The sequence below is a fragment of the Populus nigra genome, chromosome 5 (genome assembly GCF_951802175.1).
Source record: "Populus nigra chromosome 5, ddPopNigr1.1, whole genome shotgun sequence".
NCBI lineage: Eukaryota > Viridiplantae > Streptophyta > Magnoliopsida > Malpighiales > Salicaceae > Populus > Populus nigra.
This window is the reverse complement of record NC_084856.1, coordinates 2,605,270-2,664,357: the sequence shown is the minus strand read 5'-3', so window position 1 is coordinate 2,664,357 and position 59,088 is coordinate 2,605,270. Positions and strand designations below refer to the sequence as shown.

General features: G+C 33.2%; 7 protein-coding genes across 9 annotated transcripts; 5 read left to right on the top strand and 2 right to left on the bottom strand.

Moving 5' to 3' along the window:
* The first annotated feature begins 7,337 nt into the window (after positions 1-7,337).
* On the top strand, positions 7,338-9,741 carry LOC133694641 (transcription factor bHLH3-like). The gene is made up of 2 exons (XM_062116257.1): positions 7,338-7,601; positions 7,860-9,741. Exon 2 carries the CDS (start codon positions 7,948-7,950, stop codon positions 9,460-9,462), a length of 1,515 nt encoding a protein of 504 aa, XP_061972241.1. The 5' UTR covers positions 7,338-7,601; positions 7,860-7,947; the 3' UTR covers positions 9,463-9,741.
* A 3,348-nt stretch (positions 9,742-13,089) lies between these two features.
* LOC133693604 (F-box/kelch-repeat protein OR23-like) lies at positions 13,090-17,402 on the bottom strand. The gene is given in 3 exon segments (XM_062114847.1): positions 13,090-13,532; positions 16,094-16,937; positions 16,940-17,402. Coding segments are annotated over 3 exon segments (1,260 nt in total). The 5' UTR covers positions 17,070-17,402; the 3' UTR covers positions 13,090-13,246.
* Positions 17,403-22,051: 4,649 nt separating this feature from the next.
* Positions 22,052-23,270, top strand: LOC133695471 (zinc finger protein 11-like). Of its 2 annotated transcripts, none has more exons than XM_062117486.1 (2): positions 22,052-22,170; positions 22,339-23,270. In XM_062117486.1, the coding sequence occupies exon 2, from the start codon at positions 22,356-22,358 to the stop codon at positions 22,944-22,946; it is 591 nt and encodes a 196-aa protein (XP_061973470.1). In that variant the 5' UTR covers positions 22,052-22,170; positions 22,339-22,355; the 3' UTR covers positions 22,947-23,270. The 2 variants fall into 2 exon arrangements, with proteins under 2 accessions (XP_061973470.1, XP_061973469.1); XM_062117485.1 differs by having other exon boundaries at positions 22,053-22,170; positions 22,324-23,270.
* A 4,947-nt stretch (positions 23,271-28,217) lies between these two features.
* On the top strand, positions 28,218-29,561 carry LOC133693206 (transcriptional regulator SUPERMAN-like). Its single transcript, XM_062114381.1, has 2 exons — positions 28,218-28,870; positions 28,976-29,561. Exons 1-2 carry the CDS (start codon positions 28,574-28,576, stop codon positions 29,129-29,131), a joined length of 453 nt encoding a protein of 150 aa, XP_061970365.1. The 5' UTR covers positions 28,218-28,573; the 3' UTR covers positions 29,132-29,561.
* Positions 29,562-36,331: 6,770 nt separating this feature from the next.
* Positions 36,332-40,191, bottom strand: LOC133693669 (bet1-like SNARE 1-1). Of its 2 annotated transcripts, XM_062114934.1 has the most exons (6): positions 40,113-40,191; positions 39,822-39,902; positions 37,683-37,833; positions 36,904-36,960; positions 36,767-36,826; positions 36,332-36,620 (listed from the first exon to the last, which is right to left on the bottom strand). In XM_062114934.1, the coding sequence occupies exons 2-6, from the start codon at positions 39,833-39,835 to the stop codon at positions 36,531-36,533; spliced, it is 372 nt and encodes a 123-aa protein (XP_061970918.1). In that variant the 5' UTR covers positions 39,836-39,902; positions 40,113-40,191; the 3' UTR covers positions 36,332-36,530. The 2 variants fall into 2 exon arrangements, with proteins under 2 accessions (XP_061970918.1, XP_061970917.1); XM_062114933.1 differs by lacking the exon at positions 40,113-40,191 and having other exon boundaries at positions 39,822-40,081.
* A 3,383-nt stretch (positions 40,192-43,574) lies between these two features.
* LOC133693986 (deoxyhypusine hydroxylase-like) lies at positions 43,575-46,823 on the top strand. The gene is made up of 7 exons (XM_062115382.1): positions 43,575-43,850; positions 44,365-44,498; positions 44,594-44,832; positions 44,914-45,052; positions 45,340-45,466; positions 46,206-46,324; positions 46,417-46,823. The coding sequence occupies exons 1-7, from the start codon at positions 43,685-43,687 to the stop codon at positions 46,450-46,452; spliced, it is 960 nt and encodes a 319-aa protein (XP_061971366.1). The 5' UTR covers positions 43,575-43,684; the 3' UTR covers positions 46,453-46,823.
* A 2,483-nt stretch (positions 46,824-49,306) lies between these two features.
* On the top strand, positions 49,307-50,807 carry LOC133693252 (LOB domain-containing protein 16-like). Its single transcript, XM_062114429.1, has 2 exons — positions 49,307-49,740; positions 50,245-50,807. Exons 1-2 carry the CDS (start codon positions 49,450-49,452, stop codon positions 50,593-50,595), a joined length of 642 nt encoding a protein of 213 aa, XP_061970413.1. The 5' UTR covers positions 49,307-49,449; the 3' UTR covers positions 50,596-50,807.
* Positions 50,808-59,088: the final 8,281 nt, after the last annotated feature.

The window sequence follows — 59,088 nt, the reverse complement described above, 5'->3', positions numbered from 1 at the left end:
AGGAGCTTTTAGTAGTGGGGCTTCAGGAGATTGAAGGCAACCGATGCGCTAATTAATTACTACTCATTAGAAGAAAAAAAAAATTACTACTCATTATTATTTTAATTATATTGTATTACAGATTTGATTTGCTTAAGCTATACACACTACTATAAAATTAAAAAATATCAATGAAATATTCTATCAGCATAACGAGGATTCCATTGGTATTTTTCAATGCTAATAGAATATTGTCATCTAAAACATACTCGTCAAGGTTTTTTATTTCATTGTCATTCAAAAAAACCTACAAAATATTTGTTGGCATTAGAAAGAATATTCCATCAACATTTTTATTTATTTTTGTTTAAATTGTTATGATCGCAAATCTAACAATAGTTCACAATTGTCGCATGTGAACGTGTAACGTCAGGGGTTAGGGAGTCACCACTTAGTTGTTTGGTTCAGGTTTAGAGAATAACAAAAATTATATTCTGGGACCTCATCTAAAATATTAAACTTTTATTTCCTTTTCTTATTTTTGTTTAATAAATATATTTTCTGAGTTGCGTGATTTGTGGCACAATACCGATAAAAACCCAATTAGGCCTATAACAAAGTAATTGAGAATTTTTTTCAACAATTTATGAAATTAGAAAGTTTTAGAAAGTGCTCACAATCCAGTACACTAAACAAAAACAAAAAAATTCATGGTTCAATGAGCAAGCACACTAGAAAAACAGTTATGTTTATCAACCATGCAAAACAGCTAGTAAGAACTCATTGTTATATTTTTTAGGTTTTATTTATGTGTTTATTTGTGAGATTTTTAATAAACTATTTAATTTACAGGAAAAACAACTTAGGTGAAAAAACTCATATAAAGTAGGAGATAGGACGCAAAAGAAGAAAATGTTTATCGATACAAGAACAAAAGTGTTTGTTGTAAGTTTTTTTATATATTGTTATCATTGCTTTAAGATTATTTATTTGCATCAATAATATGAAATAAAATTGAATTTAGAAATTTAACTTTTTTTTTTGTAAGAGACACATAACACCAGCACGATTATAAATTTGATGAAGATACTTCCACCCATCCTGCTCATGATACTCATTTATGGTTGGAGGCTGCTGCAAGTGATGGACTTTATATGAATTAGGTTTATGGTATGCCTATGACATTGGCACAAGAAATGAGGACAAGCCAAATTGTTTCAACTGTAGACATGCCAAATTCTAACCCAAGTAATGCATCGCAAAACTTTGATGAACTGGTTTAGGAGCAACTACATGTTGAGATGTAAAATATAAAAGTATGGATGATGGCAGAACTCCAATAACAAAATAGGATGTATTTGACTCAATTAAGTGTATATACATATATACATTTTCCTCTTCCTCTTGGACCTTTTAGCTCAAGATCTCCCCACCCCCTCCACCTCCTTTTATATATATATTTGTGTGTGTGTGTTATCTCACACAAAATCACCAATGAAAGATTCTATTCCATCAGCGATTTTGTTAGAAATTTCTAGCAATTTACCGACATAATCACCGATGAAGAAATTTATCAGTATAATAGTGATGGAATAGCCGATGGCATATTCCATCACCATTGAAAAATTCTGATGGAATTGAAACACTGACGAAATACTTTTCGATGATAACTGTTAACAATTTTGTCAACATTATTTAGAAACCATTTGGGAACACAATGCAAACCGATTTCCCAAAAAATTCAATTTTTTTTTTGCTAAAATTTAATATAGTTTGTATGTTTTGGATCGTTGGACTTGATATGAATTAGGTTTATAGTATGCCTATGACATTGGCACAAGAAATGAGGACAAGCCAAATTGTTTCAATTGTAGACACACCACATTCTAACCCAAGCAATGCATCGCAAAACTTTGATGAACTGGTTTAGGAGCAACTACATGTTGAGATGTAAAATATAAAAGCATAGATGATGGCAGAACTCTAATAAGAAAATATGATATATTTGACTCAATTAAGTGCATATATATATATACATTTTCCTCTCCCTCCTGGACCTTTTAGCTCAAGATCTCCTCACCCCCTCCACCTACTTAAAGATTATATGTGTGTGTGTGTGTGTGTGTGTTATTTCACACAAAATCACCAATGGAAGATTCTATTCTATCAGCGATTTTGTTAGAAATTTCTAGCAATTTACTGACGTAATCACTAATGAAGAAATTTATCAATATAATAGTGATGGAATTGCTGATGGCATATTCCATCACCATTGAAAAATTCTGATGGAATTGAAACACTAACGAAATACTTTTCGATGATAGCTATCAACAATTTCGTCAACATTATTTTTTTTGCTAAAATTTAATATGGTTTGTATGTTTTGGATCATTTTGATGTGCTGATGTCAAAAATAATTTTTAAAAAATAAAAAAACATCATTGGCATGCATGTCGGTACGAAAAGTTATTTGAAAAGCAACCGCTACCACACTGCCAAACATACTCTTATTTCCAATGGAATCTTCACTATACGCATATGAAATACTGCATTAGTATTTTTTTAATTTTTTAATAGTGATTTGACATGTCAAAAATGCCGATGAATTTTTTAAAAATTTTTTATTCCCTTGCTATTTTCAACGGAAATTACCAATGAAAATTTTTCATTACAATTTTTATCAATAAATAGTGATGCAATATTTTTCATCATCAATTTCATTGCTTTTTTTTTTAAATTTTCTGGTGTGTGTGGGGGAGAGAGACGCTTATCTTGCCATTATATCATGTTTCCACATACTATATAGTTTAGTATTTTCTTTCTATGTATCGCTTGGCTAGCCAAATTCATGCCTTGGAAGTGAACGCATTTATATCCTACACACCACCTAACATGCGGTGGGGAAAAGTCTTGCAGCAAATGTACATAATTGGTGAGCCTAAAGTAAGTCCAATACGTTGCTTACTTTGATTGTGCCTTGATTAATTAAAATTAAACTGATGTAGTAACTTTATGGTGAGAGAGAAAGGTAGCGTTCATATCATGCACACACTACTTATTGTCTGATAAATTGTATGCTTTTTAATTATAATCTCACACAAGCGCTAGTTAATAAATATTATCCTAGCATGGATATATGGTAGATGTTTTGTGGAAAAAGTTTTAGTTTGGATAAATAAATTCAAGGTGAAAACAAATCAATACCACGCCGCAGCCCGAGGTATAACTTTTGGTGAGAGTGTGTGTGTAAGCTTTAGGGTCTTTGATATACTTAACGCACCATTCCACTGGAGAATATTTAGGGTCTTTGATATACTTAACGCACCATTCCATTGGAGAATATACCAGTGCTTGAAGTCGCAGAGAAGATTGTTGGGATTGGCTAAGAGAAAGAACTTATAAATGGCCCCAGAAGATTGATGACACGGGATAAACACTTGTGATCATTCAAATCCAGAAAAGCAAGGATGCGTGGCAAACAGGTGTAAAGTGCAGCTGGTTTTACATTATTAAGCTTGAAAGTATGCCAGAAAGGTTACTGTGTATGCATAAAATCTCATAGCGGAAGCACCACTATTGTAAAGTCTTGGGAGAGTAGGTTTATGATCTTCCATCGATTATGATAATTTTAATGGAGGATTTTTAATATATACCCATCTCACAGCTAGCTAGATAAGTCTTTTTCAAAGTTAGTTTGGCTTTAGACATCGATCGCAGCTATTTCTTGACCACGTCAAAGTGCTTATGGGAATTATTTAAGGTGCATCTTCCTTTCTTTTTGTCCAAGGTGACTTCTCCTTCTTGTTGTGAGGGAAGACGCCAAACTTATTGTTCATGAATTTCTACGAACGAAACAAAACAAAATAAAAAAAAAATCGAGCCATTTGTGATGAAATGGATTTATGTTGTTAAGTTTCCAAAATCCGCCGGTCTTTCTGTAAAAGCAATAGTATATATTGGAGGTTGATTGATGTAATATATATGGATTTTTTTCCATGCGAAGATCTCCTTATGCACGCATGGAGCTGGGAGATCTGTGGAAATGTGAAAGATTGCTTTGATACACTAAATTTTAAACTCTGTTATGCCTTTTTTATATTATATTAAAACATACTCATCATTGATTGTAAATCTTCGTGGCGGCTGCAAAACACAGGAGCCATTGAATCTGCCATATTTTTTATATATATAGTAAATGAAAATGCTTGAAAGAGACGGCTCTTGTTGTCATAACACCATCAATAAGGAAGCTTTCCTTTCTTGTATTTTATAGATAATCACAAGATAATTAAGGCCAAATTAATTGTGTTATTGCCTGCATTCTATGGTAAGTAACCAAAGTTGAATGTTGTGATAGGGGTGAGAAAAAAATCAAAAAACTAATTAAACCGAGAAAATCAGAAAAAAAATAGCTAAAAAATCAAACTGTAAAAAAAAATTGATTAAACCGATTAGAATTTTGAAAAAACCGACTAATTCGGCTAGAATTTTTCCGGTTTGGCTCGGTTTTTTCTGTTTGGCTCGGTTTATATTAGAATTTTTTTATTTTTTCTTTACTTCAAATTAATAGTTTTTTAATATTTTTAAATTATTTGATATATTAATGTCAAAAATAATTTTTAAAAAATAAAAAAATTATTTTAAATTATTTTTAAATAAAAAAACATTTTAAAAATCAATCATAATCACAAATTCAAATAACCTATCTAAAAGGCTCGGGTATACGGCTGGGAGAGTGTAATCTTGAATTCTTGTTAAGTACTTTCCTAGACGTTACCCCCAGGTTCAATTTAACATAAGCATAACAAACGTTATAAGAGCCAACTAACCCAGCCATGGAAGCCCAGCCCATAAAACAGGTACAATATCAACTAAAAAGCCTAGGCCTGCAATTCCAAGCAAGAACCCAGCAAAGCATCAGATACAAATCTTCAGAAATAAATAAATAAAAAGCAAGCAGTGTGCAACCAGCACAGCAGCCCCGAATGGTGGCGCTCTCATTCCGGCACCACCCGCTGCCGGCTCATGACAAATTCATAACTTTACCACCAAATCCATCCTCTACTCCTGCTACTTGCCTGTTGCAAGGTGGGTTTCAAAAATTAAATTTAAGTCCTGTTTATGGAAAATATTTTTTTAAAAAAGTGATTTTCAAAATAGAATTTTTAAAAATAAATTATCTTTTATATTAGAGAATATTATAGAAAATGAGTTGGAAAATATTTTCTAGTATTTGATTATATCATGAAAAATAAATTAAAAAATAACTTATTAATGTTTTAAATTTTTTTCAAGTTTATTAAAATAATATGGACTAAATCTACCATATAAAAAAAAAATAGAAGAATGAAATTGAAAAAACAATTAATTTCATAAATTATTTAAAAAAAAAAATAGCAATCAAAAGAATATGAACCAGATATGATAGATAAAAAAAATTAACTAAGAAAAAGATAAAGAGAAAAAAATAACAATTAAAAAAATAAAGACTAAATTTGATATAAAAATTAAATTATATTAAATTCTGAGGGATAAAATTGAAAGAAAAAAAAAGGATTCAAAACAAACTATATAGCAATTAAAATATTGAGGACTAAATTTGATATAATTAATAAATAACATGATATTCTTAAATTTCTTGCAACTTTTAAAATGTATTCCGTCTAAAATAAAAAAAAAATACTTTTTTTGAAAACCAAGTTAAATTTTTATTTAACTGAAAGAGTTTTTCGTTTACTAACTTTTATAATTGTAAACAAATATAGAAATGTTTAAAAAATAATTTTCAGAAAATCACTTTTCATGAAACAAACATAACCAAAATTAAAGTAAAAAAAAAAACCTAATAGGGATTTGCATTCTATTATGTACAAGACAAGTGTAAAAAATCTAATATGGATTGAAATAATGAAATAATTATTTTGTTATTCTTAAACAAAATCATTTAACTAATTATCAGAGGTAAAACAATCTTTTTCATATGATTTGTATGTCATTACCATATTAAATAAGGATAAATTGAACGATGGTTAGGGCACACATGAAAAAGCAATGGGTAGTTTTTGATAGATTTTTCTTTTCTTTTCCTCTCTCTTTTCTTTCTCCTCACTTTGAATTTCACGTTAGCCTCAGCAAAAACCAAATGTGTTATCTTGGTTTGTGTTTTTATCAATTTTGATTCTTTTTTTTATTACTATTTGTTCTGCTTTTGATGTCTTTTGAAGTTGTTTCTTTTAATTTCATCATTCAATATCTTATTTCATTTAATTTTTATCAAATTTGTTTCTTATTCTTTTTATTGCTATTTTTATTTACTTTTTGTCATTTCTTAATTTGTTTTTTCAATTTCATCCCTCAAGATTTTATTTCATTTCATTTTTATATTCAATTTTGGTCCTCATTCTTTTGATTGCTATTTTTTATTTTTTATCTTATTTTTCAATTTAGTCCTTTATTATTTTCTTTCATTTAGTTTTTATATCATATTTGGTCCTCATTGTTTTGATTTCTATTTGTTTTTTTTTTAATATTGGATGATTAGAAATTTTACTTCGTGATTTTTTCATGTTTTTATTTTATGGGATAATCCTTATCTCATGATTTAGTTCACGAGTTTCAAGGATTGATTCAATTATACTTTGATTTTTTTTAGGTTTTTTTTAAAAAAAAAATTGATTTTTTTTTCAGTTTCATATTTCAATATTAAATTACTGGGCTTTGAACTTTATGATTTTTTCCACTTTTTTTTATAAAGTTATCATAATCTCGTATCCCTGGTCGCAACTTAGTTGAGTTAACTCAAGTTGATTCAAGTTTGTTTTTATGTTTTTTTTAAATAAATTTTTCCAATTTTGACTTATATCATTTAGTTTGCTTAAGTGTTTACCTCTATTATTTTATTTAATTTTTTTGTGAGGGGTTATCCCGATTTCATGACCAGGCCACGAGTTTGGCGTGTTGACTTGAGTCAGGTGTTTTTGTTCTCTTTTAAAATTGATTTTTTCCAGTTCATCGTTCAATGTTTGCTTTGCTTGTGATTGAGCTATGAATTTTTTTTTTTTATCAGGTTATCTTATTTTTTTTTATTTTTTTATTATTAAATAATATCGTTAAAATATTTTAATGATATTTAAATTTATAAATGTAATGATTCCGGCCCTCGTGTTTTTTGCCCTAATGACCCCGTATGGTTTCTTTTAAGGGGTTGACAAATATGAGTAACAGATGCCCAACGAGTATAACGGGACGGAGCTTATTTGGGTTTCTATGAACATACTCCATTACCACACGGCTCTGAGTCTGGGCTCTTATAACTGCCCTTCTGCTCTTTTCTTTGAAAAAAAACCAGTGGCAACGCTAGCAGGAGGATTAGCGTAACCCTAACAACGTGCTTCGCATGTGGCAGAACGTCAAAAAGCAAAAGTGACCCACGCGTGACATGAGCACACCACAACCTTATTAGTTATTACACCCACTGAAATAACGAATAAAAAAAAAGGGAAAAGACAACCCTATCACCAGATCTAATCTTGAAGCCGAAACACCGTGAAAATCTTCAGACAGGTGAACTGAAGAATCTTTGGAAGCTGAAAATTCTCGAAAAGACAAACCCACATACATAGGTGAGTTCCCTACTCTACGTGTAGACAAGTATTTGTAGACTGTCTGTAACTAGACAACTTGTTGTGTTGTAGAAATAGGGTCAAGATCTTATCTTCCTAGTAAGCTTTTTTCAGTTTTTTGTGAACAGACATTTTGCTTTATGTGAAACTTGTTGTTATGTTGCGTCTGTGTGATCTTTAAAGTCTGCTGAGAATCCAAGCCTTGTATTTTACTTATTTATTTATTTTTACTTTTAAACTGGGGGATTTATTGATTAGGAGTGGTTTGAATATTGGAATGGGAGCGGGATTTGTGTAGGATACAAGTTTTTGAGAAACTTGAGGTTGGTTTGAGAGTGAGACAAACATGGGCGACAAATTTTGGGTGAATGGAGAAAAGGGTATGGTGGAATCAGTGTTGGGTGTTGAGGCCTGTGAATTCTTGATCACGTCGGCTTCCAAAAAATTATTGAATGATTTGGTCTCGCCACCTGTTAGTTTGGGTGTGCAGCAGGGTCTTGTCCAGCTTGTCGAAGGTTTCAATTGGAATTATGCGATTTTCTGGCATGCATCTGGCTTGAAAACTGGTGGGTCTATATTGGTCTGGGGTGATGGAATTTGCCGGGACCCGAAGGGCCAGGGGATTGGAGATGGAAGCTCTAGTGGGGATGGCAAATCGGAGGGAGCTGAGAAGAGAAAAGAGGTGAAGAAGCGTGTGCTTCAAAAACTGCATATGTGCTTTAATGGACCAGACGATGATAATTTTGCAGCCAGTGTGGATGAGGTTTCAGATGTAGAGATGTTTTACTTAACCTCAATGTATTTTACATTTCGGTGTGATTCAACATATGGCCCCGGAGAGGCATACCAGTCTGGTAGATCAATTTGGGCGTTGGGCATGCCTAGCTGTTTAGGTCATTATCAATTGAGATCAGTTTTAGCAAGATCAGCTGGGTTCCAAACAGTGGTGTTTTTGCCTGTTAAATCTGGAGTTCTCGAGCTTGGTTCAGTCAAATCAATTCCTGAACAGCATGATTTTGTGGAGAAGGCAAGAAGCATCTTTGGGGCTTCTAATACTGCACAGGCGAAGGCAGCTCCAAAAATTTTTGGGCGTGAACTGAGTTTGGGTAGCTCAAAATCACGATCAATTAGCATTAACTTTTCCCCCAAGGTTGAAGATGAACTGGTTTTCACCTCAGAACCTTATACAATGCAAGCAATGAGTACGGATCAAGATTATGTTAGTACTTTTAGTGGGCACCCTAGTGATAAGAGTGAAGCAAAACTGTTTCCGCATCTGAACCAAACCATTGTGGGTTTCAATGCTGAAACATTGGTGGGTGGTTTGGAGCAGCCGAAGGATGACTTGTCTCCTCAGGGTGATGAGAGGAAACCAAGGAAGAGAGGAAGAAAGCCTGCCAATGGAAGAGAAGAGCCACTGAATCATGTGGAAGCAGAGCGGCAGAGGAGGGAAAAGCTCAATCAGAGATTTTATGCATTAAGAGCTGTTGTTCCCAATATCTCTAAAATGGACAAGGCCTCTCTGCTTGGAGATGCCATTACCTTTATCACTGATCTCCAGAAGAAGATTAGGGTTTTAGAAACTGAAAGGGGGGTGGTAAACAATAATCAAAAGCAGTTGCCAGTGCCAGAGATTGATTTTCAGCCTAGACAGGATGACGCAGTTGTGAGGGCAAGCTGCCCTATGGAGTCTCACCCCGTTTCTACCATCATAGAAACATTCAGAGAACATCAAATCACTGCTCAAGACTGCAACGTGTCCGTGGAGGGTGATAAGATTGTTCACACATTCTCTATCCGGACGCAAGGTGGTGCTGCTGATCAGTTGAAGGAGAAACTAGAGGCCGCACTTTCTAAATGATCTATCTGTATATTTTTATTTATACCATCAGACATAGTCTTCGAAAATTAGATTTTGTACCGATGAATTAGCTTCTATAGTTAAGTTCGAAGATAGAGCTAGCAGTCACTGTTCACTTTGTAGCAAGTCTAGGGGGGAACTGTGAAAATATCCCTCAGGTAAGCTCCGGCTGGGAATTTGGACATGATTAAAGCAAAACAGTCTGTGCTATCCCATTACGTTGGTCCGACTATTTTCTTTTTTCAATGTGATTCTCCTTTGCATCTTGAGGATTTCAAAGTATCAGACCTTACTTTCAGAACTTTGCGTGAAATGCTGGAAACAAATGATGCTGTGCTGTGCAACGAAGACCGGCCCTAGGCACTGATATTACCTGAGATGAAAATGTGCTTACATAACTGCATCAAGATTGAAGTACATTTCATTGAATCTGATTAGATAAGGAATTGGTTATAGTAATTAACATTTCTAAGAACAACACGATAACCCTTGTTTTTCTGGTTAAAAAAGCCGAAGAGATGGTGGCGTCGACAGTGGACCCTCATCGGCGATTTGCGTGTCCTGCATTTGTATGTAACAAAACATGTTGGCCTATGAATCATTCTTTTGTTTCGCGGCTGTATTTTCAAAGTGTTATTTAAAAAAAAAAAGAACATATTAGTCAACTTTCTAGTCATCGAAATTATAATGTATCAATCCTTGTTGTTTTCTTTTTATCTATACTATTTAAATAACTTCATGCATCGATTCAATGATCTATTAAACTATATAATATTTCTATTTACTTAGGAAAAAAAACCCCTGTAATTTTAAATTTCTTTTTTGCTTTTACTTGTATTATAAAAATCCATCTATGGATGAAAGAATTCATAGTTTTAATGAAAAAAAACCTCTGCAACATCCATTTAATAATTAATTAAGAGCAGCATTAAAAAGAATTCAAAATATTCAAAACCACTGTTTGCAGTCGTGTAGATTCTGGTTCACCGATTTGAATTCAATTTTACAACTTATGGTTCTTCAATTTGGAATTCAATGATAAAGAAAACCTCGAACCTTTTGAGTCGTGCCTTTTTCCCACGCCGAAGTAAGGCTTGCATTTAGCTTAACTATAATGCTGCAAATTAAATTAATTTATAATCTTATTATGATTTTGAATACCTTGAATATTGTTGGCCTTTGATAACGAACAATTTTTTTGGGGGATCAACTTATAGAACAGAAACTTTTCCTCGGTTTGCATGACAGTAAATCTGGGGTCTAAGCTAACGGATGTTGATCAATTCTAACACTATTTTCAACCTTCAAACCCATGGCTAAGTCAAACTCAAGTATTTATCGATCGGTCAAACTTGTAGCAAAGGTTGGGGCTCTCTGTTTATAACTTTATATATATATGAGACCATTAATTCTCATTGCTGCACCACATCAAGAGCTGATTTCCTCCATCTCAAAAACTTACCGCATTTAGGTGAATAGAGGAGGGAAAAGAGAGAAGCTTCAAGAACAACGTTCTGGTTATTTTGTAAGAGATGGGGTTCTGTCACAGGGAAAGCACGTTCATCATTTTTTTCATTTTATCGATTCTTTCAGCTTCTCTTCAACCTGGTGCAACGAGGCCATTAGGATACCAATTGCTAAAGCAAGAGGGGTTGTTGTTGCAGTCCCTCCCAAAAGGTTCAGTGACGCCATCAGGTCCCAATCCATGCACTTACATACCGAGAGGAGCCCCCGGGACTTGCAAATTGAAAGGGATGAATATAGCTGGGAATGTTGCACGTTCACCTCCCGCATTTTCCAAACATGCCGTGGCTTCTTCCATTTCTAAGAACATCCGTGAACAAGATCAAGTTTCTTAACGTTTCCTTTCTTTTAATCGCCAGAAATGGAGATGATGAGGCATAATGATCAATCCTTATACCTCCTTAAACCTTGATTATATGTTTTTTTTTAATTTGTTTGGAGCAACCATTTCAAGTTAAGTTCGGTTGTGATGTAAAAATAATGTATAACTGATGATGTTACACAAGAAAACAAAGGAATTAATTTGACTATTTTTTAAAAAACTTGAATAAATATCAATTTTCTTTAATTATGAGGCTTTCTCTAATTATATTTTATTTTTGGATCGATCATCCCATTATTACGTGCTTCCTGACACTATTCTTTGTTGGCTATACGAGTGAACGTGGATTAAATATATGATCTTATATCAAACCATAATCAATAGAACTTCCGTAAACAAGCTAGAAAAAATTGATCAAATCGAACAATATTCCAATGTGACAAGAACAGACATGTTTCTCGGTCCAAGCAGTGGAAGTTTTTCCCATTCTTATATCCCACCCGCCCCCCTTCCCTCTCAGGATTCAAATGAACATGGAATCTCAAGTCTGAAATGTATACGTGGGGCTGTGTCATATATTCAGTGAGAAAACAATATACTCGATGCTAAAAGTTTTAGGCTGCTCCTTCACTGTTTATATGATCACTGAAGGAGGTGGCTTTTTTTTTTTTTGCATGCATTTCCTTTTTTTACTTTTTTTTTATTTTCATCTTTCATTTATAAAATTTACTGTTTAATATTTGCTTAGTTTTAATTATTCTTCGTAAATTATTTTGATTTGTTTTTTATAAAGTTATCACAATCTCAAATAAACATCGCGATATTTGATTTGTACTTGATTTTATAAGTATTTATTTTTATTATTATATAATTAAGTAAAAAATAATTTAAAAAAAACAATGTTCTTAAACTTAATAGAGTTTATCATACAGATTGTGAATTTAGTAGATTAAATTGGGAATCTTGAGTCGATTAAATATGTTATACTTAAATTAAAGAATTTGATTTGAATATTTTTTTAAAATCAAACTATATTTTTTACTAGTTTTCTAGTTGCTTTTGAACCTGTCAAGTCAACTAGATTATGTAATAATAATTCTTACATGGTTTAATTTTAAACTCAAACTAAAAAAAATTGAAATAATGGATTTTTAGGTTAACCTAGCAGACAAGATTTAGTAACATACCGAATAATTATTCACGAACTGGACATTTTTTTTAGTACGTCCCTATAAACTATTCTAATTATGTAAATTTTGTAGGGTGGCACCCTCCATCCTTGTGGAGTTACGGGTGGGTTACTCTCAATACCAATGTAACTGCATGACTTGATTTTTCGTTTCTAGGTGGTAATAGATTACGCGGGCTTTTGACTCTTGACCGCAGAATCGAACTGTTCAAAAGGAAAGGAAAGGTTTGGGTTTGCTTACGTACGAGGCAATCCTAATGTTCACGCGTCACATGCATAAGCAAATCTACCTGTGCTTCAGCACTAGGAAATTCACATAAGCCACGAGAAAAGAAACCATCAGTTCACAGGTCTTTCGAAATGAACATTGAATGCGCTCAAGTGTCGAGACTTTTTCAGCAGAAAATTCGTTAGGAATAGGATGCAAGAGCCAGTGAGCCTGCCCCAAAACAAGTAACTATACGAGCTGTATTTCAAACGGGCATTTATTTCCGGTGATCTTGAATTATTAGGCCATCTTTACCTTTACAAAAGCTCAACAACACCGTTGTTTTTATACATACTACATATTTATGTAAAAAAAACGCTGTACTTGGATAGAATTTGGTGCTGTGCGGCATTTCATCAATCTGTACATTGGCTAAACACCATATGCTATGAGTAAAGTACACAAGGTTCAGGAACTCAGGTAACACAACTATTACAGAAATCGGGTAGCTGTAACTATGATAATCACAAGATGTAATTGTCTAAAGCTGGATGGTGCACATTATTGCAGTCTTGAAATCCAATGGGTAATTGAATGGTGGTTTTGTAACAAGTGATGTCTTCATCTTAGGATGATAGATTTGAACTAAAAGTGTTCCTCCCCTCTTCTGCTGCCGTGATCTTCGAGTTTCCATCAAATCATCTCCTTGCACAGGAGTCATTACATGTAGCTCACCGTCCAACACAACAAAACCAAATGAGGAGTTGTAAGGAGCTTTTCGAGGTACACTGGACTCCTTCTGCCAAGAGTTTGAAGCCATGTCATATCTGCAATATGAAGAACATATGAATTAGTTAGCATCACGATTCCTAGGGAACATCCAAAATAAATAAATAAATGCTTTTGCAACCCACGCAAAGATAACAACAACAATAACCAAGCCTCAATCCTGAAATAGTTCAGGCTGGCAATATTGATCCTTTTGTGCCATTCTGTGTGGTCATATAATAAAACCCACACAACGATAGTAACATCAAAATTATCAGGCAGTTTTGTTGGCGCTAGCATGTGTGTTCAGAGGATCGGCACGCGCATGTGAGCATAGGAGAAAAAGCTAAAGAGAGCATTATTTTTATACGTTAAAAGGCAGAAAATCTGATTGAAAATTGCATATTAAGACAAAACTTAAGGGGAACTTAACCAAATGCAGTTTACCATCCCATAAATGCATGCACCACCTGTCTTTTTGCTTGTTAGCGGCCACGTTTAACACAGGATTGTATACTTTATTACAAAATTAGACAGAAGCCCTCAAATGATCTACCGTTACAGACACATAAAAATAGCAACCCATACTTATTCATTAGCATTTCGTTTTCACCAGTACTTTATCAAAAACAAAGCTGCCTTAATACTAAGTCGATTATATAAACAAGGTAATCTCAACCTATCAAGGACTTCAAATAACCATTCCACTATCATTAACATAACAATCAAACCAAATTTCAATGGCACAATAATAGAAGACAGTTAATCAGAATGAAGGATCTATACCTTTCAATAAACATGGTCATATCACATTTGAAAACACCTGAAAATAGATGCTTCAGTTGTTCTAATCATTCCATTATACATTCTTACTAGCCTTGACAAGATGAATTAGTATAGAATAAACAAGTGAATTCCAAAACTCCCAAGATAGAAAGTTACTATTTATTCGATCAATAAGACATATACACAAATGTCTAAGAAAAACAAATATATAGATGTGTGTGTACACAATAGTCCATGTACATGTGCAAAAGCAACCATCCCCCATGCTGAGAAAAAGAGAGAAATAGCTTCTAAGCTTAACCACATTTTGTAACTTAAGAGAGGGCGAAGGTACAGTGGAAACACTAGCTGGATCATTAAATGGTGAGTGGAGTGAGCACGGATCAACATTTATAGCCTAATGCAACACATATCAACCTGAATCATTTCCTATTTGAAAGAAAGAACTACCTTAAAAGGAAGATGCTAATAAACACTTCAACTAACATCCTACACATAATATTTTACATTTCAAATAATTTAATGCAAATGAATTTCAAATAAAATTCTGACACCAGAACATACATTTCTCTCACATTGCCAAAGGGACATGGGAAATTTATTGTTTTTCTAGGGAAAGAAAAGAAGGAACATGCCATTACATGTTTCATTTGAATAATGTATATGGCTGTCTCATTAACAGAAAGTGGAGGGACACTCTGATACATCTAAGGGTACTTGGAAATTGGAAGCAATGGTTTCCAAATTTGTTTCGCGAGACTACTTTGAATTGCAAGGCTGCTTCAGCAGGACCATATTTTAGCATGGGTAATGGTCTTAACGGCAGTTTTAAATTTTTAAGAAAATTCTACCAAACACTAATGCTAGCTACTTAAAAAACACACAATAAAAGAACCTAAAAAGACTAGAATACCCGTGATAGACCGCCATTTACAGAACCATATGTATTAGTCTCTGCATTATAATCTGATAATATTAATCCCAACTGCGATTGCTAATAACACACTCCAATATATATATATATATATATATATATATATATATATATATATAACGTACTCTTGTTAGCATTTAATGTGTCAATAATTCATTAAGATTCTTGATTGATCCTAATTAGTATTCATTCTTGTTTTATGCAATCTGTTATGGAATACGAGGGTTATTGAGTTCGTAGCATTTTTTAAAAGATCTCTTGACAATTAAAGTAACTGAAATGCACAAGATAGAATACAATGACATTGGAGGATACAAACACTAGAAAAACGACATAACACGTCTATAGTATGTTATTGATTATGTTGGCGTATTTGGCAATCTAATAACCACATGCAAAATTTATGCGGTTTAGTCCACCAGAACCCTGTGGCCAGCTGGCCTCAGAGACACGATACATGGAAATCTAGAAGTATCTCATGCACATGCTGCAACGACATGAGTCAAATTCTACGTACAAGCAATGAAAGGGCTTTTCCAGCTGGTTCACAAGTTTGGAAAACCGTTTTCCCTTTACTAATAAGGGGTCCAATGGATCCTATGTTGCCGCAATAGTTTACATGTCTACTTAAACAATCTACTTGTTTAAACATGCTTCTTTAGTTCATTAAATGGAAGTGAATTGTTGCTACTTCTGTATAGCACAACAGCATCTAAAACAGACAAATCAAATAGCATCTAACGGCAACGTCAAGTATAGCATAAACCCTAACTAGAAATGCAAGTGACTTAGCTAATTACTTAATTCAATAGTTAGCAACTCTCACTTCAAAGACAGAATAAACACTAACAATACAAATAACTTCATCACAATGACAGGAAAAACATTATAATGACTCACCTGAAAATCTCATCCCCATCAAGCATGAAGACAACAGGGCGACCCTGATTCACTCCCAAGCCCTCAGCTTCAGCCTCCTCCTCAACAACAACAATCTTCCCGAGCCTCCCTCTCCCCGCAACACCCCACATATCCCCAACTTCCCTCCATTTCCCACATCCATTCTTCTCCAGATCCATCACAACAGCATCCTTGTAATACTCATCTACCGGAAAAATCCCCGAAATCGTCCTCGACTCTCCATACCCTCCCACTACCCAAAACTCCTTTTCCTCCCGATTCCCACTCAAAAACCCCGCACACCCTGCCCTGTATCTCGGCAACCCGTCTATTGCCACCCACTCATCTTTCCCAACATCATACCTCTCCACCGAATTTATCCTACTCCCCGCCGCACCAAACCACGTATGCCTCGACCCTCCTCCAGCCACAATTATTTGGCCCAAATCAGGAACCGCCACACAAGCAAAAGAACCACGCGGGGAAATCATCGGACACAGTTTCTCCCACAGGAAATCAACAAAATTAAACCGAAAAACAGACGGTGTTGGCGAAGGACGGTCGATGGGGTAAGACCGGGTGTCGAAGAGGGACCCACCGAGGGCATAGAGATTAGGGCCCATCGAAACCGAAGTGAAATTACAGAGTCCGTAAACGTGAGGGTTACACGGCATTGGTGGGAGTGGACGCCAAGCGAGGTTTTGCGGATCGAATAGGTAAGGCAAAGAGATGAATGGATCCTGCGGGAAGATTATTAAGAGGTGGTTGGAGTGGCGGAGATTGTGGCGGAGTAAAAATAGGGTTTTGGTTGAGGAGAGAAAGATGTGCCATGATTTGCAAGTGGTTTGATGCGTGAATGGTGCGAGTACGGGATCATTGACAGGATTTGTGAAGCGATGTCGTTTGGGATACCTGGGATTAGGGTTCGGGTTTCATTAATTTGAAGCTGTGATGACGATGAAGCAGATGGAGCCATTTTCTTTTCTTTTTTTTTCAAATATTATAAAAAATAAAAAAAAATAAAGAACGCTCTATTTTCAGGATCTGAAGATGATAAAGCTGAGGAGTGGTTTGGAAATCCGGATGGAGGAGGAAGGGGGTGGTGGAGTGGTTATGGCTGCTGCCTGCTAGCACGAGTAGCAGCAGCTTATAAGCATGTTGTTGTTGATCAAGGAGCTTCACTTTATGGCAATGAAAACCTTTGTAGGAAAGTGCAGCGGTGATTGCCTTTTCTGGATTTGACCCTTCTTGTTTCTTGACACGTGGAATGCGGGTTGGTTTTTGGTGAGGATTGCTTATCAGCAGAACCAAAAATAGAGATCCAAATTTCATACAAGGAGTGAAGTGAGGATTGCTTATGTTAGTGGGTTTCTCAGCAAAGCTTCCACGTGGGCCATTGACATGACAATCTAAGGTGCTCAACTCTGGGTATTAGCCCATGCCCCGGCCTAGTCCAAGTCTTACCATAAATAAAAGAGAGGGTTGACTCGGTGTAAGTAAATCAAAGCCCGAGTTAATCTTATTTGATGTTTTTCGGGTGGAGCTGCTGATGACATGCCCAGGCAACACTTACATGAGCCTGCTGTGCTGTCCTTCACAATCTAGCCGCAGGCTTGCAGTGGAAACATTCTTGTTGCTGTCAATCCATTTCAATGGTGGAAAAATGGCGGAGAATATATATATATGATACAAGTCATAAAAAGAAAATAAAACTCCATTTAAAGATATTGAGAAATAACTCTAGATTGAGAAACCTAGAGACACAGTAGTTTCAAAGTCCAGGAAAAACAAAAGACGAACTCTTTTGATGACAATAATTATTGCAAAAAAATACAAATTGCTATTTAACACTCCCTTTAATTAGTAATTTTTAAGAATTTCTTGAACTGTTTGAACTTTATATATTTCAATTTTAATGGTGATTTTTTTATATATATTTATATTGAACCGCATACAAAGTCTTCTTTATATTTCTAATATCAAGTTATAGTTACAAAGATAAACTATTAAAAAAAATACAAATTGCTATTTAATACTTCTTTTAATTTGTAATTTTTAAGAACTGTTTGAACTTTATATATATCAATTTTAATGGTGATTTTTTTTTATATTTATATTGAACCGAACGCAAAGTCTTCTTTGTATTTCTAATATCAAGTTATAGTTACAAAGATAAACCATAAAAAAATGCTCGTGATCTTTCCTCACGTAAAATGATGGCTAGATTGACATTTTTTAAAACCATTTTGATGAAAGTATAATTTAATTTTGTTATTCCATACTTTTGGTGCTTGTTTTAACATGTAAAAAGTTTTATAAAGTCGACAAACCTTGTCTTCTTTTTCTTTCATTACATAACCTGAAGGTTACCCTACAAAAACCTTCTCTATCAATTCTTCATTAAGGAAAACTAACTTGACATCAAGTTGAAAACCTTGTAATTGTAATTGAGCATAAACAATTTCGATAGCTTCCATTCAAACAACATGTGCAAACATTTATGTGAAGTCTACTCCAGGTTATTATAAGTAGCCTTTTGCAACAAGTCTCGTCTTGTATTATTTTTATATGATGCTATCTTTATTGTGTTTAGTTTTGTAGATTCATTTTAAGCCAAATGCTTTCTTTTCTTTTATAAGTATATATCACTAACTTTCAAGTTTGGCTCTTCTCAATGCTTGTCATTTCTTCATTCATAGCCTTTCTTCATACTCTTACAACCTCTTCAAAACATTGTGGTTCACGAGTAAAGAAAGCAACGTTACATGAATTATAAATCTCTCTTGAAAGTAACACTTGATTCTTTTGAGGTTTGAAAAGTCAAAAGTCTTTGGACTCATCATTGTAACCAATAAAAATGTGTTTCTCCCATTTGATACGATCTAGGCAAGGTCAAATTCGGATTTTGACGTAAAAAGTGCACTTATCCAGTTTTACAGCAACAATCATAATTCTCAATCTGACTGTTGGATCGAGCTGAAATTTTGTGTGGAGTCTCCTGACATGTTGTCCTACCTTGGTATAAAATTTCAGGTCAATCGGAGTTTGGCAAGGCATTGAAAAACGGGTCAACAGAGGCTGTATGAGTTTTGTTATTTACTTCATTTTAATTTGTGGACTTTCTATTTGGCTAGGATTCTTTTTCTAAAAGGATGTGGTAGCTTATTTTGGAAATCTCCTAATTCTCCAAAGATCTTTAATGAGCTGCAACATAGTTTCCATGTGTGGCAAGGATTCATAAATGTTCAGAATCCTTTTCTTACAAGGATTCCTTATTCATCCTAGCTACAAAAAAGGAAAGAAAACTTCAGAATAAATTCTACCTTCAGATCAGATTTTCTAGTCTATTTGGGACTTCTTAATGGTGATAAATCTGATTATAGCATATTTAGGATGGTAATTTTTGGATTTTTATTATTTTTATTATTTTCTTCTTAGTCTTTGGGTTATTATTACTTATTTGAAACAATTATAAGTGGGCTTAATATAAGTCCACCTAAAGGGGGTCCATTAGGATTTATTTAAGTCTAGAGTTAATATAAATAAAGGCATAACCAGACATGTAAGTTAGACAATTCAGATTAATAAAACTTCTTGTTTGCCGCACTTTGTGTGTGTGTTGGTGAGATAATCTCCCTTCCATGGTTCTCTAAAGAACTGAAAAACGACTTATCGAAGAACAACTGTCTTCGTGACGTCATCCTTATACTTTTCATTCGCAAATCAATATTCGTTGGGTGGGGGTGTCCATTTCCAATAGTGCTGGTGCCTAAGTACCAGTTATCTTTGTGTCACACTCCTATCAAACCTGATTTACTTGGCTTTCCGGGAATTGGTGTCTTTGCGTATGGGTTGCGTGACCACGTGATCATAAGGTTTGCATCATCATTTCTTAACAAACTTGTCTTGTTCTTAAGAGGAAATAAGATTATAGGAAATGTAGTTAAATACTTTTAGCTAGCTGACTTATGGTTTATGGTTATGACAAGCTTCAAATGGAGTTTGATTTTGACCTACTTTTATTGGAAAATGATTGAAGAAATAGGCTTTCGTATTGATAACTTTAGCCTAGAATTTATCATGAAGGCATTTACCTTTAAGTATACTCTATGTTATAACCTCTATGGTGTGATTTGCTAAGGAGTGTGTCTAATTGTAAGCTGCTTATAAATTTCATTCTCTTTGCAATGATCAAGAAAATTTTAGTTCTTATAAATCTAAAAATTATAGATTTAAGTGGCCTATTTTCAATTATCATAAATCTTAATCCAAAACTCTAATTTAGGATGAAATATCAAATCAAAGAATTCATGGCATATAATCATAGTTTTAAAACCCAGCCCGGGGGTTGACCCAGCTAAAGGACCGGGTTCTGGGTTTTATGGATCTACCCGAGTTAACCCGGGTCAACCCATAAAACCCAAGTTATTTAGGGGGTCGGTTAGGTTAAAGTATATTTACACTTTCTAGCTCCTTGAAATGCTTTCCGGGACTAACTTGTCTGTTTCTCTATCACTTTAACCTCTTCTTTCACTCTTTCCTTCTTGCTTTCATTTATTGTATAGCAAAAGAGCTCAGTTTTCTTTGAATCTGCCTCACCTCATTTTTTGAAAGCCTTTCCCTTAGGGTGAACACCATACATCCTGTTGCCTTGGGACAACTACACCTTACATCATAGCAGAACGACCAAATAAAGGTGGAAACCCCAACCCCTGCTGCAAATCCTATCTGTTGAAGAAACCTCGTTTCTGGGCTCATAATCATAGCTCTTTTACATGAATCTGCTCTTATTGCCTGCTATTGAATCAGATACAAGTCTTTTGAAATGCCTTAGTAACCTTCTTTATGCCATTGTCGGCATAAAGGTTCTTTTTTTTTCCTTTCTTTCTTTTTTTTTTCACTGGTAGATTCTGAAGCACGATCTTTGCTCCTTGATGCCCCCATGCTTTTCCCTGTAAAATTTTGTGGATTTGATGATGGTAATAAAGCTTGTGGTGTTGGCACTGTTACCTTGCCCCTCTCTCTCTCTCTCTCTCTCTTCTAAAAGTGTGAGTTTGGTCTCATTTAACCTTCAATTTTCTTCAAGTTACAGTCATCAATTGTCAGGGTTAGAAGGAAAAAATGGGAACCGAACGCCAATCCTCAAGATCTCCAAACCCAGATCGAACTCCAAAATATCAAGTCTCGCCCGGGTTTTGGTTTGACTCGCCGAGTCGACCAGGTTTTCCCGAGCCAACTCTCCGACGGGTTTTTACTTAGACCCAGACCCGGGTCGGCCTGCCGGGCCGGTCCGAGTTTTAAAACTATGCATATTATAACTAAATACTAAATTCCAACCGTAACACTGATTAGAAGGCCAATTTTCGGTGGCATAAAGTTATAATTTTTTTTATTTTTTTTCAATTTCATTATTACTCCAAATTAATCTACTAAAAATATATAAAATCACTTCTAATGACTTCCTATCAATCCAAGACTCCATTAATATAACACTCACCCTTTAAAAGTGATTAAAAAAAATCAAATATCAAAAAATCATATTTCTTAAACATTTCTTAATAACTTTAATATTCTCAATAACCTTAATATGTATGTAAAAACTTAATTAAAAGGTAAAGGTAGAGAACATACATTCTAAATTGATAAAAGAAAACAAAGATTTTAGTTCTAGATCATTAAATCTCCTCCTTGATCTTTCCTTTCACTCTTTTTATTGATGTAGGTTTTGATTATTTGACAAGATCTTAAGATATAATTTATATTATTCTCTAACACACATTTTCAAATGAAAACCCTGTGAATTTAAAACTTACATAAGCTCATATTACTTTATGCTTAATTTTTATTAAATAAATTAGGATGATGAAATTTAATTCATGACCATTTGATCATTAAAACTATGATATAATATAAAAGAACCATAAAGCTTAAGTTGAGAAGGTTTATATAATTCTATAAGAGCGAGAACCATCCAATTGATCTCCCCTCGATTTAGCAAAAAAGAACAACACTTCCCACTGAGTTTTCTATTTACATATGTTCAAGTAATATCCAAATATAGCAGCAGACATCTGCAGGTGAGTACACTTTCATTGATGGGATTTTCAGTTTCTGGCTTATAATTACTTCGACAGCATCAATATGAAACAACAGCATTTCTCACTTCATTGAGCTTTCTCTCACCTTCTGAGCTAGATAAACTAAATGTTCTTGTTGTTTGATCTTTTGAGGTTGTATTGAAACAGAAGGTATACATCTAGCCATGGTCAAGAAATTTCCACAGGGAAGCAGCACGGTTAAAGACAAATGGGAGAAGAACAACGCGATCTTTCAAGGAGAGCATTCAAGCGTTTTTTCATGTCCTGAAAGAAACTACTCATGCAGCTTTTGCAAGAGACAATTCATCTCTGCTCAAGCACTTGGGGGCCATATGAACGTTCACAGGAGAGATAGAGCCAAGCTGAGACAGCTACCTTCTTGGTTTTTTAAATGTCCAAAGTACCCTACTACTAATCCTAACCCCGATCATTTACTTTCTTCGTCATCTAAGTTCTTGCCGTATCCTGATGATCACACTCATGATCATTCTCCATACCTGAGTTCTTTCTCTTCACCGTGTTGCCGCGAAAAGAAATCCATAGTTGAATGTCATGAAAGTAAAGATTTAACAAAGAAGAAGAGCAATGCAGGAGCTGTGTTCGGAGTTGGAGAATTGAAGAAAAATTTCGCACAAGAATGTGATCAACTTGAAGTTTTGAGGGGAAATGAGATTATTAACTTGGACATGGAAATGGGGTGCGAAGATCCGAAGGAGGTTTTGGATTTGGAGCTTCGACTTGGCCTTTTAGTATAAAATTAAGTATCAATGTTTACTCTAAGCTCACACTATCTAGTGGCTAGCTAGATCTTTGGTTTCTTTCTAGCCGGTCTCTTGCACCTCCTTATCATCTACCATGATTTGTATGAAATATTCTCAGACGCAGGCTAATTTGAAGGGAGACGGTCTTTTGCGAGGATTTCTTACACCATACTTGACAGATACTATAGCTGAGAACCCTTTTTGGTCTTGTCTGTTGTCAGTTATGATCATTGTCGTCCATGTAAGCTACCATGCATTAATGCTGTTTAGGTATGGCTTTAATTATATTCAGCTTAGAAATCAATTGTCTGTTTTTAATCCTAAACTTCATGATTAGTTTAGGGTGGCCTTGTCCTTGCTGATTAGGTTAACTGTAACATAGTTGAAGATGAAGTTGTTGAGATGCATCTCTCATTTTTCACATATAATTCGTAATTAAGGAAGATGAGGAGGATTTTAATTAGGTGAATGTTTGCCTTAATCAATAATTAACACAAAACTATTTAATTACTTCTATTTTTATTTTAAATGCTCATTTATTCTCTTTAATTACTGCGTGGATATCCACTCAAAACTCCATAGAAAATAATTTGGGTTGGCAATGTAGAGTGCAAAAGTAGGTGAGCCTCTCACAATCAATTCCTTAATTTGGTGACCATAGACTAATTAATGACCTCGTTAATTAAAGATTAATTCATGATGACCACATCTTATTGAATTAAACCTCTCAATTAAGTTTCCTTTGCATTAACACTTGGGCTATCCATTGCCTTCGTCAAATGATTCAAAGAGTTACAATATTACCAACATCTGACCCTTCGCATGTTCCTGCCATTGTCTGTGCCAGTAGCATGAGATGACCTTTCCTTCACAAGAAACACAAAGTTTGTTCTGTGTATACCTAAAGAAAAGGACTTAATTCCACCAATCTCTTTGTAAATAGTAAAGTGATGAGACTGGATGAAAAGGAAGCAGAGATCATTAAATTCAAAGGATGAAAAGATCTCAACTTTGAAGTGGCAGTATAGAACAGGAGAGGTAAGAAAAATGGACATGGTAGTGTAGAATTGAGCCTGCCGAAGTGCACGTTTTAGTGAAAGAATATAGTGAATGGGATGAAGGAAGTTAAGCTGCCGTCACGATCCTCAGGCATTCATGCTTTCTCCTCAATTTTTCACTCGCCGAAAGTCTTGTTATTCAAGTACCTGTCTTTCTTTGTTCAAAAAAAACGAAGAAGAAAGGAACTTGGCCTTGTATGATTATATCCCATGGTACCGATGATTAATTCTAATTAAGGGAGTAAATTATAAGTTAATCTCTTTATTTCTGAAAAATAAATTACATGGTTCCACTAATTTAAAATTTTTTTCTACCCCTAAGACCTAGGTTAATGAAATTAATCTTAAAGGGCAAATTAATAGTTTCACCGTACAAAATATACAGTAAAACAATGATTTTTTTTAGCTTTATATATAATAATAAGAAAATAAAAATGATACTACTTATTTTTGTGTTTTAAAAATGCTTTTAAAAAAAAAAAATTAATTTGAATTTTTTCTTTACTTTTAATTTTTTATTTTTGTGTTATCAAATTATTTTGATGTATTAATATTAAAAATAAATTTTAAAAATAAAAATTATTATCTTAATACATCTTAAAAATAAAAAAATAAAAATAATTATTACCGATATCGTGCTGGGAGGTGTAAGCATGAAACTGACGCCCTGCTGCTAATATCCAGACAAGAAAAGATGGGCAAGGTCCATTCATAGTCTTAACTAGAATGGCCCAAGACACCAAATCAGCTAGGCCTTGGCCCCCACAGCTTCACTTTCGTCATCAAAATGTAATGTTGATCTAATTAATGACTTGCATCAACAATTAGTAAGATATTCATAAATTCCCATCACAAATAATTTAATTTCACAAATAAATTTAACCCTTTTTTTTATTCTTAATATCGACACATTACAAACATCAAAAAAAATATTTAAAAAAAATATTAATTTAATGTGTTTTTATATAAAAAATTAATTTGAAAAACAAAAGCAAAAAACGATAAATGGACGTTATCCAATTATACTATTTAACTGTAAAATATAAAATAGTAAGTTCAATGACCCTGTCTGCTAGTATTTTACATGCTTGCTTGATGATGGAGGAGCTAGGGCGGCGTTTTTCAATATTAAAAAATTACTGCTCCCCTTTGAACAATTGAAGTTTACTTTAATTTAGATTCCAGAAAAGCGGTCTGTTTAGAAAAATTGAAAATGGTTTTACAATTCAAGATAATTGACCAGAGGCCCATTCAAATTAATTCTTCAATCTGATTGACCGTCTGGATTTGCATCTAAGTGTTTGACCCTGTGGGTCGGCACGTGTTTCCATTAATTTCAATTCATTAATGCTTTAAAAAAAAATTGAGTTTTATTTGTATTTTTATATTGTTTCATGTGTTAATATTAAAAATAAATTTTAAAAAATAAAAAGTATATTATTCTGATATATTTTCAAGTAAAAAACACTTTGAAAATTAATATTAATTACACTTTCAAATAGACATTATATTTATAAACAGTTGAATTGAGGTGAAATTTTAATTACTCAACTATAAATTTTATTAGGTGATTCTGCATACTTTTTTTTTTTATAAGAATCAACTCTCTTGAACCGATAGAGATCGGAAAAACCTTTAAATTAGATTTAGAAGATGTTATTTTTGAATTTTGAATTATTTTTTAGTTATTTTCATATTTATTTTCTTAAGTAGATCTAAGAGTTTTACTTGAATTTTCCTATATAGAGTGGTTGGCTCTAGTCAATATACAAATAACATTATGTATGATTAAGGGCAGACTTCGTATTAATTATTCAGATTTTATAAAACAAAGAGATTTTCTATTTTTTGTTATTCGTACACTACGTTGATTTGTATAAGATTGATTATGCTTTGTTGTCGTTCGTTGCTATTGTCGTAATTGAATATGTACTCTCACGAGTTTTGGAAAAAAATAGCTCCTCCCACCTACAAATTCCCACCAAATTCGTGTAATTTCCAAATAAAAATGTCAGATTTTATGTGCTTGGATCGTTTCTTGAAACGAGTTGAGGAGAAAGGCTGCCTTCTAAAGTTTGTTTTTTTTGGGTAGAATAACAACGATAAATTAAAGCATTAATTTGAATTCTCAGCATCACACTGGGTCTCACAAGCAACATTCGCAAAGCTCCAAAAATCTTATTCTCATGGTTACATCTTCCAATGAATGGAACTAAAAGACGGGTGATTTGGTAGAGAAATAAAAGTAGTGGCAGCACTCACGTAGTTGTCGTCCATGATACAGTCCATGTCTTTACTGCCCAAACTCTTCCTCTTGTATTTTTCTTGGCACAGACTATAGACCCAGTCAAGTTCAATGCCCTAATTAACAGTAACCTCATTTCTCGTACCAATACCATCACCAGCTTTAAGTGTTATGTATGTTTCTGGTCTTTTGAACCACCATTTTCCTTTTTGACGTCGCCCATACATCAGGGAAAGGAAAATCAAACGTTCGATTGGATCCTTTTTCAAGAGAAGATTACAAATCCCATCTTACTCCTTGCCAATTTACAAGGAGACTTGAGTGGGATGTTTTGTCCATCTAGTCATTGAAATGACATGTTGTTCTTAGTTTTTTAGGTGCCAATGCCAATTTACTCACCGGTGGCCAAAAGGGCCTGGCATGCTAATTAATCCATAAGAAAAATCAATCATTTCATATACAAGTTGATGTAGAAGTGTTTTTGAAGTATATATATGATAATTCCCTTGCTACCACCGGTGAGATTGATCATATTGTCATCAAGACTGATATTGTAAGATGCTGTTTTATTTAACGATCAGGCGTACGTCCCAGCAATCTCAGTGCTGCCATTTTCCAAGCAAACTACAATATTTACCTCTAGATTTAAAATAATAAGAAAAAAAGGGTAAAGAAAACGTTTCGGCCTGCATATGTTACCAGCTCCAAGTAAAAGCCAAGACTTTTTGGAGCATTCTTCATGCATTCCAACTGAGATTAATCAGCCTAAAGCTAGCACAAGTAATTCATGTTGTATATACCCATGATTCATTATAGTTGTGGCATAATTTCATGGTAAGCACCGCCGTGACTAATGATTAGCCTCTCAAAATTGCTCTACCCTACGTGCCAAATAAATTAAGCAGCTGATGATTACCAAAACTTCAATTCTATGAAACTTATGATTTTGAATAGCTCACCTGGGGTTATCATATTGATGTGATGTTGACTGTGTGGTGACATAAAGGTGATGTGTTTTCCATTAGTTATGGGCCTATGGCCGATGCTTAAAGACAAAGTGTAAACTACAAAAGTACACTGTTCTTGTTCATTATATATTCTTCTAGGAAGTTTCCTACATCTTTCCTCTGCAATATGTGAAATGCTAGTTCAGTCGTGTAGCATAGGCTGGGTTCAAATTAAGACTACACATCTTGTTCTGGTAAACAGAAAACCTTTTGCTTGTGTTATACTTGCCTTCAACGACTATTTTGAGACCAGGCAATTAATGTAAATAATTAATGGTTGACTTGACCACCGTGAAAAAACATCATCAGTATGGTGCCTGAAATTTCAGAGAATATGTTTCGCCCTTTAGTCAAATCAATCAATGCGGAAACTGGCTTGCTTTCACGAGCTAGTAGGCACCAGAAAGCTCCTTCAATTTCGCTCTTGAGCGCCAATTAATTATAAAAGTTGAAACGATATCATCTTAAGATTTTTATTTTAAATAGTTAAAAGTTAATTAAATCAATTCCATACTCTGTTCAAGGACCGGATTAGCTCCAATCAAGTCTCGTAGCTATACATGTAACTAGCTAGTTGAATATATATTTCTTTGGCAAGAAGTATAATGCAAGAAATTAACTGAAGTGACTATCCAAAAGAGCTTAATAATTGGTGATGTAGTCACCTCGATGGACTTCCAACTTTTTGCATAAATGTTTATGCTCTCGATCGATCGATAAACAGATTTCGTTTTTATTTATTCAAGAAATCAAATGTTCCCTCCTTCGATCGGTACGTAACATATTAGATGTGACAAATTGCCTTTGATGGTCGGCAGGCCCCGGAAGAAATTTATGCCCCAGTGTGAATAGATTAACAACTGTTAGAAAAGTATATAGATTTGCAAATATATGTGTATGTAATATGCTACGCTACGCTATGCTATGCTATGCTATGTGTACAGAAATGACAAAATCATGGCCGCGTTAACAAAGCCAACATAGATGAAAGCTACAAAAGCTGTAATGAGGGGACAGCTCAGGGAGAATCATCGTTAAAAAAATAACTGTGTCTGTAAAAGATGGATCCACTAGCTCTAGCTGCAGCCGGCTAACAGAAACGATCTCCTAGCAAAAATCTAAGACTTTTCTCTCTCAAAATACCTTCACTGGAATTCATCACTTAGGAAATGCCTATGTCCTTTATTTGTCTCTTGTCTCCCACCCCCCTAAACCTTTCCCTCTCTATAATATATCATCATCTACCCTTCGTCTTCCTTGCTCACTAAGCGTTCCCACTATTTCAAGTGAAATTTTTAAAATTTCTATATCATGGAATCATCAAACCAACATGATGGAGACTCGAAGAGCTCAAGCGACGAAGAAATTACCGATCGATCCTATCAAGATACAGGCACCGGCCGGTCCTATGAGTGTGTTTTTTGCAAGAGAGGCTTTACTACTGCTCAGGCTTTGGGAGGACATATGAATATTCATAGGAAAGATAGAGCCAAGTCAAGGCCTAGCTCAGTTCCTTCCTTTTCAAGCAAAGTTGATGAGGATTTTCCCAGTTTTCGAGGCTACCCTCCCCTTCAAAGTTACCCAGCTCACTATCCTACACCTCACGAGGTACATACGAATTACCAAACATTTTTTCCGTTATCCTCGACATGGGGTATAGGATCCCCATATGCACAACAGCACAATGGTGATTTCTATGCACAAACTCCACAGCATTTGTATCCATTCGGAGAAGATATTTGGAGAGGGAGTCTAAGCCAGCAAATCGATCCATCCCATGTAGATGATAATACCAAAGAAAAAATAGAAGACGGCAGTGAAGCAGATGATGATTTGGATTTGGAGCTTAGACTTGGTCATGATCCATAATATTCTATCTAGGTATTTCAACTTAATTGCTGTGTTTAATTTATTGTAAAGCTGTGGATTTTTCAATGTTTCAAGCGAGTGCACAGCATTTATGATGTTTAATTAGTTTGCTTTAGTAAGTACTAGATTTATGGAATATATGTTTGTGGCAATTGATGTACCTAGAAGACATTTGTAGAGCTAGGGGGAAGGAATGTTTTTCTTTCTCTGGTACCTCAAAGAAGGATGAGGGGGAGTTACTGGCTCATTCTAAGACCATCAATTGCAGGTTACTACTGATGTTGAAGGTGGTTTTGTCTCTCCTTCATTTAGTATCCAATAACCCTAGATTCATTTAGGGTTCTGTAAGATTTCTTTGCTTCACATGTGTTATCAATTTAAGATGTAATATTTAAACAGTACTTAATAAACTTTCGCATTATTTCATGAAGCTTTATTCCTTATTATCCTACAATGAATTCCCATTAAATGCCAATGTTCATGACAAGAGTTAACTTATATATAACAAGTTAAAGTTGCTAGAAACCCTAGTTAATTGCTTCGTTAAAGGTGGAAGGAATGCTGGAAATTAAGAAGGATAACCCCACCTTATATGAAGTGCTGTCCTATTATCCTTGCTGCTTTAATCATTGCAAGAGACTTACTAAGAAATGTTTTAGTTAAACTGTGAAGTTGCTGAAAATTAACTAATTCTAAATTATAAGTAGAACCCGGTTTCGAAAATCTCGAAGAAATTATGGGGCTAGCATTAATAGTAAGGTTTTCTGGAGAGCTTAATGGTGCCTCTTCATATATATGCAAGGGCTAGATCGATAGATTACTTTATGATTGAATGAGCTATGTATATGTGTGCGTAGAATTACTTCACCAATTAGAGAGATTGGACCTAGTAGGAAGCATGCTCATGCATGAAGCCATGAACTAGAGCAGAAATTCCACAAGCATTTATTATTTTCTTATCCAAAATGCTTATTACGTGCTAGTTTTACTGAAGCTCTCTGATTATTATCTGATTTAATTTGCTATATCTCTAGGTTGGTAAATATCTTGTTGTGTTTCAGTGCACTATTTTCCTTAGTTAAGGTGATTTTGTTGTATATATTGCCATATATTCCCATATATTCCCATTGCTGGCTTGGGTAAACTCTTTTAAATTATTAATAAAAATTCTGATCTCATTAATTTGCTCAGGAAAAAGAAAGGAAAAGATATTTTCTTTTTAAAAAAAAAATTCATCTTTGAATCTAATTTTATTTATGTGATAAATTGGATGAATAAGCAATCTATTACATCATGAACTTCATGAGCTTTTCATTCTAGCATCTTGCTTCTTCTCATAATAGGACTATTTGTCTTCTTATCGTGTTTTGTGTCATATTTTAGAGTAATTAATGATAGTTTACAAATTACTAATTACAACAACATAATAATGGATTATATATGCAAAAATTACAACAACAAAAAATAAATACTAAGAGGCATTAATTATTTATTGTGCATCAAAACACAGTTTATTGTGGATTGAAATAGTAAAAATATTGTTTTGTCCTTACTTAAAAAACTCAAATAACATGATCTTAGAGGTATAAAGGTATTTTTTAATGGGATTTATTTGTTATTATCATATTAATTAGAGTTAAATAAGTAGCTTTACATTTTACATAAACTATTTAATAACTTCCACACCCTTAGTTAAAAAACTTAAAGTTGGGTGTAAGAGCTTTTTGGTATTTTTAACATTCAAATGCACAATTAAATGACCATATTACTCTTACATTTCTAAAAAAATAAAACTAACGGTTATGGTCACTTGGATCTTTTCCATGTGATTTTTTGTTATTATCAACTTAAATGAGAGACAATTAAATCTTTAAACATATATGAAAATAATTAAAAAATAAAATTTGTTGGCAGGTGCCAAGTTGGAGGCACCAATGCTATTTGGACGATGTGTGCAGCACTTTCAAGTATTCAAATGTCACTATCCGCAACAGCATTGGAAGCAGTGCATTGTCCTATACATTGTAGTATGGTGTGTGAACAGTGGAGGAGCGATTCATCGTCAATGAACTTTTTTCCTTTCCCCTCTCTTTTCTCTCTCCACACCTTAATTTTCACGACAAGCCTCTTAAAAATCAAATATGTCTTCAAGTTGTTGTTTATTTTAATTTTGGTCATTATTATTTTAATTGTTATTTGTTTTATTTTTAATGTTTTTTGAAGTTTTTTTTTATTTTATCCCTAGACATTTTATTTTATTTCATTTGTTTTTTATCCAATTTGATCATCATTCTTTTCATTGATTGTTTTAATCCTTTTCTTAATTTTTTTTGTTTAATTTCATCCATGAATATTTTATTTAATTTAATTTTTTTATTCAATTCTGATCCTCATTCTTTTTATTGTAATTTTTTATCCATTTTGTAAATTGTTTTCTAATTTAGTACCTAATTATTTTCTTTAATTTATTTTTTATACAAGAATTGTTCGCATGATTCGAATCATTGATTTATAAGATTGTCTCAATTTAACATCGGTTTTTTTAGGTCTTTTTTATTTATTTATTTTTCAATTTTATCATTGAATATAAGACCTTAAGTTTCATTAGTTTCACTTTTTTTTGTTATCCCAATCTCATATACCTAGTTATGGGATAGTGGAGTTAACTTAGGTTTACTCGAGTTTTTTATTTGGCGTTTTTTTTTTGAAATTGATTAATTTTTTTCAATTTCATTCTTTAATGTTAGGTTATTGAGCCTTGAACTTTGTTGTTTTTTTCAGTTTCCTTTCTGTAGGGTTATCTAGGGTCGGGTTGGTGAAATTAACCTGAGTTGACTCGGGTTTTTTTATATTTTTTCTGATTTAACTTCGGCCTTTTTTTATATGTCCATTTTTATAAAAAAAAATATTTTGTATCCCAAACTCATGTCGCAAGTCATGAGTTAGTTAATCTAAGTTGACTTGATTTTTCTTTCAATAATTTTGTTAAAATATTTCTTCAATTTCATTCCTTTACATTAGGTTATTAGGCCTTGAGCTTTGTGATTTTTTTTCTTTATTTTATGTGTGGTTATCACAGGTCACGGGTTCATCGAGCTAACCTAGGTTTACTTGGGTTTTTTTTACCTTTTTTTAATTGATATAACTTCAGTCCTTTTTCTAGGTTTTTTTTAAATAATTTAATTTTTTATCCCGATATCATGATGTGGATCACAAGTTAGCTTAGTTAACCTGGATTGACAAGAGTTTTTCTCTTTTGTTTTTTTTAATTTCATCATTTGACATTAAGATACTGTTTGTTATTGAGGCAAGGTCATGCTTTTCAAGAAAACTGTTTTTTTTTTACTTCAAATTAATTTTTTTATATTTTTTGATCATTTTTATATGCTAATGTCAGAAATGAATTTTAAAAAATAAAGAAAATATTATTTTGATACATTTTCAAAAAAAAAAAAATTTTAAAAAGCAACCGCTACCACAATGTCAAACACTACATAAGTAATTGGGCCTTGAACTTTGTGATTCTTTATGTTTTTTTTTTCTATGAGGTACTCTGATCTTATATTTTTGGTTCTTTATTAGTCAAGTTAATTTAGATTGACTCGAGTTATCATTACTTTAATATTTTTTTTGACGTTACGCGAGCCACCTATCTAGTATACTCTAATTATTCACAGCTGGGGTGGAATTGCTAGACAAAATAACAAAAAAAATCCTTTTATTGTAAAAAAAAAAAGAAGAAAGAAAACAGATATTACAAGTGATAACAATATATAGCAATAGAGGTACTTTACAAGTGAGCTAGTAACTTAGCTAGCAATAGCCAATTGGTAAGGAGTCAACTAGAGAAAGAAGATATCACTGGTTTGAATTACACCACTTGCATTTCTTAACTCACATATAAATATGATCGACTAGGGATTTCAAATTGGCAGGCCCTCCCCCGTGGTTTGATCTTAGGAGTGGCCGCTCACATGTGGGTCGCGTCCATAAATATATCCATGAAGCATTCCCTTAAAGTGAAGGTAAATTTAATCAAATTTCCACTTAAAATAATTCCTTAATTTTGCACGAGTAGCGATACATATAGCTAGCAAGAACAATCTCTCTTTTGTATATATAATGTATCTTTTTAATTTTTTCCATTGACTTTAAAAAAAGAAAAAAAAAACTGTTCATGATATCTGAACATGCAGATTAGCATGCAATATAATATACCTAAATTTTGGGACTGCAAGTAGTGCATACTTTAATTAAGAGTACTGTATTTATTTATAATATTGGCTACATTTAATTGAAGGCTTGGGACTTGATTATCTAACATAATAATAATAAAAACGGCAATGGCAACGGCAGTGATGTCAGAAAAGAAGACAAAATTTTTCGAGTAACAAGCAGTGCGTGTGTACGTGTGTGTGTGTGTGTAGACATATATACATACACGCACACAGAAAAGTATAACAACGCTTGATTAAAGTGAACAAAAAAAAGGATATAAAATACAAAGACAATCGAATATCTAAATCGTCATAGTTGTTTAAAATAAATCATCAATTAAGAACATCTAAAACTTAACTCCTCTCAACATGAGATAATCAGATCTAAATCACAAAGTCACATGTTTTCTCACCTTATTCTGTAAAATTATTAATTAACCAAATGAATATTAGCCTCGTAACCTCACGCTAGAAAATAAAATATCATAATAACAATTTTTGTCTATTTTTATGTTGTAAAAATATTTTAAAAAAAAATTAAATTTTATTTTATTTTTTTCTTTACTCCAAATTAATATTTTTTTAATATTTTTTATCATTTTGATATGATAATATAAAAAATAATTTTAAAAATTAAAATAATAATATTTTAATATATTTTTAAATAAAAAATATTTTAAAAAAATAACCACATTTTTAAACATGCTTTTATTCTCTTGGACGATCATGGACTGTAACCACGTAGACCATGTAGACTGTGTACGGCCATGAGCTTAGAAATTAGCATTTGTCATGCCTTGCTAGGCGGCCGTTGCGGGTATAGACGACTCTTTCAGCTTCTCAAGCTGCAGGCTAATGAATGTTAGACCAAGCTCGCAATATACAGCTAGCTCGTCATCTTGGACCATATCAAAATTTTTATTATTTTTTTTTGGGATAGCTGTAAACCTCTAGACGTGTATAATAAAATATTACAAGTATATATCAGAGATAAATGTCCACAACAACAATTGATCACCGAAATTAATGCTGCAGTTTACAAGTTGATTCCATCTCGATATATTATTTAAATAAACTTTGGCTCTCTTAAAAAAATCTACTCGCTCCGCACTGACCATACCTATATTCTTCGGGTTAATTCCTATATTATTTAATTTCTCCATATATTTTTTTCATCCTTGCGAACGTTGTCGATATTCCAGTTCTTTCTTCTTTTCAAAAAGCATTCCATTAATGCTAGTAATGTCCGCGGCTGACCGCTGTATAGAGATATCAGATGTGCCTTCAATAGATGGGGAAAGGAATAAAAAGAGTAGGTGATTAATTATGTGTTTCCTTTCTCCCATAAACGTAGTTATGTCTCAAAAACAGCAAGGTCAAATCCCAGTATATTTTTTATTTTCGTAGGGGACAATCCAAAATGATTAAATTTCATAATTCTAAATTTATGGGTTTAAGCTATAATATATATATATATATATATATATATATATATAAAGAAAAACAAATGGTCACATGGATTATTTTTATCGTACATTTTATAAAAATTTAAAATTTTTTTATGATATATTGATATTAAAAATAATTTTTTAAAAAATATTATTTTAAAATATTTTAAAAATAACCATTAGCTATTTCAGATAGCCGAAAGTACAGACCAGAGTTTGATTTTGATTTCCAGATGGAGAATTTTATTATTATTTTTTTCACCGTTGTCTTTTGAGCAGCTGATTTTTTTATGACATTGAAATATTGTATTGAATAAAAAACAAATGAAACGTCGTTTTAATTTTTCAACCACTGAAGACGTAAGATGATGACAATGATGTATAATGAAGAAGACTGGACTGACAAATAAATGCCTGTAAAATAGGCGATAATCATTGCGGATTAGCTGGGAGGTATTGCTTGAAATCCGTCCACCTGGTTTTACAACGGAAGGAAAGACAAATCTTTTTGTTTCTTTTATATCCGGCATTGATATCTTTGTTGATCATGACATAGTGATGTATTACATACCTCATCAATCCCTCCATCCATAATACTGTTTGTTTTTTTAAGTTAAAAAAAACATTTAAAATTTTTAAAAAAAATTATTTTTTTAATTTTAAATTAATATTTTTGAAAAAAAAATTAAATCATTTTGATATGAAAAAATAATTTTAAAAAAATAATAATATTTTTATATATTTTTATATAAAAAATAACCATTCCACCCTCCCTAGCTCCTCACTTTTAATTACTTTTAGAGGTGAGCAGCGGCAATGGCGCACAGCTGTTTTCCTGCTGCTTCGTGAGTCGTGATTTTTGCCATTTTTGGCTTCCATGAAAGCTAGTAGATGGATTGATACACATGTTGCAATCGCCAAAGCTAAAAATAGTTGACAACAGGATAGGGGAGAGGTTCGAAACGGAGCAATAAGATTTAAAAGCTGCTTTGAACATGCCAGGCATGTCCACTAAACATAATTGGTTCGGTTAGTCAAGCTGCACTAATTCAAAAATAAGCCAAAATCTTATAAAATATAGTTATTTTTTAAAATATTTTTCATGTTAAAATATATTAAAATAATATTTTTTATTTTTAAAAAATTATTTTTAAAATTAATATATCAACCTATCAAAACAATTCAAAATATATAAAAAAATTATTTTTTGTAAAAAATAAAATTAATTTTTTTAGAATACAATTTGCAACGCATTCCCAAACATTCTCAAGCTAAAGCCTGGTTGTACAGCACCACCTGGTGATTTTTATTTTTTTTGGATTTTTTTAAATAATTTTTTATTTTTTAGTGTTTTATGATATTTTAATGTATTAATATTAAAAATAAATTTTTTAAAAAATATATTATTTTAATACATTTTCAAACAAAAAAATATTTTAAAAATCAATCTCCGGAGATAACAAACACTACCTAAAGCAATTTGCGGTCAAGTGTTTTACCTCAGAAGATTAAGCAACTGGCTGATTTCATGCAACTGAAAACAAAAACACGAGCAACGACTTTACATCCATTCCATGAATTCAACACACGTTTAAGAAATGAAACATCTTTACACAAAGCATGCCTGGGTGAGTCTATCACAAGCAGGAACATTGATTATAGTAAAAACGTTAAATGGGGTAATCCCGGTTCTAACATAAGGCCCACAGCTATACCAAATCCATCAGAGGAATATTACCTAGTGAGATAGTATATAATTAGGAATAGGACCACAAATGATGCCACGAGTGTAAACATTCTACGGCTTGATTTGGTTTCAAATACCTATGTAAAACAAACTAGCCATCAGTCGGCCATTACAAGAAAGGTGTTCAGCAAGAAAACATGTATAAGAAAGATACCCAAAAGAGTAGAATCTGCAATTACTATGAGAAGTAAAAGGAGGGGGGGAAATCATCTAATTTACATACCATCTTAAAGCGATCCATGGTTCCTGACAGCACTCCCCTGGAAGAATCCATATCATTGCCCTAATGCAAACAGTATCACATTATTATAACAGCAAAAACAGAATAAAAAAAGAAAGCACAGGCTGCCGTATACATACCATTCTGTCTAGCATAAGATTATGGTTGTCCACCTCTTCATTTATATCACCTGACAGCTGCATAATTAACATGCATTAAAATATGCTCGGATGTTTAAGAAACGTAGTTCATGGACAAATGAAATTATACGAGTTCTACCAGCACAACAATAATTCCAGCTTAAATTTTAATTCCAGATACTGGATTAAGCTTTTAACACCTAGCCATTTCCAATTTGAACTGAATAAAAAGCTCAACTTATTGGTAGGGCATGCTAACATGTAATTTAGAGATCATAACACCATTCTTCCTAGAAAACACAAGATGATTTTCAAGAAAGGCTAATTATGCTTGATATCTAAAAGCATTAACATCTTATCTTTAACAATATTACTCAAAATTACTGAATTCAGATTGCTGAGAAACCAGAGAACAAATTTAGGAAAATTCAGAGAAGCTTTGCAAGTACAGGGACTGGTGGGACAAGGCTCTCACTTCTTTTCCCTCTGATGTTCTTAGGTCTCAACATTGAAAAAGCAGAGCATAAATTAGCCTAATAATAACATTGTCATACTCTCATCATTACTGCATTCAGATTCCTGAAAACCAGAAAAACAAGAATTCAGGATATTCTGGGAAGCTTTGCAGCCTCAGACAGTGAGATAAAGCTTTCACTTGTTTCTCTCTCATGTATTCCAGGTCTCAACATCCAGAAAGCAGCATCAATTAGCCAGATAACAACATTGCAATACTCCTATCAATTGACTGACAACCTACTTTACTAGCTGAGAAAACTCACTCTCTTCAGCAGAATGACTCTATCTTGCAATCCTTCCAAAGCTCTTTCATTATCTTGCTCATCAATCTCATGGGAGGAGTAAGAGGATGAGGCTCTGATGCCACCCTCCTCAATTCCATCAAAAAGAGCAGCTCTATTGTTACGGATGTCCCTGTGCAGAAAAGGTTTCTAGTATGATGCTGAATGTCAAGGTAATACCACTATGGCACAAACACATTAGCCAAATAAATATGGGCAGCCTCCTCCAATAGCAGGAGTAACTCATGTAAACTAGGAGGGCAGTTGATAGATGAAGTTATGTTTCAGTCTCCCAAAGAAATTGTATCAGGCTTGACTAGTAACATGTGTCTTCAGTTATATAGGAACCAAAAGAAATGCATAGCGTTTTCAAGAACAAATATATTAGAACAATAACTTGTATCACAAAGAAAAATCAAAAGGAGAAATTAATTATGGTAAGCAAAAGGGGGGAACAGATAATTATGACTAGAATTGCAGTGCATGTTTTATTTTTATTTTTTTTGTGTGTGTGTGATGGGGCACATAATGTAAAGCCCATTACAAAAATGATTTTATATCAGCATGTCCACGTTACAAAAAATCATTTTATGGAAAACCATCTCACACCGACATTTTCCGTATCATAAGTTTCAACAGAGTTCCAGGAAGGTTTTCATCACTAACAAAAACAAAGTCAATGCATAATCTAGAACTAAATCTTTTATGTATTAGACAACATTGAAGGCTTTTCTGTAACAGAACACTCAGCGGTATTATGTGCAGGAATAAATTAGTTTTATAAAGTAAACCCTGAACGAAAGAAAGTGGCCAGTATCTAGATACCAATAATGATGATAACCTTAGAAAGAGAGGGAGGGGTTACTAAAATTTATACTGCCAAGCGACCAGAGTTTGCGATGATAATAATATAGGATTTTCCTAACCCAGGTTAATCCACTTATAAAAAAACACCGCATTCTAGTTATCAAACAAACTAAAATACCAGTTCCATCTTCAAGAATTTACCAGAAATAATTTTACTGCTGGTGACAGCATCACACAACACCTGACTCCCAGGAAATTGGCACTGTCCCCGTGCGAGATCAGATACTATGGTGAATATCCGGGATGCTGTTTGTGGTGTTATTTGTCCTTGATCTAACAATAAAGACGGTATTTCATGGCAGCTAAGCTCTTCCAGTAGTGTGGAATCTTTATGGGACCACATCAGGGAGAAGCAAGCAAGAGTAGACTGGTATAAATTAGTATGGGGTAGCTTGCACATACCAAGGCATAGCTTCATAGCATGGTTAGCCTAGCTGAACAGGCTCGCCACCAAAACTAGACAGCTAAGGACAGGAAGGAGTATTTCGAATGTCCGTGATATGTGTCATCAAAGTCCAGAAAACAGAGATCAGTTGTTTTTCACTTGTGCTGCTATCAAAGAGGTATGGAGGGATGTTTTACTGGTATGTGGTATTTGACAGGCCTGTTGGAGATTGGGTTATTGAACTGGAATACACAAAGAGAAATCTGCAAAAAGAGGTTTTGCTGCTACTGTCCTAAGGTTGGCTCAGTGCTCCTGTATTTATGTAATTCGACAGGAGACAAATAGGAGACAAATAGGCGGATCCATGCAGGGAAAAGCTCAACTGATCATTCAATCAATTCATTACAAACTTACTAAAAGCGAGTAGTGAATTTCTAGAATTTTGTGAAGGATAGAATTGCTAAGCTTCTTTTAGTTTTGCTCACGTATGCTTTTCATGTATTATCATTGTCCTGTATTGCTTTGTAATGCGGCTCTCCCGTACATACATATACACATGTGTATGTGTATGTATGTATATATGTGCGTTCGCGTGTATGTAAATTGATGAATAAGCACACACCAGTACTCCACAAACCAATTATCTCAACATAACCTGGAACCTCAAGCACTCATCCAATCCCATTCAATCCCAGCTCCTCGTTTCTTAATTTACTACAATTATTTTTTTCTATACAGCATTCGCAAAAACGATTTGGCTAATAAATCGTCCTCTATTCTAAATAAATAATACATTTACTATGAATATAAGTATCAAATCAGATATCTAGCAAAATTGCACCAAACATCGGAATCGGAATACAACTAACCTCCTCGAATTCATGACTTCAAGATCACAGTACCTTCTCTGCTTCTCTTACAGCAATAATCTCACACAGCTTTTGAAGATGCTGCAACTCAAATATTCAAAAAATAAATAACGGCACTCAGAGTGAAAATATCAGATCTAAACAGATTAAAAGTCGAATTGCAGTTGAGTTCACAGAGTTATAACAGATTGATCAAGAGTGAGTGAGATCGAGGGCGAGAGAGAGAGTACAGATCTGATAATGAACTAATAACATGGAAAATTAAGAGAGTGAAAGCAACACGAAACTTACCTTTGGGGTGAATTGGGAAGGAAGGAAAGACTGAGAATTTTATTTATACGGCAAAGGACAGATAGATGGAGCGCTGCGAGCCACTGATGATGTCATCTATTGTGGTCGTTTAATCAGAAAATGGATAAATCCATTTGTGTTTTTTTCTTTTTTTTTTACTTTAGCACTTAAAACAAAATATTTAAAATATTTAGAAAAATAACATCAACTCTCAAAATAGATTGATACAATTTATAATAAAAGGAAATAAGAGAGTGGAAAGAGAAAATCAAAGAAAAAAATTAAAAAAAAAAGATCTTGGAAACACGCCAAAACTTCAATGAGGATACCACCAATACCGTTCAAATATATTGATGAGATAAATCCAATGACATCAAGAAAGGTCACCAACATGACCGGAGTGAGTCACACGAGCCATCCAAAAATGTCAGAGCTTCTTTGCTTTCAGACAACTTGTGTAGCCTACTTCAATCACCGTTTGTGACCCTTTTTGATGTTGTTGAATTCGTTTCATCGAGATTTTTCTAACAGTACTAGAGATATAGTCACCAAAGCTTCATTGTATCTTTGAGATCTATTTTTTGTTTCTTTGTTTTTTTTCTCTTCTCTTGTAAATTGAGAAGAAAGAGAAAATAAAAGGTAAAAAAAATAAAAAAAATCTAGAGACACACTGAAACTCTGATAACGATATCATCGTACTCTTAAAAAGATCTCGATGAGATGAATCCAACACCACTACCAACTATGACCAAAGTGGGCAACATGAGCCGGCTGGAGGTAAATGAGCCTTGACACATTTGGACGGATCATGTGACTCATCTCGATAACTGTTTTGTGTCCTTTTTTGATGTTGTTGGATTTGTCTCGTCAATATCTTTTTAATGATACTAATGGTATCATCATCGGAGTTTTGGTGTCTCTTCGAGATCTTTTTTTCTCTTTATTTCCTTGTTTTTCTCTTTCTAATTTCTCCACTCTCTTTATTATAAATCGTGTAAGCCTATCTTTAGAACTTGAGAGAGTCGCAGATGATACTTGCAATTCACAATCCGTGACTCTCTAAATTATGTTTTTTAAAAAAATATTTTGTATATTGTTTTATTTTATTCGTTTCTTTTTTTTAAAGAGCTAAAGTATAAAAATACTCAACTCCATTTTATGTTTTTCTCTTTAAAAAAAACCCAGGTAGAGAGTGGTTTGGACTTGGCTTGCATATTGTTGTTCGTTTACGAGGAGTGTGTTTGTTATTGCATTTAAAAAGCATTATTAGAAATTTTTGAATTTTTTTTCTTTAAATGCTTTTCTTTTATAATTTTAGATCCTTTTGATATGTTGATGTTAAAAATAAAAAAAATATTATTTTAATATATTTTTAAATAAAAAATATTTTAAAAATCAATCATTACCAAAATTTCAAACATTATTGAAGTCTTTGAATTTTTTTAATGGCTTTGATCAGACTCAATAAAATGTGAAAAATGGATGAAAATATGTGAAAATGGGTTCAGCCTTTCTAGCGTTTGATATTATAATTGCTTTTGTGGTTATATTTGTTTTTAAAAAAATTAAAAATAAAAAAATAGATTTAAAAAATATGTTTTGGTTGAAATTATTATAAGATGAATATTTGCATGTAAAAAAAAAAGAGTTATTCTAACTTCTACAAAACTAAAGTTTGAAATGCAATTATATGTGGAGTCCATCACGAAAAGCATAAAATTATTTAGTTAAGGTAGTGTTTATAATTGTGATAGCGATTGTTTTTCAGAGTGATTTTTGTTTGAAAATATATTAAACTAATTTTTTATTTTATTTTCTACATCAACACATTAAAATAATTCAAAATCAGTAAAAAAATTTAAAAAATTTTAAAAGCACCTTTTGAATATAAAAACAAACTCAGCCTAACTAGATAGGCTTTTTTTTTAATATAATTGGATAAAAAATAAAAGCTACCACAGTACCTTTCTATATCTTTTGTTATAAAACCAAAATATATGTATATACAAGGGCGCCATCGATTGTCAATATATATATATATATATATATATATATATATATATATATATATATATATATCCATCTAAAAGCATTCTGATACAATATATATATATATATCATTCTGATAATATATATATATATCCATCTAAAAGCATTCTGATACAACATTCTATAGAAAAAAAGAAAAATAAATAAAAGGATAGCTAAAAAAGAAAATAGAGGGTTGAACCGGCAACTGCTCAATGTTGAAGAATATCAATGAATGGCTTGTAATTAGTGGTGGATTATCACTAAAACTCTAAGTTAACTAACTAGTTCTCCTTTAAATTCTTGAGGCACAGCAATTGAATATGGACACCTAAAGTTCTTATGATTTCCTTTTTAATTTTAAAATAAATTTATTTTATGACATTGTAGTTTTTTAAAAGAAATTATTAATTTTTATTAATTTACAAGTGAACATTATTCCACCTAAATCTGCCCCGGGAATGGGGTGAATTGTCACTCAATTCCGAAGCTGGCTAATTCTCCTCTCCTTCTTTTTTTTTGGACCATTGTATCATCCACGTGTATTTTAAAAAATAATAATAACTTCTACGAGATGGTAGCCCTAAAATTATTTGAATTTTATTATGGTTTTTTTTTTCATAGATGCATCCGATTAGCCGTGAGTGTTTTTTTAGACATGCAGTTGTAAGTCATCTAGGTTAATAAAAACTTAAACCATGTAAAAATTTACAAGATGTAATTTTGTTGATTTGAGAAATTTAAAAATAATTATGAATAATCCAAACCTGGTCAAACCTTATGTTTGTGAAAACTTAGACCCGAGTCAACTCGATTTAACCTTTTAAACCTGAATCATGAGATATAGATAATTAAATAGAAAATAAATCAAAACAAATTATGAATCTTAATTTCTAATCAATCTAATGTTAAATGATAAAATTAAAAAAAAATCAATTAAAAAAAGACATAAAAAAATCTCGAGTCAACTTGAGTTTACTTGACAAGTTATTGACTAATATCATGAGACTGAAATAAATTCATAAAATATAAACCAAAATAAATTATGAAATTTAATTTTCAATCGATCTAATTGTTGAAGAATATGATTAAAAAAAATAATTGAAAAAAAAATAAAAAAATTGAGTTAATTAAATTAATTAGTAAAACCTATTATTTAAATAATGTGATTGAGATAATTTTATAAAAAATAAATTATAAAATACGTAAAATTTTAAAAAAAATGTTGTAATACTGCATGAGGAAGGCACCGGTGATCTCCCTATTTTTTATTTTTTAATTAATTAATTAATAAAAACCATGGCCATTCCCAGCAAAATCCATAGATTTTATAGACTATTCATCAATGGGTCCCATTATCAAGAGGGGCAAGAAAGTTACTGTCCCTAATTACAATGGCCCAAGCAACTTATATATAAAAAAACACCGTATTTATACAAGTTTGCAAAAGAATTAGCAGCGGATTCTTGTAATTCTGCGTGGCTTGGTGGTGCCACTGCAACAAAGACAACTCCAGAACAGCCGCTTAGCACCACCGCTATCTCATGGGTTCCTTGAAAGCAACCATCCCAACAGATTCCCGTTCCAACTTGGAACAATTTCTTTTTGATCGGTTGCTCGACCAGAGCCAGCCCATCCACGAGCGCTTTAGAGCTCTCTTCTCTCTCCGTAACCTCAAGGGCCCTGGACCCCGCAACGCCCTCATTCATGGTTCCTCTCTCTTCCTCTTGTTTTTTTTATTAATTTTACCCTTGTTTCGGATTTTGATGCTTAGTTAACCATTGAAAAGTGTCTTATGAGTCGCTTGGTTGGGCTTTCTGGAAACAAATTTTGTTGATTTATGTTAGAAGAAAACATCTGATTATGGAATTTGAGTTTTTGGAGCGTGTCATTGTTTAGGTGGCTTCGTTTTGCTCAACAATTGCTCAACGAAAGAAAGTTACTGTCCTTGTTTTTCTAGTTGAACTCTATGTTTGTGCGTGTGAGTGTGTAGATTATGCTTAAATTGGTTCTCCCTTACTACTTGATAATGCATGAGTTATGGGCGGAATAAATTATGGGCGAGAAAGTTTGATAATTTCAACTTGTTAACTTGCTAATAAATTTTCTATCTAAATCTGAAGTTTTTCTTCTTCTTTTTTTTCCCTGAAGAAGTAGAATTTTTTATTTTTAAGTTAAATTTGTGGTTAAATAATTTTTGTTTCTTTTTTACTTGCATCTTCAGCAACAAGGGATTCTTCAAATTTGCTGGCACATGAGGCTGCATTTGCGTTGGGTCAAATGCAAGATGCTGAAGCTATCCCTGCTCTGGAAGCAGTTCTAAATGATCTTTCTTTGCATCCTATTGTTCGCCATGAGGTGTGTTAACATCAATGTGTAGCATCGTTTTTTTCTTTGTTATATTGTTGATGGTACTGATTTTTTCTATGTTGTTTTCACTGTTATATTTACAGGCTGCTGAAGCTCTTGGTGCAATTGGTTTAGAGAGTATTGTGCCTCTTTTGAAGAATAGCTTGACTGGTGATCCGGCTCAGGAGGTTAGAGAAACTTGTGAACTGGCTCTCAAGCGAATTGAGGAAATGAATGCTACAACAAGCACTGTTGATGGAACATCTGTGGCTGAAAAATCACCCTTCCTGTCTGTCGACCCAGCCACACCATCTTCTTTAAGCTCTTCTGTTGATGAGCTGAGGTATTTTGTTTATGGATTAGAACCTTTTCCATACGGACTATATTTGGTTAGATTGCTGACCGAACTCAATTGACTTTTCAGGGGATTTCTTCTGAATGAAAAAAGAGGCATGTATGAGCGCTACGGTGCTCTTTTTGCACTTCGGAATCATGGTGGGGATGGAGCTGTTTCTGCTATAGTTGATTCTTTGGCTGCAAATAGTGCACTGCTTAAGCATGAGGTTTATTGAGCTTTCTTAAACCAAGTTATGATTGTGCTCATTGTGACTTGTCTAGCGTCATCGTTTAGAGTGGATATGCATATGTAATTATGATATATTCTAGTGGAAACTCAGATTGTCTGATAATTGGTGAGAGTTTTACTTTGGTAAATTAATAATAGTGTCTAATGAGAATCACTAATTAGTTCTTCCTTTTTGAAATTTATTTGGGATTATAATGGTGCTATAACTTAAACATGTTTTTTTTTTCTTGTTTCCTTTCTCAAACACTTTTCTATAGTTTTCAGGTTGCTTATGTTTTGGGCCAATTGCAAAACAAAGCTGCTTCAGCTGCACTTTGTAGAATACTTAGAAATGCAAATGAGCATCCAATGGTCAGGCATGAGGCTGCAGAAGCTCTTGGTTCCATTGCAGGTACGTCATTTGATCTTATTTCTGTTGTGTTTTTGTGATTCTTCTTATTATGATCAAGATCCAGCAAAAATGGATAGAAAATTCTTTTAGTTTAAAATCCCTGAAATGGTTGTAGAAGATATATAAAAGCATGGAATTCATTGTTGTTGGATAAGTTAACGATGCTCTGTCATAACACCCTTTGGAGTAACAATCTATGAATATTGCTTGAGGTTGAAGAGAGAATCTTATGATTGTTCTCACAAAAGCAACTCCTTGCAATTATGTGTGGGCGATGATAGCTGTTAATTTCACATAAACACGAGATTATTTTCTATTAAAAAAGAGAAGGGGAAAAAAAAAGGCAACTATGTTTTTATGTCATATATGTGAAGATTGTGTACTTCTATTGCTATTTCCTATACTTAACTGTCCTAGTTGGGGCTGTGCAACTCGTGGCAGATAAATCTTATCCTTTTTCACTCAATATGCTATGTAATTATCATTGACTTTTGCCTGTATGTTTGTGCACAATGTGACCTTTGAAACCTAGACTATATTCAGTCTGGCTACTCTAATTAACTGTCCTAGTTGGGGCTGTGCAACTCGTGGCAGATAAATCTTATCCTTTTTCACTCAATATGCTATGTAATTATCATTCGACTTTTGCCTGTATGTTTGTGCACAATGTGACCTTTGAAACCTAGACTATATTCAGTCTGGCTACTCTAATTAGGTTTTTATTCTGACTCTCTCATAGATGAGAAAAGTGTTGCACTTCTTGAGGAATTCTCAAAGGATCCTGAGCCTCTTGTTGCACAAAGCTGTGAAGTTGCTCTGAGCATGCTAGAATTTGAAAGATCAGGAAAATCATTTGAGGTATGCTTTTGAAAATTAAACATCAGAAATGCATTATATTTGCTAGTTAGCATACTTTAGAAGAAATGACTCTGTAATTCTCTTCCTTGCAGTACCTCTTCATGCAAGACCCTCTAGCACAAGCTTAAATTAACCGCACTTCTTCATGCCAACTTCACTACTCCTACACGGTACCAGTTTTGTTTTTTATCTCGTCAACGAGTAGGCAGTCTTTGTGGGATTGTAAGCTAGGAAGAATGTCATGGGTCATACAGAGTCTTGTACTTTCTGGGGCCATGGCTTCGCTGATTTATTTATATTGGGGGTCATATAATCTCTGGTTGCTTGGGAATATGATTTTGTTCAACTTTTTTTACAAACTCTGAGATTACCTTTTTTACCCCATCTCCATCTTGCAACCTGTTGGCGCTTTCTCCTGTGTTTGTCAGGAGATGCGTGCAGATGATTTTAACAAACACTATTCTTTTCGTGTATAACGAAAAATTTATTTAGCCTTAAATCTCCTTATACTGACAAGTTCAGATTATTTATTCTTTTCAAAAAAATCTTAATATCATTCACGAGTGATGCGTGAAAATCGCTTATAAATGTCGAAACACACCATGCTATTTGCGTCATATTGTTTAAATACAACAGATTATGGGCATTGGTATTATATATTCAACTCTTTATGGGCTGCCCTATTTTGCTATCCATGAGTTTTTCCCTCGTTGCATGAAGGTTTTGTGAGTACTATGCTGGGATGCAAGTAAACAAGCACCCGGGCCTAAGTACAGAGCTGTAGGTAGTGGTGGTCAAAATTTAGTCCTGCAATTGCTCTCCTGGAAAGCAAAATTCTTAGCAGGACCAAGACCATCCCAAAAATTCTAGTGTCTGAGCACAGGTGCATGTGGTCTGTGGCCCTTTGTAACGAGCGTGATCAAGGTAAAACAGTCGATCAATTTTGGGTTCTCTATAAGCGTCTACCAAGGATTGAAGGAAGCTTTAATACAGAGTGGATGTCCAGCCACACGAGTAAGGTGGAGAAGCAGAACTATAAATTTGGAAGTTCCCGCTTTCATGCAATGTCACTCGCGTCCAAGAAGAGGGATAGATGTCCCAATCTATCCCGTGAGCATAGAAGGGGAAAAAAATATTGGCTAATGATCTCGAAAATCTAATTATATGATTTTCGAAATACGATCGCATATGCACAATTAGCTTCATTGAAAGCGAACAAGTTTTGAGTTCAGCTCAAATCTCCATCTCAGAAATTCAAGGATTGACGAGGAAAAAGTTGGGAGATTTTTGCGTTTAGAATAGAGGTCGGTGCGTTGGTTAAACTCTTAAAGCTTGCATGTCTGCCATGTGCAAGGATGATGAGAGAAATGGAATCCAAAATGAATGATGATTATGTCATAGTTGAGAGACTAGAAGCTGGAAAGATTTTTCATGTTGATTCCCAAACTGCCTGAAATGTGGCAAGGAAGCTGTGATGCAGTGACAAAGGTGAGGTAAGAAACATGATAGGGTATGTACTTTTCGATGCAAAGTGCCATTTTCCTTTGTTAGGGTGACGAATCCTTCATGCTGTTCAAGCTGCCTGCCCCCTTTGCTTTACATGATGGGCATAATTAATTTTATGTTGTTTAGAGGGACGTGGCTGGCTGGTCCTTGCGCCATTTCCATGCTCTTCCCCATCTCTCTCCAGCTGGTTCATTGTTGTGAGGATGTGTTCCTCACCTTCTTATTGGACAAATTTGTTAAATGTTCGACTTTATGCAGTGGAGTTCTTTCACATGTGCTGATGCAAGGGCAATAATGCTTTGCATATTCTCTCCACAACAAGCTACGTCCTCTTCAACACCTTGAGCTGTAAATCGGTGTCAAGAACATGCTTCACTTCGATTTTGGAGGATGGCCACCGGGTTAACATGACCAGAGGAGCAATGGAAATGGCAAGGCAAATCGCAAAAGACCGTCAAGGCAATGCCCCTAACTGAACTTAAAACCATGAACATGCTCGACTGAAGTTTTATTGACGGATAATTGAACATCTGCGCTCTCAAGCAAATGTAATCAATGCAATACATGTGGCATAACATCATGAATTGCTATAGCATCGTGCTTGGAGTCGAGGGATTTGGCTTTTTCATTTGATTTTTCGATTACCAGCTCTAATAACAACATTTATATATAAAGAAAATGATGGGCTCGTTCCAAAGTAGCAACTGTTGCCTCTTTAGAGAGGCATCATGCTTGTCTCTTGTGATCAATGCAAGCATCATCCGCGAGGGTAAACACACGCTACTTTCACTTCAACTTTTCTAGTACTGAAACACTCTTTAGGCAGGGGAGCACTAATTCCATGACATGATCAACAGGAGAACCCTAGTTTCCATAGGTAACAAAAAGTCAGCTTTGCTTCTCTATGCAACCAAGCGATAATAAACAAATGGGCATGGTGTGCATAAACTAAACGTCAATGTCCACCGATTATAATTCATAGCCAGTCATCTCCTATTAAACTACTGCTACAAAAACTTACTTTCAAAATTAGAAGCTTGCAAGTAATCAAAGATTTGTCCCTTCAACATACACTAGTCTATAGTTAATCACTCAAGATGACTTAAATTATTAGTTTAGTGTCGGTAAACAATCACCGGCGGTGGAGGCTTGAGTAAACACAGCCACAAAGCGACAAAGAGCAGCAGTTCCCAGGTGCGGCGTTCGGCGGAAAAATAAAAAACTTGGTAAGCAAAACTCCCAAAAATCAAGCTTGAAAAAGTAGTAGTAGGAAATTTCAAAAGCAAGCTATGATTAATAAATGTTTTTTAAATAATAAAATGATCATAAGATGGCAATAAAATAGAAACCTCATATTTGCATAAACCCATTAATAAATGTTCCCTGAAAACCGTACATGATGGTCTTCAATGTCTCCCATTCACTCCTCTTATAAGAGATCCTTTATGTCCCTTAATCCTAAAGCCCCCACCACACTTGATCCCCTAGCCAACCTTGCCACACACATTAGCCTCATTTTGTTTTGCACCATTTCCTAGTGTGCTCGTGTGCCTTTTTTTTTTTTAAAAAAAAAAAAAAAAACTTCAAGAAGATTCTCTTCTCTCTTTGTTTCTCCCATCATGGCATCATCAGGGACAGGCACTGGCTCCCCTTGTGGAGCATGCAAGTTTCTCCGGAGAAAATGTGCGTCCGATTGTATTTTTGCGCCTTACTTTTGCTCTGAACAAGGGCCTGCTCGATTTGCAGCCATTCATAAGGTTTTTGGTGCTAGTAATGTATCGAAGTTGTTGTTGCATGTCCCGGTTGCTGAACGCTGTGAGGCGGTTGTCACTATCGCCTATGAAGCTCAAGCAAGGATCAGAGACCCCGTTTATGGATGTGTTGCCCATATTTTTGCCTTGCAACAACAGGTTTCTGAAAATCTTTATATATAGCATATTCACCATTCATATAGAATATCTTTCTCTCCTTTTTTTCATATGTTTTTCAAGCATACCATGGATCATAGATGGTACAAGATTCTCCGTTCTTGACTGTGTTTTATTTTTCATTTTTTTTTTGCTGGAAAAGGGATCGTGGAAAAAGAAGAAAAAAGTCTAGTTTTTTACTCCCACTAGGATTTATGATTTTCTTTGAAAATCAATGCATTATACAGTGTTTTTTCATTATTATTTTTTTCTTTTTAATTGAAAGCTACGCCTGAATGTTCAATTCTTACTGTAAGCTCAGAATCTTAATTTAAAGAATTTCTTTCTAAATTAAACCCATCAAGTATTTTTCTTTTGTTGATGATAGGGGGTGGGTCTTGCCGTGCGAGTCCTCAAATCATGCAGCTGGGTCATATCTCTGGAGATACAGTATTTCTGTACAAATTAAGGAAGTTCTAACTTTTGGCAACTCTTCTTGTTTTGTAGGTTGCATGTTTGCAAGCACAGTTGATGCAAGTGAAGGCTCAACTAGCACAAAATCTAATCGATTCACCACGCATTAATGCAGAGAATATTCACCATCAGTGGCAAGGAAATAACATATCTGGGGTGCCATCATTTCCAACTCATCCAAATTACATCAATCCAATCTCTCCACAAAGCTCACTTGATTCAGTTGACCTCATCAGCAACAATATTGATCGTGGGATGATGAATATGCAAGATATACAAAGCAGAGAGGAGTTTGCATTCCAATCTCGTGCAAAGGTCAAAAGGCCATGCAATAGCGACCTGGGTGAGCTTCAAGCACTGGCGCTTAGAATGATGAGGAACTGATACTAATTCATCATGGATACCATCATGTTTCTCTAATTTCCGCGTTAGCTCATCGCATGGAAGATGATGTATATATACTGAGACGACCCTCTAAAGATACTTCAGTTTTGATCATCATAAGCCTAGTTAACAGAGGCATTTCCCTTCTGTTCAATCAGAACAATATCACTCACATTGTAACAGCCTGGAAATGAAAACTCTATTATCTGCTACCTCCCCCTGTCAAAAGCTACTGCTAATATTTAATTTAGTCATCTTGTGTTTTATATTCCTGTAGGACAACTTAATTTAATTCTACTAGCTAGCTAGAGTGGTTAACTTAATTTTTGAAGATAATTTAATTATTATTATACAGCAATAATTAATGGGGATAATTGTCCTGTGTTCTTCTAGTTTAGTTTTGCTTATCAATGTAATATTATAATTCGGAGCAAATGTTCTAAATTCTTCACCTATTATTATGATTATGGTGGGATAAATTAATTAAGATGTATATAGATACAAATTTGAACCTTCTGTTGTCTTTTCTGTAGGTGTTCTAGATGGCAATATGGTTTAAATTATTTTTTTTTCTTAAATGAACACATTAAATTAAAGATATTGACAGAATATATAATTTGAAAAAAATTTGCCTAAATAGCAAGATTTTAATATATCGTGACAACTTATTTTTTCATAAAATTAAATCGTTTTATAAACTTGACATTTATTTAATGTCTCAATTTTCAACTCAACAATCATAAATTGAGTTATTTGACTAAATTTTTTTGACAATTGCATTATTTTATTAAAATCTTGAGTTTTTTTGCGCAAATAAATCAAAATAGCTAATGACTTTGCAGTTGGGATCCCGAGGTTAATCTATCTTCTTCATGGTCAAGAGAAATGGTCCCGACTGTCCTTATTGTCACTTCCAATTAATTATGACCTGGAAAACTTCATCTCAGGATATGGGGATTGGAAATCAGAGAGGAGGTGAGACTGCTATGATTGCAGTGAAGGGCAGAGGCAAGCACCCTCCCTTGTGTTTAAGGACCCACTCGCGGAGGGTCTGTATGCCCTAATAAGTAAGTTTACCTAACTGAAATACTCTTCTATGAGATTTTAATAGATCCAAACTATGACCTTGTTTCCATGTATGCAGACAAAGTGTTCCCTCAAGTAGATGCATTAGGCTACATCGATCATGAGTAGGCAGCTAGCTTTGACAACTTTTTATCGAACCCATTGAAGATGAAGGAGTTGCTCTGTTCTCCAAATTCTATAAATAATGTTAAGCGAAGAAGAAGAAGAAGAAGAAGAACTTAATTAATTAAGCCATTGAGAGAGAGAGAGGACGAGTGATTGTTAATCCATATAATCGGAGATTGATTATTGAGCAGATGGAATTACAAGATTACAACCGTTAAGGAAGATCAAATTGCTCAAACTTGTGTATTGCACCTTGAATATTGATTGTTCCAAAGGGCAAATAGAGGACCTTCAATGGGAGAGGCATGATGCTCCACATGGGCGGAACCAGAGGTAGGCAAGCAGGGGGGGCAAAATATTTTAGATTTTTTTTATTATTTAGTGTTTATATATAAAATAAAATAATATTAATTTTATTTTAAATAAATAAATTTTCTAATAATAAATTATATCTTAAGTTTTGGGCCTCCCTGGTAACTAACTCTAGCTCCGTCTCTAATGCTCCATGTTCCAAAATGCTAAGGAACTTGAGTTTTTTACTATTTAGATAATTGATAATTATGTGTTCATGTAAATCTTTTTTACTATTTAGATAATTGATAATTATGTGTTCATGTAATTCTTTTAATCTTTATAAATAAACGAGTAAAGGGTTGGTGACAGATATTTGCAAACCAATTTTTTTTGGTAGGATTTTAAGACGTTTTGAAGGTTAAGTCTATGACTTTAAAATAATCAATTGTAGTAAATGAATATTAAATTTTAAAAATAAAAATATTTATTTTTAATTCATGTATGATAAATATTAAAAATATATTGTAAATATGTTACTAAAATCGTTAAGATAATATATACCCTTTGTACTTTGATATTTTTTTGTTTGAGGGGTTTTTTTCTTATTCTCGTACAAGTGAAGTGAAGAAGTTTTTCCTTAAAAAAATATCTTTTTTTTCTCTAAGTTTTCCTTATATACCATGCGGCATTTCCTAGCACTTCCTACAAGAACGGTTTTTTTTTTTTAAGTTCACATTAAGAAGGAAAAAAAGAGATTATTTTTTCAATGCTTTACCATTATTATATATTATTTTTTAATATCTATTAATAATATAAATATGAAAATATAAAGAGAAATTATTTTTCAATTGAGTTAAAATAGAAATACTCTAATTAATATCTAGTAGTTAATTAAACATGAAAACTGTATCTTTTAATATCAAATAGATAATATATAATAAGAATAATAAATGTTTGAATAATTATAGAATATTCATCTTCAACTCTACGACGTGGATCATAAGGATAGACACCAAGTACGTAGAGCGTAGGGATGGTTTGGGCATATGAGGTATATTACTTCTACGTATCTCTTTCTCCACTATCATTCAAGGATGGTGTATGCATTTTTCATACGTATCTCTTTCTCTAAAATCTTCATATTATTTTTTATTTGATTTGATTTTTTATATTTAGAACCGAACTAAATTAAAAATAAGTTTAAATTGATGGGTTTTTATTCAGTTTATTTTTATTCTAAATTGGTAAAACCATGATTTTGTGCCCCAATGTTCCAGACTATGGTGAAAAAAAAGATATTGTAATTCACCGAAGCTAAATGAGATTTTTTATTGCAATTAAAACACATCTAACAACAAACACACCAAATCATAAATTCTATATCCAATAATACAATACAATTAATTAAATAGACTGTAGCACTTCCGCATCACAGCCCCTGGAGAAATTTTCATGCACATTTAAGGACTACGGCAAAGTTGTTAAAAATGCTTTTTTAACACGACACGAAATATACAATATAAATTCAGATCGTAAACTCAAATCGTAAAATCACAAGAAAAATATTTTAACTAATTATATATTGACAATTTCAGTCAGGTAGTAAATAATAATATAACACAATTAAAATAAAAGTGAAATAAACAATACAAATGTCCAAACACCTTAAAATACATAATTCAAATAAAAATTCATACATAGTTTAAATAACTTAAAAATACAAAAAGAAAAAAAATAAGATTGAACAACTATGTTTTATTGATAGAGTTTCAGAACATTTTCTTGAGAATAGGTCTTGAAACACACTGCAGACAACTAGTGAGATGATACAACATTCTAAAGTATATCACCAACTTTTTTTAAAAAAATTAACGGAGACCAATACAATGAACCCGTGACAATGAGAATAAAAATATACAAAATGACATCAATTTAATCTCACGTCACCTCATCTTCCATCTTTTTTATGTTAGTAACAAATCCTAGAAATAATGTCCAAATATCCCACCAAGCAAGACATGTATTTCAAGTTCTCTCTGAGTCTTTGTCGTCTCTCTTTGCAGTTAACAAATGGTTAGTCTAAAACATACTATTTCTTTCTATATAAGTATTCATATCTCTTATTTTACTCATTTGATTTCTCACCATCTACCCCTGTCTTTCCAGGGTTTCGATCCTCCGATCATGCCTTCCTGACCTCAAATACAGTATAAGATTTTCCCATACTCAAAATCCTCTAATGCTGATGTTAGCCTGTTAAGATTGAAAATTTAAGATTTAGGCAACAGGGAAAGGGGAGACTGGGAAGTGGAGACTATGTAGTGGAGTGTCAGGGGACTTGGACAGGGAGGCAATAAATTTTTTAACTTTTACGGGTTAAAACTCGAAATCGATCAAACTCGTAAAATCGATCCAATTTTACCGATTTTAACTAAGTTTGACCGATTTCAAGTTTAAACCAGATTTGACACGTCATATACATGTTGACTCGTAAAATCATAAGATTTTAAGAGTCAATTCACGATTTTAACAATCTTGGACTAGGGTAGGATGGGTTTGGGTTTTAAACTAAACTGGTTTGGTTTGATTAATTCTTTTCTTTTAAAACCAAACCCAAACTGAATCGAATATTTCTAGGGGTTTGGTTTGGTTTTTTTAATTTCTTCCATTTTTCTGGTTACTCGTTTTTTTTCCCTCACCCCTAATTAATTAAAAGAAACATGCCTTTTCGACTGTGGCGGTATATATAATTGCCGGATCGATCCTCTTGTCATTCCGCCGGCTGGCCTATTGGAAAAGCAGCCTTCGGGATCTATAGATTGATTGAGAAAGGCTCAATCGTCCAAGAGAAACTAGAAAAAAACAAGATGTCGATCTTGCTCGGAGGGGAAAAAGAAGATAGCACTGTGTATTGAGGAGGGCTATATATTGAGTGCTCCACCTTCCTATAGGGCTTGGCATCCACTACTCGAGGTTGTTTTCTAATCAATCTTCCTACAAGACAAAATACGAGGCGACCTCATTGGAGAGAACATTCAAGGACAATCTTCATGTCTTGGATTCAAAACATCTACGTCCATAATGCTCTCTATATATTGAATCTCTTCAGCTATAATAGATAGAATGTATAAAACCTCTGTTGGGGATTGTTGTGGTGTAATGCCATTAGCTATTACTAAAAACGTGCACCGAGGGTCTTGGCCTGGCGGTAGGAGGGGTTTGTCTCTTCCTGCTACTCCTGGGTTCGAGTCCTCACGTGCACGCCTGTCACCCCCGCGGTGCCTTACATGCCCACTGGGTTTGCAGGGTGTTCAGTGGGCCGTGAGATTAGTCGTGGTGCGCGTAAGTTGGCCCGGACACCCACGTAAATCAATAAAAAAAACGTGCTATTAAACTCTTCGGCAAGTGGGTTTTTTTACTGTTGATGGGTACTGTTCATACACAAGCAAAGTAATAAAAACTTGTTGTTTATTTTTTAATAATTTATTTTGGTACTCAAAATATTTTAAGGTGATTTGATTTGCAAATTGCTTTTATTTTTTTAAATAATGGTGGAATTGAAAGAAAAGAGATTGTAATGAAAATGATGTCAAACATGGATGGCGTACCAGATATTTCATGAAAAATGCATTTAAATCCTCAAATTTTAAAAATAACATAATTTATACAATTTAGATCTTTTAATTTCAAAAAATCACTTTTGATACAAAAATTTATATTTATTATTTTTCAGTACCCGATCACTGATCAAAGAGAGAGAAGTCATTAAATTTTAACGATGAGAGAGAAAGTCTTTGTTTAAGCCATTTGTGACCACCAAAATAGATTTTTTTTTCATGGGTTTTATGCAACGAGATGGGTTTGATGGTGGTATTTTTTAGCCTCAATATAGCCTAAAAAAATATCTAAATTAAAAAAGATAAATCTAAACTAATTTGATTTTAGGTTTTTAGACCTTTTTTTAGGTTAATAGGTTGGTTTGTGAGTGTTTTAAGGATGTTGATAAGGTTTTTTGGGTTGAAATAGCTTAAAAATTGAGTTTTTAGGACAAAAAAAATACTGCCTTATTTTTCCGGCAACCACATTGATGGCTAAAATATGAGCTCATAAATGACACGTCGTTTATATATTTTTCTTTTAAAAAATATAGGGGTGGACAGTTGTCCGTCCCTTATTTTCTATCTCTTAAATATATTTAACCGGAGATAGCGGTTAAGTATATATTTAAGAGATAAAAAATTATTTAATCCAGTTGAGTCTATAACTCAAATCACAAGTTTGATAAATTAAATCATAACACCTAGGTTATTTTTTTATATATAATTTTTAATTTTTTCTAATTGATATCTTTTTTGATATGTCTTTTTTAAATTTATGTTTCAATTAATATCCTTCATTTGTGATTTTGTTTTTTACTTATTTAACCTTTTTGGATAGAGATTTTTAAAAAATTATTTTATGTGTATTTAATTTTTAAAAATATATTTCTAATTCATCTATAATTTTTGTTTTTCTTATCTTTTGTATAGATGTACTATGTTTTTGAAAATAAAAAATATTTATTTTCAAATAATATTTCTAATATATGAAACAACTTTGCATAATGTTTTTTCTCCTTTTATTTTATTCAATCAATTTAGTATGTGTGTTTATTTTTATTATCGTTTGATTGAATAAAAAATATTTAATAAATAAATTTAGCAAACACAACTAGGTAAATGTTTCATTTTGCAAGATTAAATATTTTGATCTATATTTACCTCTCGATTTTTCTAGTTTTATTTTTAGTTGTCATTATGAATTTTTTATTTATTAACATGTATAGATCTCGATTTATTTAATTACATACATCCATAAACTTTTTTATTTGCTCTTAGGGTTTTTCTAACTACAAGAACACGTTAAAAAAACCTATATATATATATTAAATAAAACATCTAACCCGAGACAAAACAACAGTCAAATAGCTATTGCTTCCCTATTTGGTGTTATGCTTTACGAGAATGATAAAGAGATGTTATAATTTTGTATTTATTTCAATTTTAAGTCTTAATCATCTATGAGTTGTTCATCTATAATTGTTTCAATTGTTTTTTATAGCAACGACAAGACAGAAGTTGGGTTCAAGTGGCGGATAAAATGTAAAAAATCCCTATCCTGGAACTGTGCAACAAAGTGTTTAAGAACCTAAAAACTATAGAAAAAAAAAATAATCTTAATTGTTGTTGATTTGATTAGTATTTTAAAGATCATAAGAACAAGAACACACTCGGTCAAGCCGCATTGGATATTATTAATCAAATCCCATTTTCTTCGAGCCCATGGCCATGACCTCGAGAGAAACGCAGAAGTGTATACTATAAGTTAGAGCCATTATAGTCAAGCACCGTGTAACATCCTCCACACTTTAGCCCCCAACATTGGGCAATCGAACACAAACGAAAAGAAAAAAAGTGGAAGAAAATGTTATTTTTCATCAATTCCTCTAATTGCACTTCACAAAGTGATGATCATATATATTATTCGAAAGGTATCCCATCAATTAATTAAATGGATAATAAGTGGTTGATTGTGAGTTCAAGAGAGCTATGTCTCAAGAAAGCTATTTGAGAGTCAAAAAAGAGAAGGCAGGAAACAAGAACTCCACTTCCCTTAACACCACCAATAAATTTAATTGATTATTTAAAGAGTTCAAAAGAGAAAAAAGAAGAAGCTATGTGCTCTCTCTTCTTTTCAATGGCCTCTCTTCTTAAAGGGGAGGAGGGCAGGCTTATTATGATCGAGCCATGACTAACACTTATTGGAGTTGTTTCTAATCATTATAGTAGTTGGTGTTTTTTAAAGTATTTTTTTATTTTTTTAAATTTATTTTTCATATCAGCACATCAAAATAATAATAAAAACAATAATAATAATTTAAAAACGTGGACGAAACACCCCCGAAATAATTTAAAGAATTGGTGGCGGACAAATTTCTAGGTAAATTGTTGTAATTTCCAAGTATGTATGGCACTAATATTTGGGAATTAGATAGTGGGATGTAGCTAAATTTAAAATAATTGTTTAAGATAATTTAAATATTAGAAATGTTAATTATTCAAGCAAGGGTCTCCCCTTCTGAAAGGAAAGGGGAACATCCACCAAGAAAATCAAGATGGCTCGATTTTGTTTTTCATCAAAATTTCATTCCCTAAGTGTATAGAAAAAAAGTGGACCACCTGATTTATGGTACGATTGATTTGCTGTAAAGCAATTTTCATCCACATGACAGCACGACAAATGTCTCTGATGTGTCTATTTACTAAAAAATAAAAAATACTCACATTATTAACCAAATAGATGGAAAACAAAGCACAACACAAAGTTGAATGCAACGGTTGGGTAATTATTTCCTGTTTGTTTTTATTATTCAGCCGGTTTTTTAAATTGTTCCTTAAACAAAATATTAAAAAAATATTTTTTAAATGTATTTTGCAATGTGTCGATATTAGAAAATTAATATATATATATTTTAAATTAAATTATATTTTTATAAAAACATTTTGCATCGTATAGCTAATAAGTCCAACTGAGTTATCTGTTAATTTTAATTTTAAACCAAGTTGAGTTTTAAATTAAATTAAGTTGGACTTTATTCTATATTATTTGGTCAACCATATTAAAATATATTTTAGTTTTTTATTTTAAAATAATATTATGTTAAATTAATTTGATTCTTTCCATGATCACCAAAACTAATTTAATAACTTTACTTGTTATACACGCATGCACACGTATAATAAGTAACAGCGAGGGTTTTGTTTTAACGGTGAGGGATCGTTTTCATATTAATGTTAGATTTCATTATTATTATTATTATTATTATTATTATATGGCTTTGAATAGTACCAATTACCAAAGCTATTATTAAAAGAGGAAAGAGACCCAAAGTGTTGACTAAGAGAATTTGCACGCACGTGCAACCTTAGCCGTTTGATTGTAACGGAAGAATATGTCCTCCTTACATGT

What these genes read in the sequence shown, in the direction of transcription:
- LOC133694641 (XM_062116257.1), top strand. Translation starts at nt 7,948, where the DNA reads ATGGGCGACAAATTTTGGGTGAATGGAGAAAAGGGTATGGTGGAATCA.
- LOC133693669 (XM_062114934.1), bottom strand. An exon ending in GAGTCATTCTGCTGAAGAGA is followed by an intron (nt 36,961 to 37,682) that starts GTGAGTTTTCTC and finishes TTAATTATGCAG; the next exon opens with CTGTCAGGTGATATAAATGA. An exon ending in ATCTTATGCTAGACAGAATG is followed by an intron (nt 36,827 to 36,903) that starts GTATGTATACGG and finishes TGTTTGCATTAG; the next exon opens with GGCAATGATATGGATTCTTC.
- LOC133693206 (XM_062114381.1), top strand. Translation starts at nt 28,574, where the DNA reads ATGGAATCATCAAACCAACATGATGGAGACTCGAAGAGCTCAAGCGAC. An exon ending in ACTATCCTACACCTCACGAG is followed by an intron (nt 28,871 to 28,975) that starts GTACATACGAAT and finishes CAAACTCCACAG; the next exon opens with CATTTGTATCCATTCGGAGA.
- LOC133695471 (XM_062117486.1), top strand. Translation starts at nt 22,356, where the DNA reads ATGGTCAAGAAATTTCCACAGGGAAGCAGCACGGTTAAAGACAAATGG.
- LOC133693986 (XM_062115382.1), top strand. Translation starts at nt 43,685, where the DNA reads ATGGGTTCCTTGAAAGCAACCATCCCAACAGATTCCCGTTCCAACTTG. An exon ending in ATCCTATTGTTCGCCATGAG is followed by an intron (nt 44,499 to 44,593) that starts GTGTGTTAACAT and finishes TTATATTTACAG; the next exon opens with GCTGCTGAAGCTCTTGGTGC. An exon ending in AGCTCTTGGTTCCATTGCAG is followed by an intron (nt 45,467 to 46,205) that starts GTACGTCATTTG and finishes ACTCTCTCATAG; the next exon opens with ATGAGAAAAGTGTTGCACTT.
- LOC133693252 (XM_062114429.1), top strand. Translation starts at nt 49,450, where the DNA reads ATGGCATCATCAGGGACAGGCACTGGCTCCCCTTGTGGAGCATGCAAG. An exon ending in TTTTTGCCTTGCAACAACAG is followed by an intron (nt 49,741 to 50,244) that starts GTTTCTGAAAAT and finishes CTTGTTTTGTAG; the next exon opens with GTTGCATGTTTGCAAGCACA.